General features: G+C 33.4%; 9 protein-coding genes across 9 annotated transcripts in view; 3 read left to right on the top strand and 6 right to left on the bottom strand.

Moving 5' to 3' along the window:
* Positions 1-1,015, bottom strand: part of LOTGIDRAFT_171762 (hypothetical protein) — a gene marked incomplete at both ends in the record, with an annotated part of 6,253 nt that extends 5,238 nt beyond the window's left edge. The window contains one exon of the mRNA XM_009047957.1: positions 376-1,015. Coding sequence (XP_009046205.1) covers positions 376-1,015 — 640 coding nt within the window. The remainder of the gene's footprint in view (positions 1-375) is intronic.
* An 8,783-nt stretch (positions 1,016-9,798) lies between these two features.
* LOTGIDRAFT_171761 (hypothetical protein) lies at positions 9,799-13,513 on the top strand (the record flags this gene model as incomplete). Its single annotated transcript, XM_009047956.1, has 4 exons — positions 9,799-9,889; positions 10,937-11,119; positions 11,914-12,096; positions 12,987-13,513. 4 exons carry the CDS (start codon positions 9,799-9,801, stop codon positions 13,511-13,513), a joined length of 984 nt encoding a protein of 327 aa, XP_009046204.1.
* Positions 13,514-19,704: 6,191 nt separating this feature from the next.
* LOTGIDRAFT_199507 (hypothetical protein) lies at positions 19,705-22,322 on the bottom strand (the record flags this gene model as incomplete). Its single annotated transcript, XM_009047955.1, has 3 exons — positions 19,705-20,232; positions 20,287-21,223; positions 22,105-22,322. 2 exons carry the CDS (start codon positions 22,320-22,322, stop codon positions 20,797-20,799), a joined length of 645 nt encoding a protein of 214 aa, XP_009046203.1. The 3' UTR covers positions 19,705-20,232; positions 20,287-20,796.
* Positions 22,323-24,932: 2,610 nt separating this feature from the next.
* On the top strand, positions 24,933-29,268 carry LOTGIDRAFT_137926 (hypothetical protein; the record flags this gene model as incomplete). The annotated part of the gene is made up of 7 exons (XM_009047954.1): positions 24,933-25,056; positions 25,693-25,889; positions 26,241-26,406; positions 26,747-26,903; positions 27,484-27,539; positions 28,437-28,591; positions 29,152-29,268. 7 exons carry the CDS (start codon positions 24,933-24,935, stop codon positions 29,266-29,268), a joined length of 972 nt encoding a protein of 323 aa, XP_009046202.1.
* Positions 29,269-38,501: 9,233 nt separating this feature from the next.
* On the bottom strand, positions 38,502-41,848 carry LOTGIDRAFT_137917 (hypothetical protein; the record flags this gene model as incomplete). Its single annotated transcript, XM_009047953.1, has 4 exons — positions 38,502-38,681; positions 40,894-41,016; positions 41,431-41,520; positions 41,825-41,848. 4 exons carry the CDS (start codon positions 41,846-41,848, stop codon positions 38,502-38,504), a joined length of 417 nt encoding a protein of 138 aa, XP_009046201.1.
* A 724-nt stretch (positions 41,849-42,572) lies between these two features.
* Positions 42,573-49,249, bottom strand: LOTGIDRAFT_171757 (hypothetical protein; the record flags this gene model as incomplete). The annotated part of the gene is made up of 13 exons (XM_009047952.1): positions 42,573-42,874; positions 43,777-43,872; positions 44,120-44,276; positions 44,649-44,765; positions 45,101-45,172; positions 45,659-45,721; positions 46,070-46,142; positions 46,386-46,559; positions 47,135-47,262; positions 47,495-47,620; positions 48,239-48,302; positions 48,684-48,707; positions 48,759-49,249. 13 exons carry the CDS (start codon positions 49,247-49,249, stop codon positions 42,573-42,575), a joined length of 1,887 nt encoding a protein of 628 aa, XP_009046200.1.
* Positions 49,250-51,133: 1,884 nt separating this feature from the next.
* LOTGIDRAFT_171756 (hypothetical protein) lies at positions 51,134-54,537 on the bottom strand (the record flags this gene model as incomplete). Its single annotated transcript, XM_009047951.1, has 5 exons — positions 51,134-51,396; positions 51,868-51,927; positions 52,365-52,619; positions 53,060-53,485; positions 54,495-54,537. 5 exons carry the CDS (start codon positions 54,535-54,537, stop codon positions 51,134-51,136), a joined length of 1,047 nt encoding a protein of 348 aa, XP_009046199.1.
* An 8,168-nt stretch (positions 54,538-62,705) lies between these two features.
* LOTGIDRAFT_171755 (hypothetical protein) lies at positions 62,706-63,859 on the bottom strand (the record flags this gene model as incomplete). The annotated part of the gene is made up of 2 exons (XM_009047950.1): positions 62,706-62,773; positions 63,334-63,859. 2 exons carry the CDS (start codon positions 63,857-63,859, stop codon positions 62,706-62,708), a joined length of 594 nt encoding a protein of 197 aa, XP_009046198.1.
* Positions 63,860-69,739: 5,880 nt separating this feature from the next.
* LOTGIDRAFT_237841 (hypothetical protein) lies at positions 69,740-71,270 on the top strand. The gene is made up of 2 exons (XM_009047949.1): positions 69,740-69,785; positions 70,217-71,270. The coding sequence occupies exons 1-2, from the start codon at positions 69,768-69,770 to the stop codon at positions 70,571-70,573; spliced, it is 375 nt and encodes a 124-aa protein (XP_009046197.1). The 5' UTR covers positions 69,740-69,767; the 3' UTR covers positions 70,574-71,270.
* Positions 71,271-72,089: the final 819 nt, after the last annotated feature.

The raw sequence follows: 72,089 nt of genomic DNA, 5'->3' as shown, positions 1-72,089 counted from the left end.
CTTCTAAATCAGCAGTCTTTTTGTCTTTTTCAAGATATCTGAACCAAACTTTCTTGTCTTCCGTGTTCATCTTCTGTTCAATTAAAGCTAACATGTGATTATTGTTCATATCATTAGGTCTGCCTATTTCTTTAAGTGTGTTATAACTTCTTCGGACAACATGAACTAATTCGCAAAAACGTGCATCTTCACCATCTCTTATTAGACGGAAACGTGTTAAATCTTGGGTAATACAATCAGCAATAAATCTTGGATCTCCATACATTGAGTCTAGGTATTCAAAGGCAGCATCATAATCAGAATCCATACCACTTATCAATTCTAATGGCTTATTTACCTAACAGGAACGCAGTAAAGTTATAGCATCTCGTTTACTATATCTCGATGAAACCATATGCAAAAAGTCTGACTTAAAAGTATAATATTCACGAACATCTCCACTAAACTTTGGCATCTTCGGTTTCTCCATTTTAAATTGACAAACATCGGTAGATTGTGTAGGGTTTCCACTGACAGAATTACTATTCAGGCTAGTTGAAGCAGTAAGACCATTCATATTCTCGGTACTCAGAATATCAGCATCAAAATTATTCGGATTGACAGCAGTAGAATTTCTCCGATTAACAGCAGTAGAATTTCTCGGATTAACAGCAATAGAATTTTTCGGATCCACAGAAGTACTTGGATTCAGATTATCATCAGCAGAAGTACTTGGGTTGACAGCAGAAGTACTTGGATTATCGTCTATACTGTGGTTATCAGGATCAACAATATTATTTACATCAGAATTCCTCTCGTTATCAGTAGGTAATGAATTATCAATAGGGGATGAAGAGGGTGACAGGTTTATTTGATCAGGGCTCTGGGGAATTTCAACATTCTGGGTTTTGGCTTGGAACTCATCATCTAAGTGTTTAACATAATCTTTTGAATACATTTTTAATGTTGTGACCTGGTTTTGCACATCAGCCAACCAAATTTCTACAGTTTCAAATTCATCCTCGTCATCTATCATTTGAGTATATGAAGTATGTGTTTCCACCAGATTATCAAATGCAGTGTCTATTTTCAAAACTATTTCTTGGATTTCTATCTATTTGAATCAGTCTATCTAGTACTTTCCCTAGTCTGGTAATAGCAGCTTTACAGTTTCTTCTTTTCTTCTTGGCTTCTAAGAGCAAGATTTGCAGTTCCTCTGGTGGCATGTTTAATTTTCAAAAATTCAATCAGTCAAAATTTCACAAGATATGTGACAGATAAACAAAAGTTCAGTAAATGTGACCAGCTTCACAGCAAATACACAATACGTGCCATTGCTGACTGAATTTTCTCAAATTTCACAAGGATACAGATTAGCAAAAATAATACAGTTTACCAGTCATTAAACACAGTAGATTAACATCCAAATTTCTTCAGCATTTCTCCAATCCCGTGGTTAGCAAAGTACAGGTTCACTTCTGTCAGAATTCAAATTTTTGTGGATCGTGAGAGTGCATGAAGCCGTCTGGTCTAAGCCCCTGGTAATTGGCCAATTCTATAGAGTTAATAAAACGGATTGATAATACAGTTGGTTCTTTTCTTAGTTTAAATTACAGAGCATCTAATTCACTACATTCATTCTATTTTACTTTAAGGTTTTATACTTTTTACTTTTTACTTTTTACTATTTGAATTTATGACAACACTGGAGGCCATGACCGGAAGCATGGTTATTACAAAAAGTACGGATCAGATTAAACTTATAAAAATATAAGGAAACATTTTGGAACATGGACAGTCAATTCAATAGTCTGTTGCAGAACAATAACTAAATTCATTTACATAAAAAAAATTTAGTGGTCTGAGTCTAAAATTAAAGAAATATATTATTTTCATCAGTAAGACCCCTTGAACATTTAAAATTTATCCATCAAGTCACTATTTTTGTGTTGCAGCCCCGAAAACAAGTTTTTCGGGCAAAGATCTTGTAACTAGGTTAAAAAATTTTAACCTAACATCCTTTGAACCCATATCGAACTTATTTCCATTGTTATGTATAGGTGCAATTCGTTATTAATACGCTAAGAATACGCAAAAAGCTGACTAGATTGTCATGGTGTCAGGACTTTTTAAAGCAGTATACAATAATACTTTGATATTTGATGTCCAACGTCGGCTGTATTATGTATGATACAATACGATGCAATGCGTCTCACGCAGGCGGCCATTTAGTGTTAGGATGTATTGAGACGAGTCTCAATGAAAGCACTGGCCTAGGTCACAGAGCAATAGATAAGTCTATTAATTATGTGAAAATTAGTTAGTCATTAGTATGATTTTAGTTGAAAAGACACACACACAAACATACACTGCATGTTATATAATATACTGTATATAGCCATGGCACCAGTCATAAAATGAGATAAGTGATTAGCTAATATGTGTTACAAAACATATAATAACGTAACGGCTTTGAAGGTTTGAAGAGTATTTATTCGGGAAGGACAACATCAGGAACAATAAACATCAATACAGGTAAAACACAGGAACATCAATACGGGTAAAATACAGGAACATTAATACAAATAAAATACAGGAACATCTAAACTCTATTATCCCGAGACCAAAAGGGCAGGGGCCCAGTGGGAGCGGGAAACTGGAATCTCAAAATTACATGAGGTATTATTGTTAAAAGGCTACGTAGTAAACTTCGTACCTATAGGAAATACAAAACTGAAATTGAGCTCGAACCTTATGTGACAGACAACCGGATACACAGATACCACAGACGACTGATAAGTCAATTAAGAAGTGGGTCTTTCCCAATTGCTATAGAAACAGGCCGTTACTCTAAACCACCGGTACCCCTAGAAAACAGAATATGTATTTATTGTAACTGTGAAGATGAGTATCATGTAATTATGGAATGTAATGTATATAATAAGCTAAGGTCTTCGATTTTAAATGCATGTTGTAAAATTGAACCTAACTTTCTTTAAATGCCTAATATACAAAAGTTTTATTTTATTATGACGAACCATTTTATGCAAAATCACTTGGGTAAATTTTTAGATAATATATACAAAACCAGGAAAAGACTTACTGCCATTATGTAGTTGTTTAAGTTTTGAAATAATCATAATGTTATTGATTATGTATCGTGCTACCTTGTGAGTGTGTGGGTGCGTGCGTGTGTGTGCATTGTATATGAATACTTGATTTTATGTTAACTTTTTGAATTAATTGTTGGAACTATTAGTGTTATAAATGTGATTTACTAATTTGTTTATTTTACGTTTTAACTGTTCAGTGTCTCATAGGTCAATAGTGGCCGGAAATCTTATTATTTTGTTTTATATGTTTTATGTATAGCTGATTTGTGATACTTATCTAATAAACTAATTTATTATTATTGCAGGGCGTTCTTCTTTGTTTTCGTTCTGGCTATTTTTTTTTCTTCACTCCAGGAGCTCAGCTCTCGGAAACAGCAACAGGTATGGAAAAACGGATTTCGCCACACTTTCTAACTCGTGGCTAACTGCGTACTGAATGTAAAACGAAAATTTTCTGAGCAACATGAAGCGACGTTGGCAACAAACAGAAAGTGGGCTCTAGTGGGCGTAATTATCGACCGATTTTGCTCGGGGTTCCTTTATTCTACTTCTTATAACAATGGACACATGATGGCGGTTGAAAAAAAATGATTTTCGCAAATTAGTTCGATACTTTTTTTTGTCGAAATTAATCGAAATATGCTATTTCGGTTGCTATTTGTCGGACAGATTTAAAACTTATACAGTGTAGACAGCCAGCATGGTGGAATAAAAAAACGCATTCAAAATTTTTGCATCACTTCCGGTTTCGAAGTTAGTACTTCCGGTGACGTCACTTCCAGTGGAATTGAGTTATGCCCAAACTAACATATGCATGATATTAGTGTCATTAATACAAACCTATTAAACTAAAAAAATACTCACCGGAAGTAATAATTAGGCCGCCATTTTGGTTTGCCTCATTTTGCGAAAATTCCTATTCAGAAGCCATTTTTTATCCGATTTGTGTCATTTTTGTGTCAAACGATACTATAAATGTTTGTCTATAATTTCTGGGGAAGCAAAATTTTGATTTTCGGTTTTGCCTTTTTTATACGAACGGATGTTTTTTTTCAAAGTTTGAAGGCGTATACATCTCGTGATCTTGACCTTTGATGACCTTCATATTAACTGTGATGATAATTTGTGACCTTATCTATCTGATGACCTTTTGACCTTTGGGGTCAGACAACTCTTTCCCATTTTATAGGGGTCTAAATATGGACCATTTTGAGCCTTCAAAGTGCTATAACTCGGTCCCTAATAGAGATATGGCAATAATTCTTTCGATTTCGTAATGTAGAGATTCTGAGCTTTCCATAGATATAATACCTGCATACCTTACATGAAAATTCAAACTTTATTCACTTAACATGGGGCTATTATTAGATAAATCGGCTAATAAGATTAACCTGGCTGTCAACCCCAATAGAAATCAAACTTTTAGTTGTTTAAAGATACCCTCCGTATTATATTTGTTTTATATGACTGTTTTATGTCCAGTTGTGGTATATAAATAAGCTCTCGGATGGATTGAACCATGCTATACTGTAAGTTGAGCTTACAGAAGCACATTAAAGGTATAGCCCCACTTAATTTACCAACTTTCTTATTTCTTATCCGATTTTCATCAAACTTGGAATGTATGTGTATAATCAAATTCTAAATTTGATGGAATTATCGAATTTGCGCAGTGCGCATGCACATTACCAACTTTCTTATTTTTTATCCGATTTTCATCAAACTTGGTATGTATGTGTATAGTCCAATTCTAAATTTGATGGAAATATTGAATTTTTGTTGTGCGCATGCGCATTACCAACTTTCTTATTTTTTATCCGATTTTCACCAAACTTAGTATGTATGTGTATAACCCAATTCTAAATTTAATGGAAATATTGAATTTTTTGTTGTGCGCATGCGCATTGCCAACTTTGTTATTTCCTATCCGAATTTCACCAAACTTGGTGTGTATGTGTATAATCCAATTCTAAATTTGATGAAAATATTGAATTTTTGTTGTGCGCATGCGCATTACCAACTTTCTGATTTCTTTTCCGAATTTAATCAAACTTGCTATGTATGTGTATATTCCAACTATAAATTCAATGGAAATAACCAATATTTGTTGTGCACATGCGCATTACTAATTTTCTTATTTCTTATCCGAATTTAATCAAACTTGGTCTTTATCAATTGACAAACATTCTTTTATTCCCAGTCAATATACATTAAACTCTTTTGGATATTTGAATTTAGAGATGCAGAAAAGTATTTACATCAATGTAATTGCAATAGACTATCTTCGTATGTACCTGAATGTCGTAACACGCCCTGCATCAGTACTGTTATTAGAACAGTTCTAGTTATTATTATTATTATCTCATTGCTAATTAACCATAATAATACATTGTGTGTAACATATGTGACTAACGATGTATTTTGTTCCTTTTGAGTTGTTTTGGCATCTACAAATTATATACAGTTAGTATACAGAATTAATTATAGTTATCAAAGCGTATATTCTTGAAATGCGTATTCTTAAATAATGTAAATTTATTCTCTACTATAAAATGTTTTATGAGTTATTCGATTAAAATGAAAATTGAAATATATGATATTATTTCGTTTAAACAAATTAATTATTTCGTTAAAACGAATTGTTATTTCGTTAAAACGAAATATTTTATTAAAGTATGGAAAATTGCGCCTAAGGGGCTCCGTAGAAAACTAACTTCTTTAACTCAAACATATTTTCAGGTGCTGATATCAATACATATTTGTACTTGTTTCTCAGCGATGAGGGAAATAGCTGACGAGGAGTTGAAAAATAGTCGTCATCAAAACTACATAATAAAACCACATATAAGCAGTACAGACATAAAGGAACTAAGATTTGGGAATTGTTGTTGTTTTTTTGCAAATCTCTTCTATTGCATTAAGAATGTTTTACCCCATTCCTTTTTTTTAAAATTAAAATTCACCGAATAAATGAAACGTTTAAATACTTTGGTAGAAATGACAAATGTTTTTATGGTCCTATCACACCTTGACGATTTAGCCAACATAAGACATTTCCGATGGTAAACGCTGAACAATTGTCTTGGGTTTTCTCTTAATATTTTGGCGTATACCTAGCGTATCCACAACGTTTTGTACGCATATACTACTTACATTGGAGGGCAGAATTGTTTTCCGATTAGATAAACTTTTGATGGATTTGGATTTAAGACTCTAAATAACAGTCTCGTACGTTATGTGCGTTGTGCGTATCGAGGATATGACTCTACAATTGATTCTACAACAGACGTAATTGGTTTTTTTTTTCTCTTATTTTCAATTTGTGGACAGAACCATGTTCCCAATTTGAACTGTAAAATGTTATGGTAAAATATTGACACCGCTTTATGACAACACTGCGTTAAACAATATTTGTATGATATCCTTCAATGGTCTGCTAGAAAAAAAGATTATGAAGAGTAATTAAGGCAACATCTGTTCTGTAGTCTTCTTATGATATATAAATTTGAGATCAAATTTAGCATTCAACATTGAATCAACAAGTCTAATATAAGATCAACGAGTCGTGATATTGCTAACGTTAGAACCATGAATAACCTCTTATGTTCCATATTACTGTTCTCTGTGACAACATTGATTCTTACTGATGCCGGTAAATATCTTTTACTTGTTATCTTATAGTTGTAAAATTTGATGTATTCTGCTTTGAATTTTAAAGGAATTGTAAAGGTTTAAAAAAAAAACATTTCACGTATATGGACACTGATAGCATCGATTTTTGCCATTCCATTTCCAACAAGACATCTGTGGTAAATGCAATTCCATTTACATTATTAGTTTTATGACGTCACTGTTGGGTCCTTTGAATTCCAATATTTTTAAATAAAGTAGGCTATCAAAGATATAGTCATAAAATTTTAACCTCATAATTATATCTATACAATTATATAGATGTATTATACATCATTTCACGAAATATTAACTTCGCAATAAGAAACACTTGGAAATGGCAGTATTTATAAAATTCCTTGTCAAAAATTTCAATGCCGAAAGTATTTTCGTAATTTCACTTAATTTGATTTAATCTTTAATTGAACAAATCGGCTATGTAACCACCATTTTCAGTACAAACTGCTCATTGATGCCAGAATTATCTTCTGGATGAATTTCATTCCATTAGTCCATAATTCTGTCGTACAGTTACTGTTTCTTGAACAAATTTGTTTATCCAATGTAAATTCTAGATTTGAGTAGTCATGCGCACTGTAATCTTTTGGAATGCAATCGAGAGATGGGTGAGGGTTGGTCATTCATCTTTTTATATGAAATACCACAAATTTCCTAATCCGCAGGCAATTTATGTTTAAGAAAAAGTGTTTATGTGCGTGGATTATGCTCACATTAATCCTTGCACAGACGAAAGGAACTAGCTAAGCTGCCTGCCTCGAGAGGCTGCCAGCTGACCAACATTCTCACTACTTTTTACACCGCAGACGAGAGCTCTCGCTCGGAATTCCTCTCAAAGACACGATTGACTTTAATTTGGCAGATTCTCATACTCTATATTATCCTTCAAAATTCAGTACACTTCTCAAAATTAAAAAAGAACAAAATTTTAACCCTATAAATTTGAAAAATGTAACAAATCTATCAAGTACTGCTTTCTATCCACACTGTTTAGCCAAAAACTGTCACTCTGCAACAACTTAGTTGAATGTTTCATCACCATCTTTAATGATTAACTATACGTATAAAAACCCTAAAAATACAATATACACAATTAATATAACATAACCTTATGCACAATTGAAACAAATACTGGCTCCTGGTATTATACAAAATATAATACATACGATGATCCAAATAAATATTGCGTCTACACAAATGGATACAGGACTGTTGTGTGATAGAAATTATTACAAATGCTCAGTATAGTTGATACTATATATATTGGATACAAATAAACTATGCTACTTCAGTTAATAAGCTTACCCTAGGGGTTTCCAACCACTCGGAAGGCAAGTGTTCTGTATAATAATTAATCTATCCTTAATCTACACTGTTAAAAGTATTTCGATATTTTTACTACAAACTGGCTGGCAGAAAGTTGCCAGTATATTGACTGTAATTTAACATTGAATGTAATTTCACTCTTCACAAAGTATTTTTACTACAAGAAAAATACATAGGATGTGATTTAACTAAATAGTAAATTGAGTGTTATGTTAAATTACTATGTATGTAAATTCACTAGCAAAGTAAATCAACTTTCTGCCAGTCAGTTTATAGTAAAAAAAAAAAAAAAAAATAGTTCAGTGCCATTTTGATAAATGTAACGATATTTAATCCTTATATGCACTAAAAACATTCTTTTGCATTAATTCACTCACAATCTTGCCCAACTAAATAATGAAAGTACTACTCTTATTAAAACAAAACTTTATTAATGCAAGAAAAACACATAAAAAAAAGATACTATAGTTACAAAACTCTAGTTAAAAACCAGACTATACATGACAAATAGATAAATAATTACAAATATATAGTCTATGAAATGAAGACTAAATATAACTTAAATGAAGAATGCCTTAGTTAAAACTATTACTTGATTTTATGATTTACTAATTACTGAACACCTGACTTATCAAACATTGTCACTTATTAGCTTTAATTGGTTTGAGTGTTACATTTCCTCAGATAAGACAGATAAAACTGAACTTGTAAACGATGAATTAATTTACCGATTTTATAAATATTTCAAACGTCTTTAACTTCTCTTCTTTCTTCTTTCAGCATCATATTCAGGTAAGACGTTCTATTTTAGGCACGTGTTTCTCTTATCTACAGATATTAGATAATTATTGATTATTTTTTTTTCTCATCTAGTTTCCTTTTTGATTTGTGTTTTCTTATATCTACAGATAGTAGATTGTTCTTTTTCTTTCCCTTTTCTATCATTTTGATTTTATTTCTTGTTTATATATGAATATTATTATCTACAGATAGTAGATTTATGTTTAACCTTATATTATATACCCATTTCTGTTTGATATTTTGAATTTTAGACATACAAAGTTTAGAAACCCTTAAAGGGACAAATTTATCAGTCGTTTAACCAATCATACCACAGTCTCAGAAACGGGAAATATTTAGCTTAGCTAATCAGTCATAGTGTTCACAGCTCGCCGTCGAAATTGGAGCCTTCAAATCCATAAATGTCGAGAATTACCCGCGTTTACTCGTCATTTCATAAGACTCCTAGAAATTCCTAGTTTGAGGTATTTTTTGAAGGAATTATGCAATTATTGTACAATTTCTAGTACTTCTGAAGATTATATATAAATATATTCAAGACCCAAATCAAAACTCGAAAATGACGAATCTGTCCCTTTAAGTCAAGTTTTGAAGAACTGATTGAAATCTAAGTTTTTAATGTTAGACGATGCTGATTTAGATCCACTGCGATCGCTAGTTTCAGCTTGGATTACTAGTACGACTTTAAATAGCCTTATTACATCTTCTGCTATCTTTGGTTGTGAATAGCAATTCAACAATATCAAAAATATAAAATAATCAATAATATTGTCCAGGTGTCGTTTTTCGAGTCAAAAATATATAATGAAAATAAATGATTGAATTTACAGTTTGCTCAGATTATCCAGATATTAAAAACGCTAGTTTTTATGAAGATAGTGGAAAAGTCGCAATGACTTGCGATGAATACTTCGAAATGAAACAAGTGATCGGATGTATAGATGGAGAATGGAAATATAAGAAACCTTTTTGCAGACTTCTAGGTATGATACTGGCGTGTCGAATCGCCCATAAATTGTGTTCGTTTTGTTTATTTTTTTAATTTATTTATTTCTTGAACGTACACTATAACTCATTTAATACATATGTCACTTTTTAATTGGAATAAAAAACTTTAATTTTCACCCAGATGATAATTATTTTCACGAAGGTGATAATCATTTTAACCTAGGTGAAAATTAGGTGATAATTCCTGTAATTTTTTATTCAAAACTTTAATTTTCTCCTAGGTTATAATAAATTTATAAGATTATATCAGACTGACAATAAAAATAAAGCTCTGTCATCAAAAGATTTGCATAAAAGTGGCAGTTTGTAGTAACTGTGTCAAATTTGATTTTTACGTAATGGCCCAAGACTTCAATAGTGAAATTTGGAATATCTCATGATGTAGTAATTCTAGACGATTTAAAATTGGAGCATAGTTTGATATTATACACATGATAACAGATATAAAAAAAATATTGGGTTGGCGGGAAACATCGGGTTCTATTTACATTTATATTTATTATTCGCAGTTTGTAAACTTGCAAATTATGCATTTACCAACAATAAATTCTGTCTGCATGGACACAGGTTATTTCTCTTGACTTTGCTACCTACGAAAAAGTCGGAGTGCCCCTTTAAAATATTTATCCATGTCTAAGCAACCAACCTCTTTAAATTTGCCTCATGTCAATAAATAGGCTATAATTCGATGTCAAATTGATAAGATCGGATGCGGACTGCCTATAAGAACCGTTCTGACTGTTTTTTGAATGCATTGTATTTCCGATTCCAGTCACGTGCCAGAAGTGTTCTAACGCGATCATCTATAATACCTAGTGTTTTTATGAATGAAAATAAAAAAAAAACATTGTATTAGTACAATTATTCATATTCATCATTTCTAGACCTCAAAAATATTTTCTCTCGACTTGATGCAGTTCCTATCGACACTCTTACTGGACTCTATTCATTGTTCAGTCGTCTCATTTACACTTCATCTAAATAAAAAGCAAGGCCTATTAATATATTTACTTTGATTTCAGCAAAAGATTGTGGACCGGTACCACCAGGTAATTCATCTACCGGAACTGTGGCAAATGGTACAACATACCCAAGTGAAGCGGACTACACTTGTGATGAAGGATTTGAAATAGCAAGTGGTAATTCCAAGATTGCATGTTTATTGTCAGGCCAATGGGATGTTGATAATATACTAGTTTGTCGAGGTAAGTAAATATCTTATATCTAGTTTCCTTGTTCTAAAATTAGCGGAAAGATGCTTTAAATTAATCTTTCAGATATGTTAAAGATGGGTTTCCTTATTTTTTTAGTGTCACAAAAGCAAACTATTTGATTAATTGGTGTTTCTAATGAATTATCATGAATTCTTAATCATATCATTATGTTCTTATTGCATATAATTTAAAGTTTTAACCAATCATAAATGTCTATGTATATACAGTCTGGATAAACAAAAAAAAAAAATACTTTTTTAATCGGTCACTTATTGGAATTCTGCTTGTTATTCTCTTCTAATTTAGCTAATTATGAATTAATCATGGACATGTGAGACAAACTGGTATTTTTCCAAGTCATTAGAACACCACTACTTTCTATTCATATAAGTGTTAGCATTTTCATTTTCATAAATGAAAATAAGGGAACCCATCCTTAAGGGGTATATTTATCTTCAAGTCTACAAATATAAGATCGGATGCGCACTGCCTATAATAAGTTCCGTTCTGACTGTTCTTTGAATGCACTGTTTCTCCGATTCCAGTCACGCTATCCATAAAAAACTACACATGTTACAAGACGTGTTCTGACGCGGTAAATAAACAGGAAATAAAATTGGATTCGTAAAATTCATATTTGCCATTTCTAAATCTCAAAAATATTTTCTCTCGACTTGATAGCATTTCCTATCGATACTCTTACTGGATTCTATTTATTATTCAGTCGTCTCATTTACACTGTATATAAAAAGCAAGGCCTATTAATATATTTACTTCCATTTCAGGGAAAGATTGTGGACAGGTACCATCAGGTGATTCATCTACAGGAACTGCTGCAAGTGGTACAACATACCCAAATGAAGCAGACTACACTTGTGATGAAGGACATGAAATAGCAAGTGGGAGATCCAAGATTGCATGTTTAGCGACAGGCCAATGGGATGTTGGTAATATACTAGTTTGTCGAGGTAAGTATTTCGTAAGATTCATAGTTCATTTTTATCCTTTGAGCAGATGAATCTATTTTGTTATAAACAAAAACAAAAGAAGGAAAGAATCTCATTCATGCCAGCGTGTCAAAATTTGCTTGATATTTGAACAAGATAATTTTTTGGGGGGTTAGTGTCTTATGATTAGTATCTTAAAGATACTACTATTCCAGAAATCATTTTGAATAATTGTAAATGCCCCCACAGAATATTAGCAATTGTTATCAAATACGGGTCGTTAATATTGCGCCATCACAAATTGAAATTAAAATATAGCAATATTGGCCTCTACTTATCGAAAATATTATAATGTAAACATTAAATGTGCTGCTTTAAATGAATGTCTTTTAATGAACATAAAATTTAAGAATTATTAAACTTGGCTAATAAGAGCATATATTCATCAGTAGATATACCTGGTGTCATAAATAACATAACAGAATCCTTATATAATCCAATAAATCTAAACAAACTTAGTAATTATCCATAAAAATGCATTTAACTATTGAAAAGCGCTTAATAATGATATTAAAATTAATTTTCCAGATTTTATAGGGATTCTGTTGTAATTTGTCTTTATTTCTTATGTTAAGAAATTTTAAGTTTGGTAAAGGGGTGGTAAATCCACTGCCTATGTAGTGTTAAAGTTTAATCTGCCTTTACATGCTTGGCCGTGAAGTTAGAACTGATATTTCCAAATACAGAAGAAACGTCTTATTAAATTCTGCTGGTACCGACTCATCACGCTCATCTGAAAGCAAAGACTGTTCATTTTTCGATATACGATTCCGCTACAACCGTATTTGCATACCTCTGTATGTATATTAATAATATATTCTGATATCAGTATTGATGTTTGTATATTTCAGACTGTGTTGACCCACTAGATGTAGTTTTGGTTGTGGATGGATCAGGATCAGTTGGTTCTTATCATTTCAACAAAATGATAAACATATTAGCAGATGTCACTTTATCAGGTTTCTATGTTGATTCGGCTAGAGTTCACGTGGGGCTTATAGTTTATAGTACGGATATAACGGACATAATTAATATGTCAAGTGACCCCAATCAATTACAAAAAGATATCCGTGCTCTTAAACATCCATGGGGCAATACCCATACTGGAAAGGGTATTGCGGCAGCCCAGCAAATGCTATTGACACAAGGTCGACCTGGAGTCCCGAATGTTATGATAGTCCTAACTGATGGAAAGTCAACTGAAAATCCTCAATCCGATGCCACTGCTGCCAAGGACTCCGGGACTGTTATTTATTCCATAGGAATTGGCTCGGGTGCCTATATGGCAGAGTTGAGACAAATTGCCTCCGATTCAGATAAAGTGCAGAAGGCAAACGACTTCGGAGATATTCGGAGAACACTTTCTAATCTCTGTTAATGGCTTATAATCAGTAGATGTATTGATGGCAATAAAATATTATACAGTTTTGCCGAATTTTCATGCTTTAAGCACCATTTGGCTTAGGGGAAATTTAAGTGTACACCGTGCCTTACTTTTCCGTCATTTTGAATCTTTAATTGAAAAAGCAGTAAATCTGATACTTTTACCTGATTTTGCCGTATTCATTCCACGATCGTTCTCTTTCGGTAAGACTAGAGTTTTTTTTTTGTCTTGTTAACGATTTTTATTGGAAAACTAAGCATGTATACCTCTTCAAAACCTTGAATGCCCCGATTCAACAGCCAGGGTGGTACATTTTCGATTTAGAAATTTTGTATTAGCAGCCAAAATATCTTCTGGACTTGTTTTATTCAAGGTTTTAAAGAGCGTTGGAGTAAATCGAAATGTTATTGAAATTAAATTTCAATTACGTTTATTTTTTTCTGATATTTTTTTGTATCCATTGTAATCTAAGCTTTCAAACGCAACCTCGTTTTCTTTTTCTGATATTTTTAGTCTTTAGTAGTCTAAATAGATTTCAACCAATCAAAGCACGCATGTAAAACCTAAGAATCAAAATAAGATATTGTGGTATATTGAAACTTAAAGTAGAGCAATATGACAGCCTCTGTGGGTTACGCTATCGTCGTCTTATCTGTGTGAGTCAGTCAAATTTATTCAACTTTACCTTCAATCAAAAGCCGCAGTATACGAGTCAATATAGTATTAACTATAGAACCGTGGAACCTACTACTTTGTTGAGACGTCGCATCTATATCAGCAATTGCAAGTAGGCTATAAAATAATTTCAGATTGACGTATTTCGTATATTGCTTTTGTCACCCATAACTGAGTTCCCACAACATATCGAACGCTCTTGCAAAATACCCCTTCTCCACACACACAGCACTGTATACCCTCAATATACTTAATAAATACAAACAAAATGTATAATAGATTAAATATTATATTCATTGATATAAGCGTAAGTGAACTTGCAACTGGAAAAAAAACTTTTCTTACCCACTAATACCAATATTCATGCATAAAATGGGAAATAAATTTCTGTTCAATTAACAACGACAACGACAAACAATTATATTTTTCATTACCTCGTAAAAATGGGGGAACAAAAGAAAATATTGTGAGATACATTCTGTGTAAAATATCATCATTTATTACACAGATACAAACAAATATTTAAATGCCGACATTTTTTATGTAGGAACAAAGGTATCGTTTATCTGACATAAACTCACGAACGGTCTTGGTCGGTGATTCTTGTCACCGAGTAAAGTCAAGAGTTTCACACCTCATCAGGGGCATAGCATACGAGGAGACAAAAACATCTAGACGGTTTTTTCCATCATCTCGATAATCACGTGCAGAGCATGCAATTGAAAGGAAAATGAATTTGATTGGATGGTGACAGTCTGTCTTGCAGAAGATAAAACTATCGGCGACAAGCATAAAACTTGTTTAATTCCGGTCGGAATGCTATAATTTTGTCGTGAAAGCACGGGCACGCACGAGATTTTTCTTAAGATTCCAGTCGGCGAAGAGTTACCGAAGAATTCAGTTCGTGTGCCCACACTTAATCCCCGACGTTAACTTCTAAATATTCTGCCGTGTCAGGATTACTCGTCGCAGTATTTCTGTAAAGATTGTGGTACATATAATTAGAATTGATTGATTCATTCAACATACCGAAAATATAGTCAAAATCTTAGTGCGATTTTCCCGGTCTACTCTACAGGACCTGAATCTATTATATTCAGCCTGTAGAGTTGGAATAGGTCAGGTGCCCAGCAAGGTGTATGATTTGAGATTATTGTACGAACAACTTTTTGATTGGGTATAGATCAAGCGAGTTTTCTTGTCAATTCAACGCTTTTATCATGATGAATTTGAAACATTTGTTACAATCTTTGACGTATATGGAACAAACACCCCTGATCGCCCATTCTCTCAATTACATTCTCTGGAATCGCTGCCTTTTTTATGGTATCACTTCGATGTATTGGGCAAATCGGATCATTCCGACAATTCTATGAAGAGATCCAACGAAACGGTAACTGAAGCAACGCCTTCAAATCTTCTTTTCGTGGAATTTCACAGTTTGGTCGCTATGACCTAAGCTCAGTTTCTCACCAGAAAAGGGGACAGGTCTTATCTCGCCTTGACCTATGTGGGGATTGAACACTGAACCTTAAGGTTAGGGAGCAAGTGTCCAACTCACTGAGTGAACACATCCCCACCCCTCTTCCCTGAGTACAAATGTAAGACGAACTGTTTAAAGTGTATTTATTTAGACATCAAAATGATTATATTGTTACAAGAAGCAACAACACAGATCACAACTTGTTGATTATAATAATAATATTAACAATCAATTAAATATAATAAATAAACTTCATTGTTTTATAGTACTGTACTCATGATAAAGCTAACAAATATCAACAAAAACAACAGTATTGATAACAAAAACAATCTTGAGTTTTTGATTTTAACTTAGGTGCTCATAAAAATCTTTCATCAATAATGAATTCTTGTGCACTTTATTTGACTGTAACCGAAGCTTTGTGGCTGGTTAAGCTCTCTCGGTTCTTGACGGAAATTTTGAATGAGATGATCTTTTGATTTAAAATACCTTTCTGCTCCCTCATAAGGTTTTCTTGAAGGTATACTAAAAAGGATGAACAAAAAAATTGAAAATTTTAAACTTTGTTAAATGAGTCTTTGTTTGTTAGTGGACTTACCTAGTGTCATAACTATACAACAGAATCCCTCTATAAGTATAATCAAATAAATTCATAAAACTAAGTAATAATCCATTAAACTTAGTAATTTAGAAACATGCTTAGAAATGTGTTTTAATAATTATTTAGTTTAATGGATATATCATCTTATACAGGGATTCTATTCTTTAGCCATGACACCTGATAAATCCAACTAGTGAATATATACACTTGATAACCAAGTTTGAGATTTTCAATTTCATGTTAATTCTAAGAAAAGTATAACTTAAACAGTGTAAGTGTAGTATAAGTATAGCTTTACGGTCTAAAAGCATAACTTTAACATTCCAAAAGAATAACAACCAAAAGATTTAGTCAAAAAAAAAAAGTCTATGTTTATATTATGATCAATTAAACTTTAGGTTTCCAAAACACTCTACAAAAGAAATTAGGTTTATATTGTGTTGCATAATATTCTAAACCTAATAGCACTTAATGATTACATAAACTAAACAACACATAGCACAACAAAGGCCTTACATTCATAAGTAGTTTTTATTAAGGTGTACCATGGCCTTACACATTTTTGGATTATATTATTAACATACAAAGATTACAACAAATTTTCTGGTTAAGAATTTAGACCAAGATCGATAAATACGATTTCAATATGGAAATAAGACATTTGTGCAAATTTTTAAAAATTAATTATTTACGAAACATGGAATTCAATTAATTCTCACAAAATCTTTAAATCACAAATGTTTTTGTAAAATTACAAGTACTGTTATGATATTCAGTACCTAGTAACATATAGTTAATGACTGATTTGAATTTATTATTTAATCAAATGATGAAATTAATCATGAATATTTGTTCTTTGAAATATTAATGAAAACCATGATTTAATCAATTTTCACAAAAAATTTACAGCAACCAACTTTTAGTACTAAATGATTACTTATGTTAAATGATTACATCATGACATTCAATATAACAAAATCGAAAAAGGAATTCTTATCATAATTAGATGCCATAGTTAATTTTGAATAATTTCATTTTCAAATTCCTAAAACATAACTCATGATCTGATGATCCAAACAGTGGTGGTGCCAGTTGGGGTACAGGAGGGGGGAGGAGGGAGAGAGCCTTGCCCCTAATTGTACCCCTAATTTTCTTTTAACAAATTTACAAATATGATTTTTGTACATTCATTTTTCCCCCCAAAATATGTGTCAGAACAAAACAAATGTTCTTGGGAGAACCCTCTCAGACACTACTATGACTTATGAATTCAACCTCGACAGTTGTCCCCAAATAAGTGTGTGCCCCCATTTTTACCCCCAGTTTTGTTAGGCCACCAAAGATTCATAATAAGAGTGATCATTTTAAGTACTCTAGCCTTTACTCTCTCTTTCTTAATTTTCATATTCAGTTAAAAGCCAAAAAAAAAAATTTTTGATTTCTTCTTTGATTATAAGGTTGTCTGCATACTGGCTTATCAGTGGATAGAATTCTATGTCCACTTTTTCCTTGTGTCACTTTTTGATATGGTTACTATAGCATATATGTATTTCGAATGATACAGACATACCAAAACTACATTAAAAAAAATCATCAGCATGCTTTGGTTATATATACAAATACTACAGAATATTCTTTGATTTTAAATTGTGTAGCCTGAAAGACTAAAACTACATGGCATTCAAACAAATTCCATACCAGAATTTATTCAAACATAGATGTAGTAAAAGTACTGGCAGAGTTCTATGACTAGGATTTGTGACCTCGGCCAGTGCTTTACATAAGAGTTCCTATGAACTTCCTCAATCTTAATACTAGGATGTCCAGTATAGAATCCAATCTAAACAATGACTATTTTCTGCTCTTTAGGTTATACCAATTATACCATACACCACATAGCAAGAATACATCATATCTTACATATAGCTATAATAGCTATGTAATATCTATCTGACATAATACTATTAAACTTCAAATGGTTTAGTTTTGGGACCACAATAATAACCATCAGGTGTTTATAGGTAATCTTCTAAGGCCACACTACACATGCATGCATTTTTTTTCTAAAATGGGACATCAAGTTATATAAGTCTTATATTTCACTATCTGGATATCATATTAAAGGCAGAATGCCTCTTAAAATGGAAATAAAATTTTAAGTTTCAAACTTGGTTAACAAGTGTATATATTCATCAGTTGAACTTACCAGGTGTCATGACTTAAGAATAGAATCTCTATATAAAACGATATATCCATTAAACTAAATAATAACTGAAAAACGCTTCTAAGCATGTTTCAAAATTACTTGACGAATTATTACTAAGTTTAATGAATTTATTGGATTATAGAGGGATTCTGTTGTATAATTATTAAATCAAGTAAGTCCGCTGATGAACAAAGATTCATTTTGGCCAAGTTTAAAATTTTCAATTTTTTGGTCATCCTAAGAGGTAGTATGCCTTTAATGATAGATGTTTTTTTGTAAATGAAATTTATACAGTTCATGGGAAATACGTTATTGCTCAAGTTATTTTGAAGCTCTCTAATACACCCACTTAAAATAACAGCTAGTTTGATCATTTACTGTAATAATATACTCTGGGTCAGAATTCGATCATTATACCAAAATATGAAATGTGCTGCAGGCAAGACTTAAGTACTACACCTTCTAAACAACAACGACAAATAATAAACTCATATTGAGTATAATATCAAAACTCATATGATAATGAGATATTAAGCTTAAAAATCAACCTTTGATTATCTATATTAGCCTGTCTTTTTTTGGATATGGCATTGGAAACATACATTTGATAACAAGTAAATATTTTTTGATCTAAAGCTTTGAACATAATGCAATCAGCTTTGGCTAAATTTTCTATAATAAATGAACATTTATTCATTAAGAATGTGAGATCATATTATTAAAAACTTTTTTGGTTAAGAAGTGGGCTTGATCACTTAGCTCCATCCCCACCTAGGCCTGTATCTACAAAGGGGGAGGGGGGTGGGAATCAATGCCCCTCCAAACAATCAAGTCTGCTACAGCTTCTATACCGACTTCTAAACCAGAAATCTATTATATTATTTGTTTTTTCTTTGTGAGCTTATATTAAATTGCGCATTTTCTTAAAGAAAATGTATCCTGTATAAGGACAATGTCAAATGACAATTGGGTTAAAACTTGTTCCTGAGGCCAGTTCAGTTTAGAAAGATGTTCAAGTGATCTGATAGATCAATCAAATAAATTGACTTTAAAGAGGCAGTAAAATTGTCATTATCAAAATTGTCAAAAATTATACCTGAAAATATCTATCAAATATGCTATTGCTCAAACTGGATTTGTTAAAGAGTTTTCTTAAAAATAGAGTTTCTACTAGTTTTGGTGTTGGGCCTTGAATTGAAACCTTTAGAAAACAACAATTTGCAACAGTAGTTTAAAATTTTAAATAAACCTTTTAAGTAACTTTGTCGTTAAAAACCCCCATATTATCACGAAAATTGCTTCTTTCTTGCCAACATTAATTTTATGAAAGGTGACCAAAAATTGTTATCTTTTTGTACAAAGGTAACATGCTCAGATAATGTTTAGTCATTCAAGTGTAGGCATTTATATACATTTGTAAATGTCTTTGATATATAATGATAAATACAGAAATTAAATGAAACATATTACTTTTACTATATCTTGCCTTTGGCCCATTGAGGAGCAGAAAAAAAGTAAAAGTTATTAACTTGTGTCAAACCCTGTAGGCCATTATTATATATACTTGATAAAATCAGTTACAATATTTGATAAGTTTAGACAACTTCATAAACTGCAACCTCATGGTTATCTTAAAAGGACAGGTTCGCCATTTTCTTTGAGCAATCGTACTTTAGTCACAAAAACTGAAATTTTTTACCTAAGTTCAGTAGTAATAGTGAATTTTGAGCCTTCAAATCCATGCATATTCAGAATTATCCATGTTTAAAGTTATAAAGACGACTCATCATTTTAAGATACTCTGTGATATGTAAAAAACATATATAGTAATAGAGAATAAAATTCCTAGTTTGTAGTATTTTAAAGGAATTTTGCTATTTTCGTATATTTCTAGAACTTTCAAAGACTATTTAGATATATTTAAGACTCAAATCAACCTCCGAAAATAGGCAAACCTGTCCCTTTAATACATGCAGCGTGCTGAGTGTGGTTGAAAAGTAACAAATAGTACAATGATTCTATGCGTTTAGGCTTACATTAATAAATCAACATTATAAACAGTCATACAGTTATATAATAATAAATATGTGGGGTGAAATGAGTCGCTGAGATGGTTTATCGTTGGAATATTATCACAATAAGTGTTTATATCAGCCTGAAGGATATAATATTCAAAGCTGACAATAATTATTATAACTAATAATAGCACACAAAACACAATAAAATCATTTCTATATCTCTTGATATAGATCACTCATGTTTTCAAAAATCAGAAAGACATTATCTCTTGTGTCAAGACAGGAAATTCCTTTTCAACAACAACCTCCACTCTCTGGCTCTCCTTCTGCCAGATGTACTGTTTCCTTGGGTCTTGCAAATCCATATTTGACACCATCCCACCCTTCCTCAACCTTGATTTTCCCATCAGCAATGCTTTGATAGATATCTTTGGCAATTGAAGAAAAAGATTCTTCAACATTTTGTCCGGTCATGGCTGAAGTTTCTAAAAATTTCAAGCCATTAATTTCTGCAAATCGACGCCCATCTCGAGTTGGAACTTGACGTTGTTCTTCTCTATCTGCTTTGTGACCTATAATCAGATAAACTGCTTGATGTGGTTCTATATGCATCTTTGCCTCAGCAAACCATTCTTTCACATTATCAAAAGTACTTTTTTTAGTAATGTCATATAATATCATAACACCCACTGAATTCCTATAATATGATCTTGTTATAGACCTGAAAAGAAAATAATTTAAAAAAGATAAATAACTATCAAAATGATAGTGGATTTGGTGCCTCCAATTAGATATAGGTTTAATACTAATTAGATCATTCAGTTTATCAAATCTTCTCCTAGTCTATTGTAACATTAAATGCTAATTGGTCCTTTGAAAATATGATCACACAATTTTCATGACTTTACGACAGTGCTAGCTCCAAAGGGGCCGATGTATATTTGTCCGAATTTGCATTATTTCATTTTATAAATGTATATATATATCGAAAGAATACTCTTACGAAATGCATAAAATGCAGGGTTCAAGCCCTTTATTTAACAAATTTTATCCCTAGACTGAATTTGAAAAAAATTCAAAGACCTGCAGCCATGACAAAAGTTGAGGCATCTTATTTTTCATCAAAGTGTTAGATCATTGTGTCATTTCTGCCTTTCTAATGTCACATATCAGATAACCTTAAGGATAGGAGCTGCTTATTACCATCTTGGAGGAGAAATAATTCTGCAGTTATGATTACAACTTGAATTCAATTCTTTGAAATTCACAGTTATCAATACAATAAGAAAAGCTGCAGAACTAGCCTAATTCCTTGAAATCAGTTTAAACAAATAAACAGGTCAACACCCTAATATATCAGTCAGTCTAAACTTATCAATCATGACATATGATAGCCCAGTGTAACTATCAATAATAGATAGCCTAAAAGGAAATTAACAAGACATTAAATCAAACAGCTGATGTCACAAAGGTATTTATAATAGTTAAGTCAATGAAAAGTTGCCATATTGAATACATTATGCAACTGTGGATGAAACAGACAAACTGTACAGATCCAAAATGTTTCAATTTCTTGTTACATATCTGTAAGAAAATCATTACCTGAAACGTTCCTGACCGGCTGTATCCCATAACTGTAACTTAACCCTGATTCCTGGCTTCACTTCAATAAGGCGGGCATAAAAATCCACCCCTACAGTTGGGTCACAAGTTTCTTCAAACTTGCCATCAGTAAAATATTTCAATAAAGACGACTTTCCTACCGTACTGTCCCCAATCAAAATAAGTCTAAATTGATACTCAAATATTGGTTCAACCATTCTATCGAATTGTTACGTTAATTATAAGAAAGATAACCAGTTAATTGATAAATTTTGACAGCAATTTTTTATTTACGTCGTCCGCATGACTTTCTATCTTGGATTGTTTTGATCACGTGATGATTTACCGTAATCATTCCGTTATGTCGTTTATGATTGGCTGACTGTATTTTATAGACCAATGAAATAGCTACTATCTTGACATGTCATTATACTACTAACCTATTTCTGCAACATAGTGGTAAAATGTGCAACTGATTTTATGATGTAGAGATGTTGTTTCGTGTTAACATAGATTATTATAGAACAGTGTACAGTTCTATGGTGTAAACTAGTTACTTACTTGCAGATTGTCTACATATTACAATATTGATGGGGCACCGAAAGATCAAAGAGTTTAATTTAGATGAAGCTGCTTTCCCTTCAATTAACCTGCTACCGCTTCAATTAACCTGCTACTGTTTCAATTAACCTGCTACCGCCCCTTTCTTTCTGCAGGCAACTTTCACTTTGTTTTGAATCTCATCCCTTTAACGTGTAGTCTACCTACTAAACAGACCACTTTTGACATAGGGGCCAAGTCTAAACAGATTAACAGTTGTTTCCAGAGAAGCTACACGTAGGCCTACTCCATGCAGCTAGGATTAATTCAGAAGAAGTTTACATTGATTGGTCCCTACAGTGTGTCTTTTCTTTTCACCTGAGAATGAAATACAGAATTTTCATTATAATCCCCACCAGTGCCAAGGGAGCAATAATGGTTACTGTAGAACAGTTGATAGACTATACAGAAAAATTATTATACTAGATATTGCTGTCACTCTTTGTTTAATATTTCAAATGCCTTATTCTTTGCTTTAGATCTATATATAGAACTGAAAAGAGTTCAAGATGAAAAGATGGAAGAACATGTAGAGAATGACTTATTACTTACAAAACTTATTACAAATGGTGGATACAATCAACCAATTGAGCCAGTATTGAAAAGAAAGATCAAATATCTTGCTAAATTAATATGTTCAAGGTAGATAAACCTACTTTCATTTTACTCAATATTGGTGCTGGATATTGCAAGTCATACCACAATACAATATGTATAAAATAGATACAATATGTATCATGATAAAATAGATACAATATGTATCATGATAAAAGAGATACAATATTTGGATAATGTCAAGTTATTTGTGTCTACATGTTTTTCTAGTATACCTTATTGTAAAGTATTGATACATGACCACGTGATAAGATACATGCAGTGATAAGATACATGCAGTGATAAGATACATGCAGTGATAAGATACATGCATCGTGTAGCATAAGCTTACCAATTTATCCTATGCTTGATATGAAAAATAAGTTATAGATGAGTTGTTTTCTTATGTACTATGTCTGTGATGCATTCTAGATAAAAGTGATCTTCTTGTATCCTGTAGAATATAGCCTGTTGAATAAATATGGTATTAAACGGCGGTATTCGATGGGTGGGGGCAAAGGGTGTCATTGTTTAATACATGCGCCTTATTCATAACGCTCAAGATAGCGTCTGTCAAGAAACAATAAAAGCGAACCTAACAAAACACATATTCGTTAATATCTACCAATTATAATTGACCATTTATACCGTTAAAACAGTATTTTATTTACTAGGCCTAGTACATAAGTAGGTTCAGTCAGTTCAGATTGCTTTCTCTTTGATGGAGTTGTTGAACTCTTCGTTAGTTCGTATAGCCTACCAATAGAACCATAAAAGATTTTATGACCGGATAAAAATAGGTTAACCACTCGTAGCCATAGGATAACCTCTATGTATTGAGTCACCGATATATCATGCCACCACTATTGTTGATGTTCACTGATATTTCGGTTTATAAATACCGGTTTACCCATACAGTACCTTTAGCTCATTTTAAAATGATACTACGTCTTAGAATGAACATAAAATTTAATTTCTTGACATGGGAGTATATATTTATCAGTGAACTTACCTGGTGTCATAAAGTTACAACAGAATCCCTGTAAAATCTGGAAAATTGGAAAATTCATAAAATTAAGTAATTATTGAATCTTAATATTAAGCGTTTTTCAATAGTAAACTGCATTTTTATGGATAATTACTAAGTTTTTTGGATTTATCAGATTATATAAGGATCCTGTTATGTTATTGATGACACCAGGTATATCTAATGGCTCATATTCGCCAAGTTTAAAATTCGTAAATTTTATGTTCATTCTAAGACGTATTATCACTTTAACAGATTTAAGCCTTTTCGGACAGAAAATTCTATGTTAACATTAACTGTAGCTGAAATTTTATGTTAAATGAAATGAAATTTAAAACAAATGTTTATTCAACAATTTAGAGAATAACAATGTAATTTAGATAAAAACATTGTTATCTTTCAGCTTATATTCACTAGCATAAGCTTTTATAATAACTAACACATCTGTGACATGTAAAACTGTTCAATAATTGTCTGAAATTAGTTATATAGATAGTTGATACCAAATAAATTACAATTAAGCCATTATAACTTATGTTATAACGATCAATATTGTCGCATTTTAGTTCAAATTTTTGTTTTTGAAGTGAAGTTTTTTTTAATGGATATGAATTTTGATTTCAGAAAATTTTGTAAAACATTTTTATTTGGTCAGTTTTTATCACTTTTATTATGTGGTACTGGTGTTACTAGTGGACTTTTACAAAAGCATGGTCTCAATACTCCAACAGGTATGTTACCAACTATGTTTCTTTTAAAATGGAATTGTTTGCAATCATATGACCGGGAAAATGTTTTTCATCAAATTAGTTGATCAAACTTGGGTGAAAGCCAACAAGAATCTTACTCAGCACAAATTTGTCATCATTGCAACCATCATGGTATGATATACAACCTAAAATTGATATCACATGACACAATTGAATCATTTTTGCTTGTAAATTAATTTGGTCACCATTTTGCTAAAGCTTGCACTTATTTGCACCTCCTTTAGTTGTGTAGTCTTCAGGACATTGCCAAATGCAGAAGTCACATGATTGAATAAAAATTGTCCGTCAAGTTTCACACATGGTTATGGTAACTTTTGTCATCTTCACAATGTCAAGCTAATATGAGCTGCGTCTTATACCTTGACTGCCATAGCCACATTTCTTGTATAAGACGTAAGTTCGTAATAGCTTGACATTGTAAAAATAAATTTTTGTGCTTACCAACAAAAAGTTTATAAATATTAGAAACTCTCCCAATATTCCATCCTCTTCAGCCCTGTCATGGCAGCCGGCCCTACACAACATTCACGCCCAAGCACCACTTCACTCCTGAATTCCTCTACTACCTATTCTAGTATTGTGTTTTATTTATTTCAGCTCAGTGTTTTTTAAACTATATTTTATTAAGTGTTGTATATAGCAGCTATCTGGCGTGTCGTAAAGAAACTGAGAGACCATTAATGTATATAATTAAAACACAGGGATGGAAGTACTTTCTTTTAGCCCTGGTTGATGTTGAAGCAAATTTTTTAGTTGTCAAGGCATATAGTTATACCACAGTTACTAGTGTACAAGTAAGTGACATGATTATCACATATCGTAACGTTTTTGTTTGTTTTATTCCAAACACATTGCAGAAAAGTAGGACGTAAAACTCTTTTCATTACATTTCATTTCAAAACCAACCCATGGCAAAACAAACCCTATTATTTTGGTCAAGACCACATAATCAAAATTCTTAGTCTGTTCCGACTATATTTCAATATGACTAATGTCTTGACTTCAGTCTGCTAGAATGAATGACAATAAAGTCAGGGTGGAGGTGGACATTGCCCAAAAAGTACCCCCTTAATACCCCCCCCCTGGTTAAAATGTTTTGTTTCAAAAAAATATTTATTTTAATTTTTTGTATGTTAATATTTCAGGTTTTAGATAGTTTTACCATACCGTCTGTCATGATATTATCTTTTATATTTCTACGTGTTAAATATGGTTTGTTTCACATAAGTGGTGCTGTTATCTGCTTATTTGGAATTGGAGGGTTGATTTTATCTGATGTTTTAACTAAAAACCAGACTAATAATTCACAACGTAAGTTGTTGAAATCTACTTGCCCACATGATTCTCAATTTCAACTGTGTCACTTTTTAAATTGAGAATCTAGCGTCTGGTTCTTCTGCAATAGAAGACTGTGTCCAATCATATTAATACTGATGATGTCTTAGTATGGTAATGTCATTTCCCAAACGCAAAAAATGACTCTGAAGTGATGGCTAAGCTTTTAACAGAATATTTGATTTGTTGAACACATCTTTCTTATATATATTGTAAGATCTAGAATGATTGAGATAAACCACAGAAAATCAAAGTAAAACTAGCTTGAGCTGTATTCTAATTGGATTGTTGACAAGATATTGATGATATATTTCAGATGATCAAATGGTATTAGGTGATATTTTATGTATTTGTGGTGCTGTGTTGTATAGTATATCTAATGTAGGAGAGGAATATATTGTTAAAAAGTATGCTCGAACAGAGTTTTTAGGCATGGTTGGATTATTTGGTAGTTTTATTAGTGGTATACAAGTGTAAGTCTAGGATTTTTAAAAATTACATGCTTCATTAACATATTGCCACTAACTTCAGATTGCTATCTTGGTGTTTGTTAGTGAGTTGTTATATTTTTGATGTGTTGTAGTTTTGAAACCTTAGTAGGCTATAAATTGCTAGTGGCAAAGCAATGCAGTATGCTATAAAAAAAAATTTGAAGGATCTCAGCACCTGTCTTTCCCCTTAAGAGTCGTTTAAAAAAAGAATACTTCAGTAGCTCAACTACTATAAAGACTGGTTGAATCAAGTCACCCACTTCTTGGGTCCCCCTACGAAAGAAAAAAATATTAACAGGATTTAAATTGACTTACAGAGGGGTCTAGGAATGCAGGAGAGCATTAGTTTAAAAAGAAAATTCCCAGGGGAGGGGCCCCCAATCTATTTTAGTCCACTGGCCCCTACTCATCTAGTTGAGCTGCTGAGAAATACATAGAAATACATTTTATTTTGTTGAAAAAGCAATCTGAAATTCAACAACTGTCAATCTTTGTTTCATTGCTTGTGGAAGATCATAGTTGTGCTATAAATGAAATTGATTATATTTTGCTATTTTTCTAGAATTATTGTTGAAAGAAATGGTTTTAATGATGTTGACTTCTGGACAGTTGAAATATGTAAGTCAAACATACATATAAAATTTTTAATTTTGTTTTTGTCAAAATGAGTTTTCTACTTTTAAACCATCAATATAGAACTAACTAATATGACCCATTAAACCCTTAAAGGGATTGTAAAAAGGTTTTCCAAAAATTTAATGTCTATTGGGGACAACGATAGCATCAATTTGCACCATTCCAATTTTCAATCAGACGTCTGGTTCTTGCAATTCCACTAAAACTAAACCGTTTGATGACATCACTAATCGCAAAATATGCTTGTATCCCATAAGGACTTCCCAATTAGTGATGTCATAAAAATGGAATTGCATGCACCAGACGTCTGATTTCAAAATGGAATGGTGGAAATTGATGCTATCAGTGTCTCCAATACACATATCAAAAACCTCTTTACAATCCCTTTAGGAAGCCGCGGTGGCTCAGTGAGTTAGACGCTTGCTCGCTAACCTGAAGGTCCAGGGTTCAATCCCAGCATAGGTCGAGATAATACCTTCGGATTTTTCAACTCAGTTTCCCCTTGTCAGTGCTGACATGGAAAAAGCGTCTAGTCGTTCGGATGGGACAATAAACCGAGGCCCCGTGTGCTACAGGCTGTGTACGTTAAAGATCCCTCAACAGTTGGAAATCGAAGAAGAGCAGGCTAATGCCGCTGTCCTGGCAAAATTTTCCTCATGGCACCCTGCATGACGTTGCCCGTCTTCATTAGCCCACATGGTGCAGAAGAGTAAGACGTAAAACTCCATTCATTTCATTTCATTTACAATCCCTGTAAGTGCCATGACATTGCAAATGTTAGATTTGGTACATTTGATTGACAATTGTCATTTGAAATACTTGACTGATATTTGAATTATTTTATGTACTTTTGTCAACTGATATGATATTATATTTCAGTATTACCATGGTTACTGTATACTGTCTGTTTATTTTTACTCTATTCCTGTATGACTATTGGTATACAATATACAAGTGCCACTGCTATGAACTTAGCAATCCTTTCAGCTGATTTTTACGCTCTTTTAGTTGGAGTATTTGTGTTTAATTATACAGTAAGTATACCTTGATATTTGTTTTTACAACTTTTTATCACCATTAACTTGAAAAGTTAAAGACAATAGATAAAAGTCATAAAAAAAAATCTTTTTCTTTATTTTGCAAACAGTTGAATTTTAATTTAGGCTGCAAATATGACAATTAAAAATGACAATTTTTGTTCATGTAGATATATTATAAATTTAATTGAAATCTTTGGTGATTTTCTGTTTCCACTTGCCATCCATGATCTATAAGAAATTCTTCCTTATATTATGTTATCTGATTATGCCAAAACTTTTCCTAACCAATCAAGAATATCAAATGTTGGCTGACAAATACAGATTTATTTTAAAGATCTTAGAATTCCTCAGATGTAGTAGACAAAACAGAGCATTTGATTTGTTGGGTATTTTTAGCAAGCAGGAAATCAATGTGCTTAAGAATTTCTTTAGATAATAGATGGCAAATGTAATCACTGCAAAACACTTAAAGGGACAGATGCCCCATTTTGGTTGATTTGGGTCTGAATATATGTAAATAGTCTTTAGATGTACTAGAAATGTATTTATTTCAGTTCCATGTTCTATATTTCGTTGCGATGGCAGTAATTATTGGTGGAATAATATTATACTCATTGAAACCTACAGAAAGTCGTGATCCCCTTCCAGTTGCTGATGAGGATAATAGCTGACACCCGGAAAAAAGAAAAAAAACTAGTGGGGATGTTAAATTTCAGTGACATATCAACTAGATATTTAATGTATAACAGTTTTCTCTGTTGATTGTGTAATTCAACTAGTTAAATTTCAGTGACATATCAACTAGATATTTAATGTATAACAGTTTTCTCTGTTGATTGTGTAATTCAACTAGTTAAATTTCAGTGACATATCAACTAGATATTTAATGTATAACAGTTTTCTCTGTTGATTCTGTAATTCAACTAGTTAAATTTCAGTGACATATCAACTAGATATTTAATGTGTAACAGTTTACTCTGTTGATTGTGTAATGCAACTAGTTAAATTTCAGTGACATATCAACTAGATATTTAATATATAACAGTTTTCTCTGTTGATTGTGTAATTCAACTAGTTAAATTTCAGTGACATATCAACTAGATATTAAATGTATAACAGTTTTCTCTGTTGATTGTGTAATTCAACTAGTTAAATTTCAGTGACATATCAACTAGATATTTAATGTGTAACAGTTTACTCTGTTGATTGTATAATTCAACTAGTTAAATTTCAGTGACATGTCAACTAGATATTTAATGTGTAACAGTTTACTCTGTTGATTGTATAATTCAACTAGTTAAATTTCAGTGACATATCAACTAGATATTTAATGTGTAACAGTTTACTCTGTTGATTGTGTAATTCAACTAGTTAAATTTCAGTGACATGTCAACTAGATATTTAATGTGTAACAGTTTACTCTGTTGATTGTGTAATTCAACTAGTTACATTTCAGTGAAATGTTAACTAGATATTTAATGTGTAACATTTTACTCTGCTGATTGTGTAATTCAACTAGTTAAATTTCAGTGACATATCAATTAGATATTTAATGTATAACAGTTTTCTCTGTTGATTGTGTAATTCAACTAGTTAAATTTCAGTGACATATCAACTAGATATTTAATATGTAACAGTTTACTCTGTTGATTGTGTAATTCAACTAGTTAAATTTCAGTGACATATCAACTAGATATATAATATATAACAGTTTACTCTGTTGATTGTGTAATTCAACTAGTTAAAATTCAGTGACATATCAACTAGATATTTAATATGTAACAGTTTACTCTGTTGATTGTATAATTCAACTAGTTAAAATCAGTGACCAGTCATCAGGGCAAATTCAAATTTTTTATATTAGTTTTCCTTTAATGCAAGAAATATTCTTATTGTGATAATTTTTAATAAAATTTTATATTTTAGAGGGCCTTATGTTTAAAATAAATATTGATGTCCAATTTTCAATAGGAATTCATCGTAAACTTAAAGAATTGTCCCAAACCTGAAAACCCAGAATCAAAAAATTCAAAAAATCATTTTTATATGCACATCTTTATTTCCTGGACTCCTAATCCTAAAAATCACTTGTTAACAATATATTTTTATACTATATATACATTTGATAACAATTTGATTGTACAAAAGCATGATTAGCAAGAGAAGAATAAGAAATTACAAAGAAATGCGGTAAGCAACAAAAATCAGAAAATAAAATCAATAGCCAAAGTTGCATACCCTATATGCCTTGAGTAGAGTTCATAAAATCAATGCATTATTTAATGCCTAATCCAACATTAACAGGACTACATCTTGAGCATTTTAGTACATATTAACCCTTGAAACATCAGCCTCTTTTGTCAAGTCAAGGATTTCGACTTCTATGCTCCACATTGACAACAAGTGGTAATTGTTCCTGCCCTGCTATATGAACTTGGTACTTATAGACTGAAATAGCCACCATTCTTGTACCACATAATACATTTGATTGGATACCATAGAATACAGTCAATCAAAGCCCTTGACATAAAGGCTTTAACTTTGTTCGCAGACTTTCTATAGAAGCCTCTGATTTGCTAAATTTGCTGTCGTACAACCTAATCAAACTTAAAGGTGACTATTACAGTCAAAGTATTAGTGCTACATTCATAATAGCTTGGATATCTTTTGTACCCTTGATCAAACAAGATTTAACTTGTAAATTAAAAACTTAGCACTGGGAAGATACTCTCCTATAGAAGCACTGGCCAAGGTCACAAGAGAACATACTTCTTTTTAGTGTTTTGTATGATGAAGAAAGCTGTAGTTAATTGCATATTTTCATAAACATGATCAGTCTTAATATTTCAGATAGTCAAATGACAACAGCGTAAACTGGATTCATTCGTTTGAATTCTACCCTAAAATATTTAGAATATGTTTATATGTGTGGATGTCCACAAATATTTTTATCTTAATCATACATAACGAGACTAAGCCGTCAAATTTCAAATAAAATAATGGTTCACAAAACAAATATCCTCTATATCTTGTTATAATAGTACCGGTCGATTGGAGAGTTCAGAACAGGTTCTATCAACCATATATGTCACATTCAAAATTTATATAATTCCTTCTTAACTTGTTTTTTGAATGTCCAGTTCATTTCATAAATTCTGAACAGGCAGAACTTAACAATTGAGCGACCCCCATGTGTGTATGATGAGAATTTATCATCTGTTCTCTAACTGGACAATGCAAATATTTTCATGAACGTGTCAATTGCACTGAATCCAAATTAATACATTTCTTAACAAACTTTCACTTCCAGTCACACCTGCAATAAGCCAATACTGTACAAAAACCATGAATCAACATGAAAAAAGAGAAGCACAATAGATGAAAGTGAAATACTGTTTCTATTTTTAATCAGATGTTGAAGGACGTCTAGATTTCATTGATTTTAAAGCTTTTTCTCGTAATTTCCTCTCCAATTCTTCCATGTTCTCACCTTCTTCAGAATCCTAAAAATATGATTTACAAATTAACTACCAAAGATGAGGGATGATTTTTTATTGCAGCAGATGACTATAAAAGAAAAAGCTCTGTGTGTGTGCCAGCTAGGTTCATGTATGTAGTCTTCTTTTGGCCAAGTTGATAAATCAGTGGCACATCAACCTTAGTGCAACATGTCTCTGATTACAGCTCAGGTATCACATCCTAGTGAGAATTCCATTAGAGTAGACAAAACCATACATCTAAGTATCTATTTTGAACAGATCTTAAAGCATGACATGACATGACATTTACCCGGTTGCCTATTTTACATTCATGAATAAAGAATATCTCTAATCAGTACCTCTGCATCATCTCCCTCTTTCTTGCTCTTATGTTTCTTGTGTTTCTTATGTTTTTTATGTTTCTTTTCCTTCTTTTTCTTTTTCTTTTTATTTTCTGCATCAGATCCCTGAATATAAACAACTAAATTGTTTCAAAATCAATGACAACCTATCTTCAAGGGTTGAAAAGTTCAACACTACAAAAAGAGACACTGGTCCAATCCTATCACTGTGTAGTCGCCTAAAATCCAAGTTGTCTTTTTATCTTTATGGAGACAGGTATGTACTAGGGTTAAAAAGTTTAAAAAAAAGTTCAACAAAGGTCCTTTCATGTCACTGTGTAGTCATCTAACATAAAACGCTTCTCACATGTCTAGGAAATAGTAAGTTGAACCATAGTTAGATTGGTTCAGCCAACAGCTTAGTTTTGTCAAAAATTGTACAATTTTCACCGGACAGTCTGCTGCAATAAAGAAGTCAAAAGGATTATAATATAAAGTATCATACCTCAGATCCACTAACTTCTGCCTTCTTTTTCTTCTTAGATGTTCCATTCGGCTGGGGACTCATACTCATCTCCCTTTTCTTATCTTTCTTGGACTTCTTCTGAACTGAAGGCACATCTTCATCAGAGCTAAACCGTTTATTTCTAGATACTTTTAGTGGACTTCTTGAATCCCTGGACTTCTTCAGCTTCTTGGTTACATGTGGACTTGGAGATCTGGACACTTTTCTTGGTTTTCTAACCTCTGGTGAAGATTCAGGTGAAATTGGTCTCTTTTTGCTTTTCTCCTGAACTTCAAGGCGATTTCTTTTTGTTTCATGTTTGGATTCTGATCGTTTTGGAGACTCATTGTCAGAGAAATCTCTTGGCCTTTGCTTCATCTGAGGTGGCGGACGAGCCGATTTTGGTGGAGGACTAGTGGAATGACTCTCTGAGCGTCTTTGTTTTCTGGGAGCTTTACGGGGTGGGGGAGATGGTGAGGGGGAATCTTCTGATGATTCATTTCTAACTTTACCAGACTTTTTACCACCTCGACTTGTCTCTTTTATTTGGTGTTTTTTGGGTGGTGGTGAAGGAGATTCAGAAGAACTAGAATCATGTCTTCGAGGATCAGCTACAATAGGTGACTTTGTGCGAACTGGAGCAGATTTAGCTGGAGCTGGAGGAGGCGATGCTGATGATGAGTCACGAGGAGCAGCTGGTCTTCTCATCTGTTGTTTCTGTGGAGGTGGTGGCCGTTCCTCATCATCAGAACTAGAAGATGACTGCTGATGTTTCTTGGGAGGAGGTGATTGAGATTGAGAAGCTCTACTACGTCTTTGTGGTGGTGGTGAACGTGAATCAAGACGTTTAGGTTGGTATGGTGACCTGTCCATGTATAGTCTCTTAGTATATGGAGGATCTCTGTAAAAAAACCAAAAATAACATCATTAATAAGTGGTGGCCTCATATTTTTTGGAGGTTTCATACCATAGCATTGTATCTTGAACAATATGCAGGTATCAATACATTCACCTTTCAACTCTAGACTATTTATTTATGATCTTTTCCTAACTGAAAATTTTTGCTTCTAAATTCAATTTTGCTATGTGAAAATACTGTCTAATATTAACAAAAAAAAATATTCCAAAAACCAAAATCATACTCAAATAATTCAAACTAAATTCAATCTAATTTATCATACCTTGCAGGTGAATCCCTGTTCCTAGGGGATTGGCTTCTTCTTCTTGGGGAATGTCTAAAGAAAAAAGAAAAGTTAGTCATAATAAAAATTTACAAAATTCTAACTAACAAATTATGACATATGCCTGTAGGACTACCAATTGCTCTGGTCATCATCACTTTGGTCTAATAAAGGACCTAATACAATTAAAAAATGATGCAATCACTTCTTATAAGGATAACAAATTTACTTCCTCACCAAGGCCGACTATGCATCCATGCCTAAGTGACATGAAACTTGCAGTGGAATTTTGAGATTATTTGGATAGTTATACGTTGATTTCACTTTGTGACTAGAAAGTTATTCTAAATTTTCATTCAAGATAAGACTAACTTAGATTTACCTCCTGTCATTTCTGTTGTCATAGCGACTATCATATCTGTTATCATACCGGTTGTCATAGCGATTATCATATCTGTTATCATACCTATTGTCATATCGTCTTTGATTGTAACTATTATGGTATGGATACCTTCCCCTGAAACAAGAAAATTCCTTAGCTTCAAATTTCTTATTTACAAGTAGCCGATCATTTTCCATAATAAAATTTTCAAAATACTGCTGAATCATCAGCCCAGGGTTTTTTTTAGTCTCTTATGAATTTTCAATATGAAACCTACCTGGAATAATGAGGATTATAATGTGGATTATAATGAGGATTGTAAGGATAACGATGATTAGGTGATCTTCTATCATATCTTTGAGGTGATCTTCTACCAGGCGATCTTCTACCAGGCGATCTTCTACCTGGTGAGCCTGAACGTCTTCTTCTATGTTTAGGAGCATCTGTAACAATGAAGAGAACTTTATCTTAGATTTTGGACTCTTTTCACAAGAACTGTAACAACCAAAATTCATAAAAAATATTACAATTTCAAACAGTATATAATAAATCTTAGAGACAGATGCGCTATTTTGGGGGATTGATTTGAGTCTTGAAAATATGTAAATAGTCTTCTGAAGTACTAGAAATTTACGAAAATCACAAAATTCCTTTAAAACTAGGATCTTCTTCTATATAAGACTAGCAAGAAAAGATGAGTTGTCTTTAACTATTGAACACAGATAATTCTGGACACACATGTCCAAAATGTCTTAGATGTCGAAGGTAAGCTGTGAGCAATATTAATGGCTAGCTTAGCTAAAATAATTCCTGTCTACAGTACAATTGGTCAAACCAATGGTGAATCTTACGAAATACATCAAAGTGAATAACCTTGAGACTTTAATCAGGATGGCAATGTACAATTGTTTGTCAAAAGGGCTTCACACTATTCCTACCTTTATCATCTTCATCTGAAGAGCTAGAAGATTTTTCAACCTCAGCAGTATCACTGTGTGTTCTGTAGTTACGTCTCTTCTGAACACCTGATTTGGTAGGCGAGTCATCTTCAGTGTCACTACTATCACCATCCTCTTTCTTTTTCTTCTACAATAAAGGATGATTCAGACGTGACCAATATCTATATTTTTACTCAGATAATAGGTGGATTTTCAACGACAACAATGAAATGAAATATCTAGATATGCATTTTTATCATATGCTTCCTGGGTGGGAAATACTAGTATAGGAATTTATATCATTAGTAATATCGGCTGACTAAAAAATACCGAAATATGGCCATACTGTGATATATGATACTTATCATAATATATCTTCAAACTTTTGTCCAGATAAGATCATCTACACAATTTTTACAAGTAACTTAATATTTGAAACAGATGTTTTTTCATGATATTAAAGACAGAGAGTTGTTATATTGATGCTTGATATTGTGATATCTACACCCAGCCTTATGCTACTATGCCCAGCCTAATGCTACTCTTATGTTGTTATTGAAAACTGATTCAAGTGCACTCTATAACTTCCCAACATTCAGGGCTATTTGCTTACCTTCAGTGCCTTTTTCTTGGATTTAGGACTTTCACTACCAGATTTAGAAGCTGAGCTTGAACCAGAACTGCTTGACCTGTATAACATAATAAAAATTTGTTTGCATAACTTTTGAATAAGAATAAAAAGACATCGAATGAACTTTGAGCTATTATTGATTGCCATTAAAGTCTGGCTTTATGGTCTATACTGTTTCCAAGGCAGTCCCTTAACCTGCATCACAGGCACGGAAAGACAAGTTTGAAAATCATATTTCAACATTTGTCAAAACCCTTAGTTTAAGCTAAATTTTAGTCCATTAACAGCTAAGCTTGAATACCTTTTCCTAGGAGGTTTCCTTGATTCTGATCCTCTCTTTGGTGAAGATCTAGATGATCTTCTATGAGGTGATCGGTCTCTCCTATCATAACGTCTTCTTGGTGAGGGAGATCTTCGTCTTGGTGAAGATCTATGACGACTTGGTGATGATTTTCGTCTTGGTGAGTATCTATCTGATGATCTTCTTCGTCTTTGCGATCTGAAATTGGAAATGGCAATTAGATGTGTGTGATAAAGGATATGGTGTGTGCAGTAAGATAAGTATGCCAATTTTACTGATCATGTCTGCAACATCAATAAAAGTAAACAGCAGCTTAGGTTTTCGAGGATGTACCAGGCAACCCTTGGTCAGGCCTTTTAGATGTGGATAAGCAGACCATACTTACTCGTTCCAAACACCTGATGGTACTTATCTTTGGAGGAGTCCAGTACTATACAACTTTACTCTTGATTTTGCCATACTTTCGAGGAGAATTTGATTAAGGGAATTGTCTGGCTTGTACAGGTTTTTATCATGTATATCTCATGTCATGTTCATGCATTGGCCAAGATCAGAACCCACAACAATCAAGCAAACCTCAATATTCTAAAGAAAGCTAGTAGTGGTTAGTGATGAGCTCTTGACACTTTTATCATTAAGTCTAAAAGTTACCTGCTTCGAGACCGTCTTTTCCTTCTCTCTGGAGTTCTGGATCTACTCTTTCTCTTCCTGTCTTTAGACCTAGATCTTGATCGAGACTTTTTCTCATCCTTCTTCTCAACTGTCTTGTCACCCTCGCCATTTTCTATTTTCTTGTCTTTCTCCCTGATGACAAAGATATATTGTAAACAGACATAATTCCTTTGACTTATCTATGCTAATATAGAAGTAAGTATACTGCAAAACTGCAAATTGGCAATAAAAATATCGTGAACATCCAACAACTCTAAAATAACACTACAGTCTACAGGCCTCAAAATTGTCCACGAAAGCTTATCCAAACCATAGGTAAATGAAATTATACTATTCAACTAGGACATCGGTATTGGTTCACCTTTTTGGAATCTAACCGTCGAATGACATGCAAAGTTTGTTTTTTTGTGTGCAAAGCTCCCATTGACCTGCATCAATGAGGAGGAAACTAGTTCAAATATTAGAAAGTGGTATCACAACCTATGTCATGGATATCTGAGTTAGCCATCAACGAACTTGATAAACCACCCCTGCTCCTGTGAATGAAAAAACAAATCTTACCCTTCTTTATCTTTATCATCAGTCTTGGTGTCACCATTTTTCTCATCAGTTTTACTTGGTGATTTACCTTTTTCTTTATTCTCTGGTGTTCTTGATCTCTTCTTCCTCGGTGACTTGGATCTGGATCTACTTTTCCTGAATTCAAAACAAGTATATTTTCAGAAATAAACCCCTTTTATAAAATATTCTCATGATACTCTATTCTTGTGCATTTAAAAACACTTTACCTGCTTCAGAAATTAGTTTGATTAGAATGACCTTCTATACCAGTCAGTTTTTGGTTCTTTACATGACATCATTTGCTTGGTTATGTCCAGCAACTGGTGGCTGTGGATTCTTACCTGGATCAGCATACAAAATTATCATCTTCACTCATAATTAAAATCGACCAAGCTGCCAATGGGTACAGATGATCCTCAAAAGATCAATGACAAAAGGCCAAGGACCAGCTGGTGGAAAGGATACTTAATTGTGAACATAAGTAGTAGAGATATTGTAACTCTTTCTCCCTTGCCATATTTTTTGATATCACAATAAAATAATAAGTAAAATGTACCTAGTAGATGGTGAATCTCTTCTGTCACTTTCTCTTCTTCTACCAAGTTCTTCTTTAATATGTTCTTCATGTTTCTTCAGGTTAGCTTGTATTCTTTCATGTTCAGCCTAAAAATAATCAACAAAACTAGGACACATATCTATTATTGTCTGAGAAAAAGGTATTTTTGATTTTTTTTGGATATTTTTAAGAGAATTGGAATATCAGCATCATCATAGTGTTGATAAAAAAAATAACTCATTGTAATAACATTGAAAAGAAACATATTTCTCTCTTAGAAATTTCAACCAATAAAAGTCCCAAATTTTGAAATTATTTAACATGCCAATACAACTTTCTGATTATTTGATTCTTATGTTAATTTACCTGTCGCTTTTTAATCTCTTCTTTCTTCTGTTCCAGAAATTTAGACGGTATTCCTGCAATGTTTTCTTGTGCACTAACCAACAATTCCCATAACTCTTGTAGAAAGATCCTGGCATTCTTCGGATTTAGAAATCCAGTCAGATTTATCTGCATATCTTTAGGATCAGGAAACTGTAATTATACAAGGGGAAGAAAAACATGCATTAGTAGAACAATCTCTACCCAGACCAATTCCAAGACTTCCTGAAACATTATTTTATGGTTATATTTTGAAATGACTGTTGATTGTGAGTAATGAGGAACCCAGCTGTGATATTTCATAAATATTCCATTCCAGATTAATCTGCTAAGTCAAACCACTCGAGGATTTGAGGTGCTGAATTCAAAGTTCATTTACATGGTCTTTTTTTCAAAAACTGGAACATTTTAACTTTTTACTAGGCACCCAGTAAATCAAAGGTATCAAACTGTTCGTTAAATTTTCTTTTCTCTAAATCTGAAGCAGTATATTGTATGATCAATTCATTATGTACTGGAACATTTATCACAGCCAAGTCTCTCATATAAATCATAGGCTTATATACAGAGCTACCAACACCAATAGAACATTATTACAGCCTCTAGGCACACCCAGAGGGAATTTAAGTAAATGTTTTATAAGTTTATTTAAGATTCTCATCTTGTGGAATGTAAGGGGAGATGAGGAGGAAACAACCATCAAATTAATAAAGTAGTCTAAATGTTTGTTTTACCAGCATCAAATATATGAGTGAATGACTATATATTTTCTTCCTGAAATGAGATGACTTTACACCTCAGCTCAGCTGGGAAAACAAATATTTAGACAACTTATCCTGTATATAAACCAAAGAGGTTTACTGAATTATTATGTCTATTAAGAACACTGATAGCATTAATTTGAGCCATTCCCATTCCCAATTAGGCATTTGTGCTTCATGCAATTCCACTAAAACTAAGTGTTTGAAGACATCACTAATTATGAAGGCCTTAAGTGATAAAGCGCATTTTGCAATTAGTAAAGTCATTAAACAGTTATTTTTTGTGGAATTGCAAGAATCACGTCTGATTGAAAATTGGAATGGTGCAAATTGATGCAGTCAGTGTCCCCAATACACTAGAAAACCTTTTGACAGTCCCTTCAAGCAGAACCTTTCAATCTATTCAGACTAGATGTCAAAATGTTACTGATTGACATTTACATCAGATGATATATTCTTATTCCTTTAAGATGTCCCCTGAACAAAAATCCTTTAATATCCCTGTCTTTATGGGACAAATAATAAACTGTAGAAGGTAAACACAACATCAACAATGGTTCATACTCCTTTTTCTTTCAAACATAGATCTACAATACTTTATTTTACCATCAACTGTTGTTAGACTAGAAAAACACACACAGTTTTCTCAAATAATAACAGACTTTCACTGGTCTTTTCAACAAATTTCTGCAAAAAAAGTCTTGGTATAAGAATAGGACTTGAATTGGCACTTCTAGAACATTGCAATAGATAAAACATTTGAAAGTATTTTGGAAAGCTAGCTTGTTGCAGTTTTTATCCATTTTATGCCTGTTTTGATGGGAATCATTCATTCATCTTTTTTTTTTAATCTTGTGATATGGCTGTATGTTACTTTATCCGTCATTACTCAACACATCAAAGCATGGTAGCCATTAATATAAGTGTCTTGAGTTTGAATGAAACTGATTGAAATTGATGTAATTACCTCAAATCCACGTAAATGATGCAATATACCAACCGTCCACAAATTACAGTTGTTATGACGATTGATGTCGAATGCCCTCTAAATATTTACTAATATAATGCTCCTATGGAATAAGCGATTCTGGAAGTGTGTGAACTCCTTGCCATGTCTCTTTGTATTTCATTCTTGGAGATGAATATTTATACGTGAACTTCTCTAATTGTGAGAGGAAACAGTCAAATATAAGTACAAAGTATAAACAATCTAGCATACAGAAATAATGTGCAATCCGTATGCTATAAACCACAGATAAAATAATGCTTACTGTTTTTTACAATTTAAATTCATAACTGTTTTTCATACTTTGGACTGCAGTTAACATTTTGTTCTTCAGGTGAAACTTGCAGTATTTTTATAACAGTATGGAAATAATGAAAAAATATTGTTACCTTTACATAAAAGACATATACTTACTATACCGAGCATTTTGAACCCAAAATCAAAGGAAATGATTAAGATGAAAGATTGAGTGTGATTTCTTTTGATTTTGGTCACAATCTACTCAGTTCAATCTTGAAGTAATAAATTTAACATTTAAATTTATTTTATCATTTCAAACTGGGATTTTGTAACTAAAGAAAATAAGTTCATAGCTTACCCGTTCCTCTAATTGATTATACACAAATTCTACAACAACATCATCTTCGATGCCTAATAATTCTGTGATTCTTTGAGCTATCCATGGTTTTAAAGTATCTACATTTACTTTGGTCATATCAACCTAAAAGAAATATTGGATCCTACAATATTTAAAATTTTGGGACCTATTTGACAAAACATTTTGCTATGAAACATTAAAAAAGAATAAAACATGTTTGCTATTAAAAGCCAAAGTTGGCCATGTCCGGAAGACGTTCAAACTAGAAATTTCACTTTCTGTTTCTATATAAAAGCTATGTCTTTTCTATATGGCAGAGTATCAAGAAAAGAAGCCATTTCAACTTTCAACAAGACAAGACATTGATTGAACTGTGAACACTGACTATTACTGAATAAGCTTGGCTTCCCGATCATGAGACTAAGGTACGATTCTTCAAACAGATGGCAAAATTGTCCCTGTAAAATAGGCTCATAATATCCTAAAGTCATGGTATCTATAATGGAAACATAAATTTATAAATACTGTTGAACTCACCTTGTTTTCCAAACTATCACCAAATTTCATAGACTTCATCAATTTCTTTTTCTTATCAGCAAATCTTGTATCCTGCTCTGCAGTAGTTCCCTACAAATAGCACAAATGGTACATTAGAATAACAAGACGGGTTAATAAATTTACATCATACTTTTTTTACAATCTGTAAAAATAGACAATAAAATAATGGGGGGATGTGCCATGTGGAAAAAGTAAAAACATTTTACTTTACAACCGGTACGGCCAACTAAAAAGCCTTTAATAAGTCGTGATGGCACGACGCTTCGGTAAGAATAATGGGGAATACTTCAAAAAAGATCTTTGATATAAACTATATACAAATTATCTCTATGATAATGCTAATGTTTGCTCTTTTATTTGCAATTTTATTTACCTTGAAAAATCCTGCGTCCGACATCTTGGATGCTTGCAGTATTTGGTCGCAAGAGGGCACCACTGTTAGCAAGGGGAAATAAAACGTAACCATTTATTTTTTTTAAGACCTCGTTTAAATCGTAACCATGTAATAACAATAACAACAAACTTATTTACGCTTTGATCCACAGTATTACATTACTATTTAAAGATTTGTCAGCTTTGTTTGAATTAAAATATTTAAAAGAACAGCAACGATCACAAGTCACAAGTTAGCATCGATTTGTATCCAATTTTCAGTCGGACTAACCAAGTATGAAAAATGTCTTTTCATCGTCTGGTGCTGTTTGCCCTGAACTCCGCTACATAATGGGTAAGTTCAAAACGTACGTTCAGAAGTACTATATCCATATATCTTGTGTTATTTTTGATTTTTAGATGCTCTTTTTATATCCTTATTAGCCTTTAGATCGGATCTGTTCCGAAATTGACATTGGGATGACCATCTCGACGTAATTTCAGACATTGAATGCCGAACCTCTAGGTCAGTGACTTTAACTGCTTTCTTTCAATCATTAGGGTCAACCCCCCCCCCCCCCCACCCTTTCCTTGTTGAAAAGGCACGGAAAGTCGATGTGTTAGGAATATTCTTAATTCATCTGAATACTCAAAAGATACTCTTAACAGGGAAATAACAACAACAGTGGAATGATTGAAATATATTTAATAACATGAGTTATCTAGTATTGCTTGCATTATTCAAAGTGTTAAAGCTCTGTTTTTATCTTCGAACCAGTATTTTTCTGTTTAGCTTCTTTTCCATCTTGGCCTTTACGCCCCGTCTTCTTATCAACGTGTCTTGTGTCTGCTTTGTTATCTTTAGTGTGTGATTTGTTGTCTTTGGTGTCTGCTTTATCAGCAGTTGGTGTCCTTTTATTAGTACTTCCGGTTGTAGAGTCGTCATCATCATCGGCCATTATTTCTTCTTCAACAGAATCATCAACAATAAGATATTTTTCATCATCCTTTGTTTTCTCTTTTATATTTTCTGCCTCTTGCTTTTCTTTCCCTGCAAAGAAAAAAAAAAAAAACTTTTGTGGGTTTTAACGGGTTTATTTCAACCACCCCCACCAATATCACTTTTAGTAATGAATGTGGTTCGTCTGCAAGTCTATTTTTTAAGTACTCAAGCAGACATTACTAATTTTATAATCAAAGATGTTACAGCGTTTTTTGGTAATATCTGAGAATGTTTAAAAAAAAAAAGACACCGGAGGTACCGTTGCCACCAAGTCTCAATCAAATGGGAACTTGAAGTTGGATTTTGATTGTGAAAAATAGTTCTCAGATGGCGAATATTAAGCTCTATTAGCTTCCTATAGTATTCAAATGGTGAATATTAAGCTCTATCAGCTGCTTATAGTACTCAAATGGTGAATATTAAGCTCTATCAGCTGCTTATAGTACTCAAATGGTGAACATTAAGCTCTAACAGCTGCTTAGAGTACTCAAATGGTGAATATTAAGCTCTATCGGCTGCTTATAGTACTCAAATGGTGAGTATTAAGCTCTATCAGCTGCTTATATTACTCAAATGGTGAATATTAAGCTCCATCAGCTGCTTATAGTACTCAAATGGTGAATATTAAGCTCTATCAGCTGCTTATAGTACTCAAATGGTGAATATTAAGCTCTATCAGCTGCCTATAGTATACTCAAATGGCGAATAGTAAGCTCTACCAGCTGCCTATAGTATACTCAAATGGCGAATATTAAGCTCTACTAGCTGCCTATAGTATACTCAAATGGCGAATATTAAGCTCTATCAGCTGCGTATAGTACTCAAATTGCGAATACTAAGCTATATTAGCTGCCCATAGGCAAATATCTATCCGACAATATCCTTAAAAAGGCTGTTATTAATTTAGTTTCTGATATAAATGGAAAAATTTATATAAATCATATATTTACGTCTTTGTCTGTCTTGTTCCAATTTCTCTTTAGCTTTCTCTCGCTCTGTCTTTGGTTTAGTAGATTGTTTAGGTTTATCGGCATTTCCTGTCTTTCCTATGAATGTTAAATACAGAATTATTCAAAATGGTAAACAGTCGTATCTCAGATAAGTCTGACGTCAATTTCAAAATAAGGCATAAAAAGGTTTTTAATTTTTTACAAAATGAATTTTGTACCAAGAAATTGACAGAGGATTTTCCAGTTCTCTTGGTTGTTTAATCGTCTTTTTTCGGGGGGTGCAACTCGTACATACTAACTTGGTCAATACATACATCGTAGCAAAATACATGTATATTTTTACCTTGTGCTTGTTTTTCAGCAAATTTCTTTTTGATATCCGGTAGATGTCCAGTGACAGACATTTCTTCTATACTTTCTTTTAACACATCTTCTAACTGCCCAATATAGTTCTTCAGATAATCATCTACGGGACCAGTAGTAGCAGGAGCATCTTTAGCCTGTCAATAATCAAATAAACAGAGTTCAAATTTCGTTTTTCATACCTTTTCATTTTGTACAATAATAACTCTGATGAAATTCTGATCCCACAACATTGTTAGCGAAATGCGTTCAGTTTATAGAATATTACAATCAATCAAAAACATTTCTCAGTAAAAGCTTTAATTTCGAAAATTTCTTATTCAGGCCTTAGACCAAGAGTAACCCACATAAAAAAAAATCTAAAGTTTTATCAATGACCTAAATAAATAGTTTCTTATTAATAATTTCTTGCCTTAGATATTTTCCTCCGATGCATGGACTTTGTAAAACAACACACCAATACTCACAGCATAATGAGCCTTTTATCGAATCATAAATATTACATGTACCTTATTTTCCTTTTCTGACTGTTTCTTTGATTCCTTAGCTTCTTCTTGTTGGTCTTTTAATATATCATCATAATCTTGTAATCTGTCTAAAAACAACCCTCTTATATCTTCTAGCATCTAAAATGATATTTATTAAGGCTTTCAGTGAGGTTTATAATAATAATAATAGGCAGTGACGTGTGATAACCGCAAGCAGAGTAATATTGCACAGTGGTGCATCATGGTGATTACCATTTGCGTATATGGTTGAGAATAATAAAAGTAGTCATGAGTTCTCAGTTGCATGAGAGTTTATATATACTTTCTCATTTTCTTCAACCTCTACCACTTCATTCAATGCAAAAAGCAAAAACTCCCGTCTTGTATAGACGGTTTTAATTTCAAGGGAACCCATATCGGTAGTATATAGAGCGTGGGTCTATATATATAAGTAGTCAAAAAAAAAGACTTACTGGTTGACTGAGACTTTCCAAGTCAGCCATAGAGAATCTACTGTCTTTGTTAACATCCAGAGTTTCAAATACCTACAAAATTACCAAATAAAAATGATTTCAATAATTAACAAATTGATTGCAGAGTTAAGATTATTCGCACTGTTGAATTTTCTCGACACTCGGTAAATAAGTTTGTTTCCATCCTGAAATGTTTTAGTTCCGGATTGGGCTAATGAAGATGTTATGCAGCGAGGAAAATTTCCGAAGGGTTGACACTATCTTTCCGATTCCAAACTGTCAAGAGCCATTTATTTTAGTTAGCTGCTGAGGTAATGAAGACGGGCTATGCCATGCAGTAGAAACTATGGAAATTTGCTAGAAATTGTTTTACGTTCTTGCAGTATCATTGACGTCATTTTCTTTTTCCAAACGAATGACTATTCAGATATTTTCTGATCACTGATAATTTGCCAAGACATTCCCAGGCTAGCTAAAGCCACTGCGAAACCGCAACTATTTATATGGAACAAAGGATGAACTCTTATCAATGAAAAAGGAACTTCTATACCAACTCACTTCTTTAGTTATATGTTGTAGCTCATCAGTCCATTCAATTAAATCTTCCATAAATTTCTTATCCTGAAATTATCAAAACTATCATCACAGTGGGTAGAATGACCAGCACATGGGAGCAGTTTGCTTCCCATAATACATGGGATGTGTGTGTATATGGACGTACGAGGGTGATTGATAAGTAACAATTATGAGCTTATCCCTGAGGGATCGTGGTACAGACGTGTTAGACCGATTGATACAGTGGCGCGCTCAGGAGGATTGTTGTATTTGACTAATTATTATGTTTAGTTGGGTTTTCATTCTAAACGATATTATTAGCTTAAATTAAGCCGGTAAAATATTTTGTTGTCGATTGTATCCATAGAGTCAACTGTTAACAGAATTCTGAACTGCGTTTATGATATATCTTACCTTCTTCAGATGTCTTTCAAACTGTGGCAATGTAAACTTTGGTACATTCAGTAGATATGTTGTAAAATAATGCCTACAAAAGACACCAATAAAAATGCACATCGAAGCAAAAGCGAATCTATAAAATCCAAAGGCTTGAGGTCAAAGATTTGGTAACTATCGGATTTCATATGGCCTGAGATCAATTTTGGGCATATAGAGGGCTTAATTTACTTCAAATGAGAGTGAGAAAGAAAGTTAAGTAGATGATTGAAGAAAAATTTTAAAAGGTGAGTACAAAATATATGATATACTATGTAATGTTTCGGTTACTTACAACAAAACATCGGTTTCTATAGTTGTAGGATCGTCAATATCCTTAAATACAACAGAATTAAGGCTAGAAATACTAGTCTTGGTTTTACAGTTTGAAGATTTTACTGTTTTATTTCTATGGTACCATTCTATATCAGCAGAGTAGGTCTTCCCAGTAGATCTCACCTGCCAATACCTACAGAAAGTAAAGGGCAATATTCTACAATATTAGCTCAACTCATCGGAAAAGATTTTAAAGGGACAGATGTGCCATTTCGAGAGGTTGATTTTAGTCCTGCATATATGTCTTCTAAAGTGCTAGAAATGTACGAAAATCACATACTTATATTTTCTTTAAAAATACTTCAAACTATGAATTTTACTCATTACTTCAATATATGTCTTTTATATATATTACATATCTTAAATTGAAGAGTCGTCATTTTAACATTCAAACGCAGATAATTCTGGACATGAATTTGTAGGCTCAAATTTTGATGGCGAGCTGTGAACACTATAACTGATAGGCTTAGCTATATAAATTCCAGTTTCTGAGACTAAAGTATGATTGGTCAAACAATGCCCTATCTGTCCCTTTAAATGTGACAACCCTTTAATATAGATTTAATAGAAATGCGAAACCCTCGATCAATGTGTTTCTGACAGCCAACGGAACATTTGACGGGTGAAAGAACTTAGGACAGATATATCCTGCATCCTTCCAAATATCTGAGTCTCGGAAGTTTATGAATATGATCTCAAAATACTGACCATTTAGTTGGAATATACAGACAATCTCCAGCCTTAACTCGAACTTTGTGGTATTCTACTTCCCTTAAAGTTGGGAATTTTGTAAAATCTACCTTATTTATATCTATCGTGGTATAGTCAACGGGTACCTATAAAATATATAAATGATTATTACTATTATTTTACTAGAAAATAAGCGTTTTAAGACCTCATTATCGCAAAAACTGCAAATATAATATGATGCCCTTTGTGATAGTGGCTTCATAAAATATTTTAGTGAAATTACAAGCACCACAGACGTCTGATTGAAAATTGGAATGGTGCAATCGATATTATCAGTGTTCACAATAAATTTCAAAACAGTCCCTTTAAATTCTTTACCTTATCACCGTACTCAATATGGCTTATCAAAGTAAATTCTTGAGAACCAACAAAAGTACAGTGTATGGTATCTTTATTTCTTCTGTGTATTGGACTAGATTGATCTGTATGACTGATCCATAATTTCTGAAAAATAGAGGTGGTTTGGATGATGTCGACTTGCGCGATATACTTTTTTAATTGTAGCGGAATCTAACGTGTAACTTCTATTCCAAATTGTGATACGTTTAGCTGAAATTATTGTACTCTAATTGGGCTCTAAAACGGACAGGAAGGTATCAACACCACTAACAGCACCAATTTCCACCCACGCCTTGATCGTTCCCGAGTTAGGCCTACATCACCAAGACATCACTCATACTGCAGCAACATCAACATAACAGATTCTCCTCAGGGACACAAACAGCTCGCCTGACCATTATCAACGACCCATCAGTGCTGACACTGTTCGACTCCCAGAACCTGCGCGGTCGCTGTCCATACAGGGGCCCACTCCTCATTAACGTCAACAACGTCTTGAGTGTTTCACCCAAAACAAAACATTGATGGCATCAGCAGTGAAGGTGTTCTCAGATGAGTCGGTACTGCATTTCCAACAGAACAGAAAAGTAACATAAATAGTGATCTACTAAATATAAAATGCAATACACGATCCATGATTCAATAGCATTTCCAAGTTGACTAAATACCAAATGAATACACTACACATAAAAAGCTACACATACATAGTAAAGGCTAACTTACATGCGTTGAAAATGAATTGAGAATTGGTTCACAATGAAGACATTTTGGTACAGACACATCATCTCTAAAAAAAGATACCATTATTGATCATTGCACAATTCAGGTTTAACTGCTTCGGAAGCAACCCATTTTCGTATTTATTTGGGCATTGTAGGCGATTATAAATGCCATTAAATTCCGCATTTAGGCTCTTTGAAATCAGAATGTGGAAACATATAACACAATGGTTCAATCGCCATTATCATTTAATTAGTGTATCACTTTGTGTTTCCGGATTTCTAGATCTGTCACCACAACCTGTCAGGTGATGAGGTTCTTTCAAAAATGAGGATGATATTGATGTATACATGTTAAACCAAGTTCACAAATAAATTCAAAAATGAAACTTCATAGCATCTATAGAAGAGTGAAGGGCCATCCGAACTTCTAGGTCCTTAATCTTTACCTATAAGGCTCCCATTTGGCAGACCTGAAACATTTCAAAAAATATGGATTACATGTAAATATTGCACTTACTTACCTCATGAAAAATGGCACTTTGTTGTTAAAAACGGATCCTTTATCTGTATAATTTAATAAAAACTTTCTGAATGAAACCTGTCCTACTTCTGGTGAAATGTGAACCCAATTTGTTAGAGTTTGTGGTAAAACTGTAAAATAAGTTATGTTCCCCCATTTTTCATACGCTATGGAGGTTTGTTCAACGGCTTGAAATAAAACTGGTAGATAAGGGGCTGCATAGCTATTAAGGAACTCCTCCGGTTTTAGGTACTTTTTGTAGGCATCTACTTTGTGAACTTGCTGTGAACTTCCAAGCGGCTGGAGATGCCCTGGCCACAAAGATGGATCATCATCCAAACTCGCGGATCTTTTTGTAGATTCCTTAGAAACTTCGGATTCCTTAGACTTCCTGGGAGTCTTTGAGACTTTTTTGACGCACGTTACACTATGAAGTAAACAAAACAATGAAAAAAGGAAATATATCCAATGAAAAGAGAAAATTTTCCACATTTTGAACCAAGTTTACCACGTCTTCTTTAACATTTTGTGGTGAGAATGAACAGATTGGGTGATAAGGAATCCAAATTTAAAAAGAGAATTTTTGTTTCTGTAGTATAATGAAACTTGGTCACATGGGAACAGAATGATAAGGTCTTTATAGATAAACGAAAAACCGGGAAAGATAGGGGGCCCAATAGTTAAATGAAAAAAGGTAACAATGGAGTAGTCTCATTGAAAGCAGATCTAGAAGATTCGTTTTCTTCGTGTGAGAGATTAGGGTGGTTCAAAGGTAGTTAGTTATTACAGAAGGCACTGGCACAGGGAGTAACTTTACCTTGACATACATGTCAATCAAATTCAATGCGATTATGATTGACATTTTCCCTCTTGAAAATGGTTTTTACCTCCAATAGTACCCCAACTTCATTTCTTAAAAAAGAATGCACCAAGTCAATTGGGCCAATATGCACAAAGACACCTCTGTACATAAACTGTTGTCTTTTGAGACAATGAAGAAATTGAAATGAAAAAATCGTTGATAATTGTGTAAAAAATAACTATTTATTGTGATATGTAGTATCTAAAACTAGTATGGTTTACAATTATTAGTTGTCATAAATAATTATTTATCACTCTTAATTAAGCTGTAATATAGTTACGTTGTCGATTTAAAGGGACAGATCGTCATTCGTTTATTTTTTTTAGCTTTTTTTTTTTAATCGGTAGTAGTGTTCACAGCTCGCCGTCGAAACTGAGTCTTCAAAAGCAGAATGTGAAATTCCTATTATTTTGGAAGGAATATGATGCGATTTTTGTACATTTCTAGTCCTTCTAAAGGCTATTTCTATGTCTTCGAGACCCAAATTAACTCATGAATAAGGCGATTCTCTCCCTTTAAGCATATTGTATAGGTATGCATCTCTTGAATAGATAAATAAACCTCACAACTACTGCACCAAATTGTTTATCATAAACACCAAGTTGCTTTACCGAATATGTACTGCCATTTACAGAACCAATATTTTGATTGAGTAAATAAACTCTAACAAATTTTTATTTTGCCTTTACTGGACCAATAATTCCATTTCATAGCATAGAGTATTGTAGGGGCAAGTCTTTACAGAAGCAAAATTTTCGTGTCGAAAATTCATTGCAAAAATATTTTCGTGTTTGCATTATTCTTATTGACATTTTGATTTTGTAAATAAACTCAACCAATATCTTCAACTTGCCATGTTTGACCATTCTTAAATCAATATGTTCATTTTGTAAATTTCCTGAACCAATATTTTCACTTTGTAAATTTCCTGAACCAATATTTTCGTCTTGTAAATTAACTGCAATGAATCAATATTTGTAAATTTCCTGAACCAACATGTTTATTTTGTAAATTTCCTGAACCAATATTTTCATTTTGTAAATTTTTTGAACCATATGTTCATTTTGTAAATTTTGCACCAATATTTACATTTTGTAAATTTCCTGAACCAACATGTTCATTTTTGTTAATTTACTGAACCAATATGTTCATTTTGTAAATTTTGAACCAATATTTAAATTTTATTTCATTTTGTAAATTTCCTGAACCCATATTTTCATTTTGAAAATTTTTCCTGCACCAATATTTTCATTATTTAAAACAGTTTGATTCAATGAAGAAATTTCAGCGGTTATAAATAGATGTTATCTCCCTTGAATTAGTAACTACTGGACCATCTTTGGCTGTATTCGTTAGCGTTCAATCCAATCACTTCCAATGTAACTTCCATGATACAAAAACAAGTTCCTAATTATGTCAAGGTATTATACAGTGTGTTCGTAATACCTTGACATTGTGAAGATGAGGCCAGCCCGGTACGGCACATCAGCTGGTAAGATGATACACGTATTCGTTTAACAAGCCATCCATGCGACTTCCACTTGGTACAAGCGTGAATTGTGCCAGCCACTACAATACAACACAAAACTTTGTCGAGTGACTCGTTCAACTTGTATCCGAATACGTGTATTGTATCGATAACTTGTATCCATAGCAGTGACCCCATATCCTACTTTGGGAACGAAAGGAAAGTCTTGTTTGAAACGAATCTTCTTCCTTTGCGGCCAATTGGCACTGTTGAATGGGTAGTTCGAGAACGACACGGTTCCGGCATCGCCTGAAAATACAATACAATCTGGTCATACATTGAGGACAGTGATGGGGTCAAAGTAGCTATCAGAGACTGGTATAGAGTCAGATGTTTCGGACTAGTAAAGATATGAAGTGAAATCGAAACCTTGTCGTGCTAACCTTAAAATTGTAATTCAGAAGAAGTATTTAGAGGGGGCACTGATTGCATAAATTTGCACCACTAAAACAAAGCGTTTAATGACGTCAATAATCGCAAAATATGCTTTATCACATATGAACTTCGCGATTAGTGACGTCATAAAAAGCTTTGTTTTAATGCAAGTGCAGGAACCACAGACGTCTGATTGGAAATTGGAATGGTGCAAATAGGTGCTATCAGTGTCCCCGACAAACATACATAGTTTACATAACCTCTTTAGAATTTCTTGAACGAAATTGTTTCGTGGTAATGTGCCTTCAATCTGATCAATGATGATAAAATGAAGTGTAAACTTACAGCCGCCTCTGTGATAAACATTGCTAGATAGAGTATCTTTACCAGACAAAAGTTGTAATCCTGAAATGAAATTGATTAAGAAATAATCCAAATGTGCGTTAATCTATGATCCAATTTACGCGCAATTGTTTGGTTGAACTAGAAAACAATTTGGTTTGGTTGTAAAAGATTTGCAATCTCTATAATATGATTATCGAATCAGATTTCGGGAAAGAAAATTTGTCAGGCCCTCGACATGGAGGCCTATGACTCAAAAACATTTGTTGTGATTTAAACGTATAATTTTTTCAACCAGGTTTCAAGCTGTTATTGATGTAAGAGGGGGCACATAGAAAACAGATTTCTTGGCCTTTTACGTTAAAATCTTTTAGCAATTCGAAACCAAAACCGTGGATGCTACTGTCCTGGTAACATATGGCACATCTTCATCAGCCGAATCAAGTGAAGGATTCTTGTGCTAGAATTTAAAATTAAAAAAAAAACAAAATGTAGGCTACCTCGTACACCATTTCTAAGAGATGAAACATTAGCAGCTAGATTGTTGATATCCAAGGTATGCTGTTTGCCCGTTCCTCTACTTTCTCGGGCAATAGAACCAATATCCTTTAACCGATTACCCCACGATAACCGGAATTTAGACCAACTATTGTCTAAAGATGACATCTTTTTGCGCACTTTTTGCACCTGTTTTCGAGTATAATCTATGGCGGAATCTGTTGCGTTCTTCATATACTGAATCTGGCTCTGACTCACTGAAATAAAGATTCGAATCTTACTCCAAAAAATAGTCAATGCTCTTATTGTAATATATTTTTATGCTGAGTTTGGAAAAGACATCTTCTTTCACGTAATCAGTCGAATAAAAATTAGACCAAAATTTCGTTTCGTTTTTTATAAGCTTTTATTTTTAATATAGCCACTTCAGTTAGGGTGCTCTCTTGGTCTAATTAAATCGATATCATCTTCTTCAATCAATCAAATTTCGACCCTCTCCAGCTGACATGATGCGGTGTTTATCAGGATAGGTAAAAATGTTCATTTGACGAACGTTTAAGTGCTTAATTCAGTTATCTTGATTTTTATCAAAATGATGATACGAGCTCAGTTTGAGGCCTAATTTATTACCCAATAGAGAAATTAGTGTGATAATGGACAATATAGGTAAAACGATAACACAGACAAAACAACTCACCAGGCATTTCCGCCATTAACCTGATTTTGTGCTGCAGTTTCTCCGTGAGTTTTCTTTCGTGAGACAACGATTTATCTTGCTTATGTAACTTTTTCATTACATCGGTCATTGAGTCGTTTATAGATCTTTGGAACATTCTCATTTCAGCTCTTAAGGTACCCATTTCCTCCAGAACCAAGTCCACACCTCGCTTGATCTCAAATTGTTCCTCTTGAACTAATATCACAGCATGCTCCAGATTGGTCAAATTTTTATGAATCTCCGTAATAGACGGTTCGTTTAAAATTGTTTCCCAATCCAAACCGAACTCCTCGGGATTGATCGGAAACCCGTCTGGTGTTGCGAATACTGAGTTATCATCACCTGTACCACCATCGAGTTTAGAGAAATCTGGAAAGAATGGAAAATCGAACTCCTCTTGAATGTCTGAAATGAAAAGTTAAAAAAGATTCAATTTTAGTATTTTTTCATCTTTGACATGGACGGTTGAAGATTGGACATAATCTATAAGAAACGCCAGTAGGGGTACAGATGGGGCATTTGCCCAACCTAGAAAAAATATTTGTATATATATGAGTCAGGATGAACTGGATCAATTCTACTTTTCTTCGGTGAAAATTCTCTGGGAAGCTTTTAAGTAGAAAGTTTTAAATCTAAACCCCGAAAGTTGCTCCCCCTTTTTGTACCCACAGTCTCGGGAATGACTAAAATAGGGAAATATCGTTTAACCTATAAGTGTAAAAAGTAAAACTTCTTGGTTTTTGTGGGTGATTCGTGTAACCCCCAAGACCCCCTTTATGGAATAGTTCAACAAAAGTTCCACGGTACACTTGTACCATACAAAAGTCTAAAAAAAACTGTAATGACTCCTTTAACCGACCAGCTGTATTAAGTTCCACGGTACACTTGTACCATACAACAGTCTAAAAAAACTGTAATGACTCCTTTAACCGACCAGCTGTATTATGATATTTGAAGACATACAAACGTTAAAGGCGTGACATTTGATCATTTGATACGTTTCATAATAGTATGAGGAAACACTTCACAAAATATCTTTCTTAATATCAAGTAATTTGTACCCTGTGAGATAGGCTGATCACAGCTTTTACGTAAGAAGAATTGACCTCAACTATCTAACATGTTGGCTAAAGTTCTTACAACAATTTTGAATCCGTCTAATTATGGGAAAAGACTCAAGGCAATCAATGCCCATCTGGTCCAAGGAGAAATATAGTCCGAAATTCACAATTATTATGGCGAGAACATCATATTATAGTCTACTAGGCCATTATTACAAGTAATTATTACACAAGACTTAAAACCTTCCTGATCAAGGCCAATTATGTACGTGACGTGACTTCTTTAAACATTCAAAAATGGTCAAAAATTTTGGGGATATACGAGCAATCTGTGCGTACACTGAACAACCCACCTGGCCACTTGTATATCTCCCATAGCAAAACAAGAACGTGCATTATCTGCTTGAAACATTGAAGACCACAATAATCGTCCAATACCCACTATAGATCAAAGCAGACACGGAAGACCAATAGCTCAACTACCATAGGGTTTGGTTGAACTATGGGCCCTTGGGGGCTGATTCCCAGAAAAACTGCAAGAGAGCATTTTTTAAAAAGCAAATTCTCTGGGATTGGCCAAGTGGCACCAACCCTTCAAGTTGAGCCACTGCAGCGGACATTTAAAAGGAAGATTATGACTGTTTGTGCCGATGAGTATTGTCCATTGGAGAAGCATATCCGAGTTTTGCTCTTATCTATACTATTTTATCACAGCCGATCTAATGTTATCACTTTAACATGCTTAGTTTATGTCAATATATAGTAATACCTCCATCTGGGTGAAACGAAAACAGTAGCTGTATTATGTAATTGGGTACTGAGTCATTCCAATCACGAACAGCACAGAGGTGCAGTTTCCTTTGTGTTGCATAAATGGATGCAAACAGAACAAAGAAAAGACCAAAATCTAAAGAATTCAATCCGCTTTCATTTTATTTTGGTACGTGGTTTTACCAATGTAAATATAACACATCGTATGTAAAAACTCGTAATTAACACAATAAAGATTTATAAAAGGGAGACAGTCACGCAATAGACTATATACAACGTAGGCTTAGACGGGTGAGATTCCTATATGTGCATAGAACATGTATATTTTTTCATATATTCATAAAATATATTTTCTAGACATTAATAATCTATTAAATAAATACGTCCCGAGGGATTTTCCGAAAAAAATTAACAAAGCAGAGTGATCTCCCCAAAGAGTACACTTTTTTTCAGAAAAGTTACCGACGTAGAATGATCTCCCTTTATTACACTTCCGGCTTAGCTTGGTGAATTCGGCTTCTTTCTCCCTTTAAAACTTTAGGCTTGTACAATGAATGAATGGACACGATTTTGGGTCGAAGTGCACATGTACAGGTAAGAAAAGTATACGAAACATGACGTAGGCTTATATGAAGCAGATAATCGTAATGTAGATACTTTTTTTTACATCATTTTTATTTTTTGAGGCGGTGGACAGAAAAAAAGAATTTCTAAGATGGCGGCTTTCGTGCCTTTACTTTTTTCAGTAAGGATGGAATGTCGAAGAGGGGGTCAAGTCGTAAGGGGCATTTTTCGACCCAAGCGCCTGTGTTATCGATAACAGGATGATAAGGATTTATTGCAATATTCTAAGCAGACTGTGCAGACGTTATCGGTTGCCCGTATTTTTAGTTCGTCAAAGAACGGGACTGTATTCATTAAATATCTTTTTTATCAAATATTCCTAAATTGAAAATTAAACAAGCACTTCACAATTAAAATTCGGTAAGAAAATAACGAGTTTGCTCCTTCAAGTCTTATAACAATTTTCTTTCGTTTCATAAATGAAATTCTACCGAAATGTAGTATTTCTGAATTTGTAAAAACAAAAAGAAATTTGATGGTCAAAGGTGAATGTTATTTCAATTTTCCATGTGTAAAATATCTAACTGAAATGACATTTTTCTTTCTAAATTGAAAGTTATTTAAAGAGAGAGGGTAGAGATTTGCTTATATAAAAACATTATTACTATAGGTGTGGCACCAATCTGAAACTGATATACACCGTCTGTTACAATACAGCATTAATAGAATGGGTACGCTGGTTTTGCAAATGAACAAACTAGCAAACCTCATGCATAACCAATTGATGTATACTACTAACCCCATTTAACAACAGGAAATGATTAAATATAACTGCATGGCAATGGTATAATGCGGATTTATAGTGTTCGGTCCAATATTCCAAAAAAAACCATAACCGGATATTACCTTTGAACATTTACAATACCTTAGATTTTTAACTTCGCTTAACAACTAATATTTTGCAGCATCAAATTCTAATACAACAGATCTTTTTGTTTGCTAATTAGTTTGCTAAACTATCCCACCCTTTTATCAACAATAGTTGCTTACATTTCATTTTAAAGCGATATAATAGTCTAAATATTTACTTTTTACTATTTTCTCCGAAAAAAGAAATTGTAACATTTGAAATGTGGCATTTGGTAGATACAATTGATACTGAGAATTATCACAAAAGAAATATGTTCTAAATTCGCTATGTTATGTCTCAAGAGAGTGTCAATAAATCAGGTCAGTCTTGACTCCGGGGTTGCCATTTGATAATGGCATAATGGTATGTTACATACGTACAATAGATGATAAAAGAATAACCTAGTTTCTGAAGCCAAATAATATACATGTATGTATAAATGTTTGTTTTTGTTTAACCAGCTGACAGAGCGCAATCTAAGATACATGTTATATTTTAAAGAATGCAGAATGAACGCCAACTTGCATGCAGACGTAACGTGCGATATGACGTAATCGGGGCTTCTGCATCAACAAATGGTAATTACGATAGCGTATACCGCTACTTCCATCGAATTAAGGCCCATCAGTTTGCAATGCAAATATTTAGACGGCAAGTTCGATTCAAATTTTTAGACAAAACCTTATACGATGCTAGTTATTTGTTTCCAGACCAGTCATTCACAATTCAGTCTGAGAAACTTTTATCGGTGGAAATACTTCGGATTATGTTTCAGATTTCTGTTTAAACTGGCTCTTGTAAAACTTATGTTTCAAAATATGTTTGGAAGGGAATAATAACAAATGATTATCAACAAACTGGATCTTAATAATGATAACAAAGTATAGAAACTTATATAATAATCATGTACACAAATCTTTATCCGAATGATATATTTTTAATGAGACCTTTGTTTGTGGTCTTTTGTTTGCACTGCTTAAAGGTGTTTTTGTGCAGAAACATGCCTAGTAAATCAATTATGTGTAAGTCAGAATGATGTCAATGTTAGATTTGCTAAATTACTCACAAGAGAAGCATATATTTCTTTTCAACATCTAGATATGTCAGAAACACAACTGTCGTCAGTAACGCTGTTGTTTTTGGCAGAAGTTGTTTAACAGTAAAATATATAGTTTAAGAACTTGTCGAAACAAGGGCAGTATAACGTGAAATATTTGAATCTAAAACTAATGATATGTGTATATGGAAACATTTATGTCGAATTTCCCCCTAAACCAATATTTTGAAACTGTTTATTACAGTAATAATTCCCTTAACCACCACCCAATTCCTGATAATAAACATAGATTCTGTAACAAAAACAGAATTGACAGACAGGACATAGATTTATAAACCAGCGTAGTGAATGATATACGACGTAAATAGGCGATTTGATGAAAGACAGAGTATTTAAACTTATGCCTCATTTACGTTACAACCTGCAAATACGAGTATATTATTATTTCTCCAGTCAGAGTAATTACATAAGTTCATTCAAAGATTATATAATACTCGGAATTCAGTAACGTATTATATTATTATTTCTTCCCGAATTTTCTGTTAGAGTATATTATTCCCCCCCCCCCCCCCCCCAGACCCCAAAATATAGGAGTATAGTAGTATTCTTCTCCGAATTCAAGCAGAGTTAAGAATAAATTATTACTTCTTCCTTAATTCAGAGTAATTTGTTATTTATCTGAATTCAGTCCGAGTATATTATTATTGCCCCTTTGAATTCAGTCAGAGTATATAATTTCTCACAGAATTCAGCCACATTATATCTTTTATTTCTCTTCGAATCAAGTTCGAGTATTGTATTATTTCTTCTTAATTCAGTATATTATTAATTTTCCCCGAATACAGTCAGCTCTCCTCTTTTAGTCATGAAAGCAATTATGAATTGTTAGAGCATTACTAGTACCCAAAAAAGTAAATCGGTATAATCATGCAAATCTCCCTTTCAAAACTGTTTATTATGTGAGGCGGAAATCTTTGCATATCATTGACTGCATCGCATATTCCCGGTATTCTACTGTAGACCTATATATATTCCAAACAAAAATAAAGAATTTACTCTTTAGAATGTGGCATTTAACTTGATCCAGACAAAATATACACAAAGCTTTTTATTTTTAGCACATTTCATCAATGAACAAAGAGATTCAATGAACACGTTCTTTATAGTATAAATAGTATATCAGTTACTTACTTTATTGATACCGCCTTCATTTTCATAATACTTGTTATAATAAATTGTTATAAATGAACCATCCCACTTAGTTTTCTTCAAAACTATTGGAATATCATCAGTCGAATTTTTCTAAACTAGTATATGTTTCTGAATTTCCTCATAACCCTAGTAATATTTATAGTATAATTGTATCATTTCGATTTTAAAAAAATATTCGAACTTTTTGATGGATTTTAATCTAAAATTAATCAAATGCCCTCCAATCATGAACAGTGCCAAATTTGGAAAAGAGACGACTTTTAACCTTTTACATAAAGTCATTGTAAAGAGGTTTTCTAGTCTTTGACTTCTATTTGAGACATTCCAATTATTCGTCCAATGCCTGTGGTTCCTGCACAAAGAGTTAACCGGAAATGACGTAGCTCCCACATTAAAAACCACTTTACAATCCCTTTAAATTCAGTATACAAAATATTATTACAATATGCTAAATGGGTGAGATTCTTTAAAACTAGGTGTACCTTTTTACTGAATGTATTCCGACTATTTTTAAACTTTTGGCGTCTCTGTGTTGATGATGTCAGACAATGTTTCGTCTATTCGATGAAAGTATTGGTTAATTTAACACTATCATTTACTTTCATGACAACACCTTCAATTTGATATTGACGTCTTAATCCGAATATCTCGTAAAAAGATCGAACCTTGACTGAAGGGGAGGGGGGTGTACGCTAGCTTCAAAATCTTGACTGGTAGTCACAATGGAAGATTTGGTTGAATCTTGACAGCCGAGCTACATCAATTATGACTGTCGATCTACTAGAACCTTTACTGGAGATTTACTCGAATCTTGAGTGCAGAATCTTTCAAATCATGACTGAAGATTTACATGAATTATAACTGGGGATTAACCCGAATTAAGACTGAAAATTTAATCGAACAGTGAAAGATTTTGTTTAAGTTTAACTGTTTAACAAAGTTAGTCTAACACGAACGATATTTAAGTGTTAATCATTGTTGAAAAAGACACTCAGGTGTTAAATGATAAGAATTGTTTTTGATAATATTAACAGAACCAAACCCAAACATCAGTCTACTATTAATCTGATAGGGAATGTAAATAAACGCTTACCACTTACCATTACGTCACGTACTTTGATAATATTTAATCTTGAAACGTGGCATCGGTGTTTAAAAAAGAAAAAGATTCGTGTCACCGACCGGCAGCGGGCACTCGAGGAGACAAAAAAAAATCTCCAGTTGGTCGTTTTCCAGGAAAAGTAATCTGATTGGACGATGACCCGACAAATATCAAAGTGTAGTTAACACGAGATATCTTTTTGTCGTGAAAGTGCGGGCACACGTTAGATTTTACCCAAAATTCGAATCGGCGACAAAAATCGACCAAGACTGTTCATGTTCCCGCACCATTAATGCGATACAGTCTCTCATTTAACAACATTACAATCCGAATCCGAACATTCTGCTTAGATGTTGCTCTAACTACATCAAGGCAAATGAGGCAAATATCTCATGCCTAATTTGACAAAACATGTATTGCTATTTGATATACGGAAAGGATGGTTAGCCTACCATTTTAAGACTACGGAAAGCATTGCGTTGGAAGACCTAACTGAGTCAAAGACATAGTATTTTTGCCTCATAGAAAAAAACATGAATGAATTGGACAAATTTTGCATTCTCGTACGTTATTGCAAATCACAAAAATCGTAAATAGCCGTCAAATATAGGACAAAGTGTAACGCACGGACACATCGGGGCGAGACGAAACATTGCTCTCTTTACGAGTTTGGCCTTATGATATTTGATGTGTGCAGGGTGTTATTATTAAAACAGGTGTATACTATATACACCATATAATATTTATATAATAACATCTCTAGAGTATATCATTATACTTTCGATTCATAGGTTAATCAGTTTGCTATGCTTTTCTTGGCACAATCAATCTTGGAAACATGCATTTTAATGCAGATTAACATCTGGTGTCCAGAACGTTGCATGATTGAAATATTTAGTTTCACATTCCAATGAATTCCTTGTGTCTATTTACTCAGCTGATAAAACTTCATTCTTTAACTATTCAAAATACAAATTCGAGGATTAAATAAGGATAAATCGTCGTTAACACGGAAGTGACGTGTGAGAAATCGATATCTAATGTCTGCATCCTTATCATTCACAAGTAGAAAGCATTCTGACCCATCATTCAGGCTTCGCGTTATATCTGACAAGCTCTAGATTTATAAATGAAGTGAAATGGATGGAAATGAAATTAAATGAATGGAGTTTTACGTCATACTTTTCTGCACCATGTGGGCTAATGAAGACGGGCAACGCCATGCAGGGTGCAATGAGGAAAATTTTGCCAGGGCAGCGGCATTAGTCTGCTCTTTTTCGATTTCGAGGGATCTTTAACGTTCCCATCCGAACGACTAGTGAAATGAATGGAGTTTTACGTCCTACATTTCTGCACTTTTCCATTTTCTGGCTAATGGATTTGGGCAACGCCATGCAGGGTGCGATGAGGGAAATTTTTCCAGGACAGCCGCTGTGGCATTAGCCTGCTCTTTTTCGATTTCCGACTGTCGCGGGATCTTTAACGTGCACTGCAGCCTGTAGCATACGGGGCCTCGGTTTATAGTCTCATTCGAACGACTAGACGCTCTTTCCACGTCAGCCCATCTTACCTGCATCACGGGTTGAAAAATTCGAATTATTATCTCGATCTAGATTTATAACAGACATTTTACATACATGTATCGTGTAGTAATGTCTTATCTTTACTAGTCTACTTGACTTTATTATCAAGTTCAAGTTCTGATTTGAAGCGATTACATGGCCTCAGCACCACTATGTTGTTAAATAATAAACAAGAATTTTTTAGCAGAGAAAATTTAAATATTACCATTAGTCGTTTCTATTTGTTCTTGCAAGTACATCCATCGTCTTTCTTTACCTCTCGTCACTCCTTGACTGCGATAGCCACTATTCTTTGGCACAACCTTGGTACAAATGCGCTTTGGGGGCTAAGAAACCTCTAGGCCATATTTAGAAGAAAGTGCTCAATTAATCAGCAAATGAGAAAAACATCTCTTACGATTATGCCAAGTTCGTGGGTTTTTTGGGGTTTTTATTTTTATCGAGATCCCCATAAATATCTCCACTATAAAGCTTTGGTGGAACAAAAAAGGTAAAGAAAAGACTAAAAATATTGCAAACCAAGGTGCTAATTTTGTCGGATTGGCTAATAACGCAAATTAAAGATTGGAATAGCGGTTTGTTACATTTGACGACCTTCATTTTTAAAATGTACCTCAATAATATTCCATGGTTAAGACTATATAGCCTTCTTTAGCATAAAAAGTTACACCCAATTTTAATTTTGATATTAAAACTAACAAGCATGGGAATAAAGTTAAAATAAATATCCTCATATATCCTTTATATTTTGAACTATTTTAATTACATGTAATAAGGCGTCTAATCGTGTAAGATTGCTAACCTTTCATATAGACATAAAAACGAAACATTTTTGATATTATAGTTTTTGTAACAAGATAAAATGATACCGTCCACTGATCTGATTAAGATATTATAGATTTCAATGATCTGACGACATTGTTATACAAATAAAGTTCAAGGTCATTACTGGAATCGTATGAATAGTTCTATTTTGACTTGTATTATAAACCCGCATTTAACCCTTTTAAAACATACGGGTCCAATTTCTTGACCCCAATTTAAAAAGTATTTAGCCAGATCACCGATGGCACCCGCAGACACGAAACTACACGTTTAGATCTGTAGTCTAATCGAATTGTTCTCTAATTGTTCAGATTTTGTCTTATGCTGCAGAAATGTTTCATCGTCTTAATATTTCATTTGAAAATGTTTTGTTTCAATATCTGGACTAATATTAATTAATATTTAATGCTTTTAAAAGTTATGGCCCACCTGTGTAGAATGACCACTGCGAAACTTTCACAATTGTCGATTTTGTGAATCGTGAGGCATGTTTGAATTTCTCTAGTAATAGGATCTTTTTGGAATATCATTATACAATGATTATGCAACAGTCACGTTTAGATTTAAATATTTAATCATTTTAAACACATTGAGACCGGGTACTATTACTATATAAATAATCATTTTAAATAATTTAAAGGAATAGTTTCCTTTATCAAAATTATTTTAAATTTTGTGACGCTTTTAAGAACGTAAATGAAAAGAAAAGAAATCGACAAAATTTGTCATTTGAAGTCGAATTAGGCCTATGCTTATAAAGTGTTTTCATGTCGACCTTATGACTGACCGAATTTGCGACCTACGCATGGTTGCGAATAGGAAGAGCGGTCTTGGGATTCGAATGCAACTCTCATTGAACTAAGTTGTGAGTTGCATCCTGTACACATGACCATTTCATTATTCAATTGATTTTATCAATTTAATTTCATACATAGATGAAACATAGTCAGTTTTGACATCTTATATTAATAACTTACAATCTATGGTCAAATATAAAATTGTTTCTTTACTTATTCAAAGTCAAGTTGAAGACATTTCTGAATTTCCTCAAAGAAATTATCTAATCATGTCGGTACGTTTTTAGTTTGTAGGCTACATGATTGGGTTGAGCCCTAGAACAAGTATTAAAACGATATCACAATGATAAAATAGAGATTTTTCCACGTACCTGGTTTCTTCTCAAACTGGCCTCTTAGACCCGGACTTTCCACTCGATTTTCTTTTTTAATATCCTTAATTTGATTTGCAATACGACTACCTTTAATTTCAGTGACTCTGCTTCGCTCTGCATGTCTCTGCTGTGTCGAACTATCTGTTAGCTCTCTGTTACGACCACGTGAATTTCTAGTCCTTTGTTCAAGCTCCAATCTTCTTCGATTATGTTCTGCTAACCTCCGTTCGTGTTCCCTTTTCCTGCGTTCATATTCAACCTTTTTTCTTTCATAATCAGCTCTGTTCTGTTCATATTCTCTGTCAAGATTTCGTCTGCGATCATAATGTCCGTGGCCGTAAGTTTGCCGCTTTAATCGTCGTATACTACGAGAAGATATAAAGTCGTTTCCTATATGAACTTTATCATCTTGTATCGCAGATGGCTTGTCCTGAACTAGTTTAACATTACTTATGTCCAAACTATAACATATATGATATAAACAAAGGATAGTATACCATAGAACTTTACTTATTGAACACATATTTGAGCAAACGTTAACCCCATAAAATTCTTGATGATAATACGATCACTGGCTTAAATTTATATCAAAAGTTTTTTGGCATCTCATTCGTTCGACGACCAATCTAAATACGACCTGGTTATGGCACGAACTGATCGGCTTTGCAGCTCTAAATAGTATTAGCTTTCGGTAATTTACTGGTAACGCCCTTAGGAAATTAAAGGTTTACTTTTTTGCCTTATCTTTTTTGATAGCTCGTGTCTATACATTACATCTGTGTATTTGTGAATTTGATATTATAAATGATTATATTGAACCATGGGTGGTAGGACTATGAAGATATCTCTCTCAGAAACTGTGGTTGGGGAACGGAATGGTTGCCAGAATGAAACATTAATCTCTGTATTATTATTATGCACGTTGAGAAAAATCTGTGTGTGGTGTGGAGCTGTTCAGCATCACTTTATGCTTCTTAGTTCCAAGGCTTCCTTAGTTCCTAGGTTTCCTTGGTTCTTAGGCTTCCTTAGGTCCTAGGCTTCCTTAGCTCATATGCTTCCTTAGTTCCTAGGCTGGATTTTCATGAGTATTCGGTAGAGACAGCGCTTCAAAAGAGAAGCCGTCTACCCAACCACACCAACCAACCCAATATTTCATCATTATGAAATCTAAGGTCATCAAAACGTATCGTAATTTTTAGCTTAAAAGTATATTATAATTCCTTCAAATTGAATAATTTCGGCCCGTAAAATATGTGATCCATAAAACAAGCAATGCCTCTTTTGCGCAATCGGTAGCTTTCGGTCGAGACAATACAAGTGATAGGATGGATAGCTTTTCATCAATCCTGATGCACTGATATTGTTTACACAGTTTACAGTTTACACTGAATAAAGTGTACAGTAAGTTTCATCATCACAATGTAAATTGTTGAATTCACTTCTTTTAGTATATTTCAGTACTATTTTGTAGCAATACAGTATTGGCCTTGCTTCAAGGGATGTCGATAGACAAACACAGTCGATAAGTAACATCAGGTGTTTGGTGTTTGAGCAGAGCGAGCAAACTTATAGTATCGTTCTCTGTGATTGATATAGAGCATTAGACCCAAGATTACGGACTAAGACTTTCACAGGTTTTGATTTTAATCTGCCCTTGTGTTCTTCACTCTAGAAGTCAAATCACTTAATACCAATTTCTTTATAGAAAGGATATTTAGAAATAGAATTCTAGTATCAACAGCTGAATAGAGATTTTTTAGCTAGAGGTAAATTAACTGTTTTCTAACAGTCTTATTTGTTTATTTTCACATTCTTTATTTATTTAGTAAGGTGTTTCAGCAATGAAAATAGACAAATCTTGATCGCCACTTTTCATTTCTTCATTGAACTCCTTCATAAAATAGGTGATGCCATTCGGCCGAATTCTATGCTTGTCCATATTCACAATGTCAAGTTGAGTTGTAAGTTGACGAATACAGCTAACCATAGCCCCTGATTACAATCGCAGCCAAAATGTAAACAGTCATTCTGCCGAGGGCCCTGATTGGCTTTATTCGCTATGGTACGATCGAATCAAATCGCTGCATTTACTAAACTTTCGGGATACAAGAAAGTTGGTTATTTCAGATCCAATTTGTAATAACTTAACATGCGACGGTTTCATTCGTTCGATACTAAAACTACCAAAACAATGAAAATTCAAATCAGTACACGACATTTTATCGAAGTCATCGTGGGCGTATAAAACAAAGTGATAGATTCATCTAAATCATTTGCATGTTAGCATATGCTGTAACACGTTACCTATTATTCAAAAGAAACTTACTGAGGTCAAAAGAACCGGTCACAAGAAATAGTTAGGGGAGTTTGAGAATCAAAGTATATATACGTCTAATTGTGTTATCTACCAGCAGATAATTACTTATCTATAGGCCCTATCAATATGCAAAAAAGAAAATCTTAATTATAAAACAGAAGTAAAATACTATTGTCAATTTTAAATGTTGTTTAATGTGTAGACACTCTAGATTGCCGTGTTGATAAGAGATACGAGTAGCTAAAATACATTTTACGCGACTATTACGAATTAGATAACGATTAGTTCCCTTTAAACAGACAAGTAACCCATCTGAGAAAATTACACATTCAATAACAACTACCAGCTTGACGTCATCGAATACATTCAAACTTTTAAAACATATATGTTTTTCTTATCATTTGACTCCCAGAACAGCTGTATAAATGTTCTAAATATGTGATTCTTTCACAAGTAAAACCTGTCTGACTTCAGGGTGTATCAAGTACTGTATCACTTGGAACATTCGCAACAATAGAGTTGTACAGTGTTGTCAAATATAACTCGAATACAGGCGATTGTTAAAGCTATACTGTACCAGCAATATGTATCGAAAGTTCAACAACCAACTGGCGATTGCACAACTTCGGGGGGAGGAGGGGACACTGTAAAAGTTCCTTTTTCAGGAAAATGAAGCAAGTGTTGAACGTATATAGAAATTCTATGGGTCATACTCCCCTTGGGAAATTTTCACGATGAAGGGTTTAAAACCCGCATTTCGTTAAATATTAAATAGATTATTCTTTGCTTCAACCAACCCGAACTCCCCCAACCACTTCTTGTGACCACCTTTTGCGACCACCTATGTATTCAATATGTTTCGGTCACTTAAGTTTCTTTTGACCAATTAAGTAAAGTGTTACGTGCTGTATCATGAAATGTATGCAAATGATTTAGACGAATCTGTCGGGTAGTTTTATACGACCTTCTAACGACTAAGATAAACTTTCGTGTTCTCATGTATATTATTGGCCAGATCTTCTTTGACACGCAATGTATTGAAGAACGATTTCTGAGTTAATGTCCTTTACTTCACCCAAAATATATGAAAATTGGCCTATAGGCTAAACGCGATATGTAGGCTATACTAATCAAAGGAGAATAACTTAAGAATTAGCTTTTTGGATTTTTTGAATTTTGCACTAGTTTATTATCTTCCCTCTAGAAACAGTAAAGGGACAGATGCGCCATTTTGTGGCCAATCATAGGAATTTGTTTAGCTAAGTTAATCAGTAATAGTGTTCACAGCTCACCGTCGAAATTTGAGGCTTTAAATCCATGTGGGTCCAGAATTATCCGCGTTTGAATGTTAAAACGACCCCTTTATGCTGTTGCTTAACATTTGGTTTTTCTCTTCCTTGCAGAAGAAGACGGACTTGGAAGTGCAAAAGGTTGGTTATAGACTTTTTACCAGAAAAAAAAAGTGACGGAAGGCTGAGATGAAACAATATTGTGGTGTAGAGTGATGAAAACTTAGGTTTCAAGTTGGTAAACCAAGTATTTCTTTGTTAATTCTCGCCAACATTACTCTTAAGGGTGAAATGCCACTTAAATCCACATGGTAACCTTTTCTTAAAACAAATACTACTTGCTACATACAAAATATTACAAACCTTTACATCTATCTAAATCATATATTGGTGATGAGTTAATGAAGACGGGCAACGCCATGCAGGATACAATGAGGGAAATCTTGCCAGGACAGCGGCATTAACCCAGACGATAAAACAGACGCATAGTTGTTAAGTTGGGACAGCTATTCCAGTCTGACAAGGGGTGAACCAAATTGAAAAATTTAAACGTTCTATCACGAGCTATGTCGAAAACGAGCGCCATAACTGCAAGTTATCAATCAGAGATCAGCGATCAGAGGTCTATTGGGATCGAAAGGGAGCATGTCTATATCACTGTCCTGGCAAATAAATACTGCTCACTACATCAAGCTGACTTTCTTCATTGGCTCAATCAGCAGCAAAAAAGGTGAAATTTATTTCAATTATTTCAGAAGACAATATTTACGTCCTTCCGATACAGATGTACGTATCTCAAGAGAAAGGGGAGGTAGCTAATCTATTTCATGGAAAAACAAGACAACAGTAAGTTCAACTGCTAATCACATAGAGAATTCAAGATTTCGATTGGAAACACAAGGTTTTTGGCATTTACAATGGTTGACTTGTCAGGCTTTCCTACTGGCATTCGAGTTTCTAGGATCCATCTCTATATTACAGATTTTGCTATAGTTAAAACATATGGCAGAACCTATAATGCAACAAAAGCGAAAATAATTGACCAAAAAGTGACTTATTATTATAGTTTTTGCCATTTGGGGACAGACTTACTTGCTTGCTTGAAGTAGTACAGAGTTATCAACTTTCTCGCTTGAATTTGTTCGGAATTGTCAATTTTCTTGCTTGAAGTTGTTCAGAAATGTCATCTTTCATGCTAGAGGTAATTCAGAAATGTCAATTTTCTTGCTTGATATAAGCTGTTATTAGAATGTTGTATGGAGATAAATACAGACAACATTAAAAAATTACCACACTGATCATAATCTATTACCTCCCCTTATATACAAATTTGACAATTCTGTATTTTTTAAATGACTTGCGTATAATATCTTAAATATCACTTTCACAAAATAATTAAGGAATAATCATTTTTTTTCTTCAAATTTATGAAAACCCCGAATCATTCTAACCCTGATAGACGACAATACAAATTTAATGATTAAATGATAATATTCAGAGTTTAAAATCCGTTTTGATTGGCTTCATGTGATTGTATTGCTGTATGCTTTGTGTATTGACCAAAGCATGGTCCGTGACGGTTTCCTGAAGTTTGTTATCTTGGAGCTAGGTTTACACAGTTTATCAATTTTTTCAGACTGTTTCTTCGGGAATGTCGATTTTGTCATAACTGATGGTAATCTTTTCTACGAGATACTTAAGCTTAAATGGATCCCATAGGTGTTTTATGTGTACCAAATGAAGAATATCAGTATGTGGACCGTCCGATAAGGTGCTTTTTGATATGACTAGTCGCATATTGGCCCTGACAGTGACAACGGTATTGTGCATAAATCGGAACTAGAAATTGGAGAGTGAAGAATAATTATCAAACCTTTGAACCATTTTAGGAGGGTTGATTTCAGTTTGAAATGCTTGTAAATAGTCTCTAGAATTATACGAAAATCGCATTCCTTCAAAAATATCTTTTCCTATATTGTATTTTCTATATAATGACTCGTCTTTTCAACTTTCAAACGTGGACAATTCTGGACGCACATTGAAACCTCCAATTTCGACTGTGAGCTGTGAACACTATTACTTACTGGCTTAGCCAAACAAAAATTACCGTTTCTATGACTAAGATACGATTGGCCAGAAAATTGGTGCATCATCCATAAAAATATAATGTCACAAAGACAAAAATAGACCAATGTCAAATATAATTATAGTTCTCTCTGTTGTTTTCGTGCAAGAAATTACTTATGTTTTTCTTTTTTCTTTTTCCACACGCTGCTCTTCAATTCACAGAGACATGATCCGTATTCGGTATGACTCCCATAGTTAAACAAAGTTTCCCACGCAAACCAAAATAAGACAACTGGAACACAGTAAAATCTTTTGAAGTGGAGGCCAGGCTTGTAGCCAGACTTGAATCTTCGAAGAGGCAAGTAATCTATCTGGAAGGGCAATGGGGTATGGTGTTTAGTTGCAGTAATGGAATTGGTCGGTTGTCAGAATTTTTTCACTTTTTTTTTTTGCCCCTCTGTAGTTTCGGGCCTAATTACATCTTTAGTTATTTACAGTAGGGAGTTTTCAATGCATTGATCCCAGCTCCAAATAGTTACATACTTTATTAAATTTCATCGAACAGTACCTTTAAGTGGTGATGCGTTTTATTCATTCACATCACCATTTGCTGCTTTTCATTAAAAAAAATATAAATTTCAAAGCCCGCTGAGAAAAGGCGTTAACTCAATTTTTTCATAAAAGTCTCTTATATATAAAATCTCCTCAGAAAGGAAATCTAGACGAATCTTGAATTTGGAACAAGGAACAAGGACCAAATGATGTGGACTACACTTGCAAGTATTTTAGGGATTCGAAAGAGATTTGTGGTCTCTGCTTAAATTGACTATGACGTCACTATCGGAACTTGGATGGTCAATATTAAGAACCATAGACATCGGCCGGGAAATAAGTGTGGTGTAAAAGCTGTCGATTCAAATACCCATGACGAAGCAAAAGCTAGAAAATCTCTTTTGAATCCTATGAAAGAATTTGATGATCTTGAATGGAAATGTAAGATTAGGCTTATGGATTATGAGACGTAGAGTTCGAAGTTTAAAAATTAGCGCTCGTGATGAAATCATCTTGTTCTGCAGTTAAATTGATGAATTGGCAAACTTTTTCAGTCTTTGTCCCTGTCCTGTAAAGTCTGCTTCGCATGCTCAGTTAAGTGTGTGCGCTTTGCATTACCCATATAGCTAATGATAATTTTTTTTAATGATTTCAGACAGTCGTAATTGTGCTATTAGTCAGCTGTTATGGAGAAGAGGAGTATATGAACAGCAGACAAAAACGTCAAGGATATGGCTACGGTGGATCTGGCGGATATGGTGGACAGATGAGTGGCTATGGACAAGCAGCTGAACCTGCAGCAGCTGGTGGTTACGGAGGGATGGGTGGCTACGGACAAGCAGCAGATCCTGCTGCAGCTAGTGGTTATGGTGGTTATGGACAAGCTGCTGATCCTGCTGCAGGTGGTGGTTATGGTGGTATGGGAGGTTATGGACAAGCAGCTGATCCTGCAGCTGGTGGTTATGGTGGACAGCAGCAATATGGTGGACAATATGGCGGATTTGGGAAGTGAAATGGACAAGTAAATAATTCGAAATGTGTAACTTGTGACGGATAGAGTTTACTGTTACAAAGGGACATGTCATCTTTCAAGAAAAATATAGTTTATTTTGAAAATAATATTTTCTTGTCTTCATATTTAGTTATGTATTAGGCCGTACCGATTATAATGAAAAAATTATCGGGGACATTATTTGCACCATTCTAGTTGAATGACAGATGAATCAAGATTCAGTTGTCGCTTTGAAAGGTGCATGCGTTATCAGTAATATATAGACTACCACTCACAATGCATTTAAATATACATGTTTGTATTTCACTAATACATCTATGCAAATTTGGGAGAAAAATCCTCATACATGCCAGGAATATTTCATTTAAGTTTAAAATATGGACGCACGTTGCCGTTGCCTGTGTCAGTCAGTTCTTCAACATTTCTCGAAGCTAGAAATTGTCCTTTACTTGGCCGACGAACTATCTTAGTTTTTTAAGGCATTATAAAATGTATCCACCACCGTCATGTTTTGCTTGTTTTGTTAATCAACTATAGCCAGGCCAGGCCCCCCACCCCATTTTTACAGCCAGAGATACACGGAGAAAATAGCAATAGAATAGACTTAAGACAACCCTTTTACATAAGTTTAAATTTATCTTTCAATTGAAAGCCATTGGATGTTATTTTATCTGTCAAATAACAGGAGTTGAATGTTGGTAGTTTGTTTTGTCCCTTGGCCATAGGCCGTTATCACTGAAAGAACTATTTTAAATGACAAATCACTTAATTGTGATGAAGTGGCAATTCCGAAAATCACACTCACCATGAACCAACTCGTCATGAAGAACTAACCCAACCTTCTACTTTCTTTCACAGAGTAGGAATACAATCAATACGGTGCAAGCTATTATCACAATTTCTAAACAATTCGATAGATTTGTGTTTTGCCTGGACCGTCCTGTAAAAAGGCAAAATAATCCAACCAACTGAGCAGACGACACAGTTTTCAAATTAGATTTGTGTACATACTTGATAGTGTGGTAAGCTAGGTACATGTAAGTTGACTAATGTTTTATCAATAAAATGGACTATTTCAGCCAAAATCGATCTGAAAGTTGAAGGTAAGTGAATTTTTCAGAAATTTTCTCGACTATCACGTACTGAATGATGTTTAAATGTTCAAGCCCAAATACCTAAACAGTGGTAAGAAAATAACATACCAAATTTATTATTAGAAGATAAAAGATATCTTCACACTGTTATTTGGGTAGAGTTTTGACATGTGTGTAAGGGTGGTGGCCGAATCTATTGCTTAACATGTGCCAATTGTGAGTCACAGAACAACCCACATTTTTGATCATAATAATTTCTTGATTTTAAATCTTAAATTGTGATTTTAACGCAACGAACAGATGAGGCCAGGATATCCAACCAGAAATAACTCCTAAATCTAGTGAAATATAGTTTAACATTAGACTTGATTGTTCAGAGGGGCAAATAATATATCTGGAGGGGCCTGAACATTACTCTAAAA

Source organism: Lottia gigantea (genome assembly GCF_000327385.1).
Source record: "Lottia gigantea unplaced genomic scaffold LOTGIsca_119, whole genome shotgun sequence".
Lineage (NCBI taxonomy): Eukaryota > Metazoa > Mollusca > Gastropoda > Lottiidae > Lottia > Lottia gigantea.
This window is presented reverse-complemented; position numbering and strand designations above follow the sequence as displayed.